Genomic DNA, 71393 nt, shown 5'->3' on the forward strand with positions numbered 1-71393 from the left:
TTCAATCCCGATTGTTCCAGTCTATGGTATTGTTTTCATTTTATTATTATAAAATATGTCTTTTACAATCTTGTAACTTGTCCAAAGCAGTGAACTTTAAAATCATGTGTTAGTTTAAAATTGACAAATGTATCTCCTATAGAAAAAGAAACCGTACGTTAGTGGCGGTATTGTGGTGGTAACTGGAAAAAAAAGGGAAAGAAACAAGTCTCCAGTGCCCCCCCGGCCAAAACCTGTTTGGAGACCCATGAAAAGACACATTTGAGCCACAAAGAGCATAGAAAAAACTAAACAATGTTTTTCTCTCCCAAATGCAAATGCGGCCTGGAAGCAGAAGTGTTTTCCGTCTTAGACGCCGTTGCCTGTGATTAGTGCCACTAGACGTCCACGTTCTCGTTGGGTTAAGATGATTTGTCCGCTAGCAGGCTTTTCTGTCTCATTTACTTGCATTGGAAGTCGTCCATCTATGGCTAATTAGACGGCCTCTCAGTTTGGCCGCTCTTGGAATTCCCATCGGAGGGAAAATCCCCACATAAAAGGGGGGGGGGGAGATTAGTGGGAGGAGGAGAGGCTGTGTCCACAATGTGTGTGAACGGTGGTTTAGTGGAAGACATCTGTAGCATGAGCGAGGACCCGAAGCTTCACTCATTGTCACATACTTTGTTATCTAAATGCAATAGTACAACAGTACAATACCCAAGTGTGTGTGTGTGTGTGTGTGGAGGGGGGGGGTGTAGCAGGTGGAGGATACGGTTGGTGCAACACTTAAGTTGAAAAGTGCGTAATTGGACAAGGTTCCTGCAGAGAAGCAGCAACAACCTCCAAGAAGACATTTATTTAGCTGTTGACCTTGGGGGTACGGCGACGGCTTGGAGAGGCGGAAACAACATGATAAGAGCTTTTTATTCAGATAAGCCTCCCTCTTGCTCCCTGTCCCTTTTTCCCACTCTGCATAATGTTGTAAAGTGCTACTAGGTGATTTTTCAGCACTCCAAATGGAATAATAACGCTGCCTTCAGTTTTTTGGTGAAAAACACCCCTAATTACCGCCAACCTTGCAGCGCGATAAAAAGGGCACACTACTTACGCTGACTGCTTACGTATTGAACAGCTCTTGACTTACAACAATCTCATGCATGAATCTGCATCCTTATTTGTTTGGGAAGAATTTGTCAGTTTATTGTTTTTAAAGGACGCGCATTTGCTCGCTCTTTTCTAATCTCTAATATTCCACAGAACCGCATTTTCAAAGTCAAAACATAAAAGTTTGACACGACCATTAAGTTGAGTTGTGAAGTTTCCTTTTTCCTTGAATAATTGATGTCATAGTAATCATTTAATAAACAAGATCACCCGTTTTTTTTGTCATTTTAGATTTATTACACAAAGATTACAACACTGAGGTCTAGTTTGATTTGGTGACACTGACCCCTCAATGAACTAATGCACTGAATGTCATGTGATCGCTGGCGTCGTGTGCACACGGGCAACTTTGCAACCTGGTGTCCAAATGGAACTTTTATCAAACCTCATTTAGCATCAACGGTGATCCATGTCCTTCACTTCAAGGACTGTCCTTGCAGTCAGTGTCCTCCAGTCTCTCTTCTTTGTCCTCATCTTCTTAACGCTCCTTGGGACAGTAACGATTCTCAGCCCCACCGAGCGTTTGTTTCCCTTTGTCTGAACCGCAGAGAAGTTTACGCTGTGCTTCACGTTGACCAACACATTCAATTGGTTCCTGGTTCGGGACTAAAACTATTAAGTTAAAACTTTTTTTTTTTTCATTCTGTAACTTTTAGTGGGAACGGAAGCGGCGTTTATGCAATGATTCCACGTTAAATTGCATTTTGCTCGTTGGTTGAAAGGGAGTCGAACTAACTGCTTGAGATAATTTGCTTCAAGCTTGCCACCCACTGGCTTGCTTCCACTTCCTCCTCTCTCTCCCTGCACGTCTCAACATCTATCTTTTCTTTGCGCCCGCTGTCTCTCTGTATAATAATAACCTACCACACTGGGCTCATTACGGCATCAAAGCGGGGCTCCGTGAAAACACTGATCACTGCGTTGGGGAGCCGAGCACTCAGCTTTGATCCTCTCCAACACTTGCATGAAAAGAAACAGCTGAGGAAAAACAAGAAAGAAAGCTGTTCTTTAGCAAGAAAATTTGTGCTGTCTTTGAACGGGACAAAGAAGTCCTACCAATTTGCCAATCTGAATGGGAGCCGCTGCTTTCCAGGCTTGTTTATGATCTTTCCCCTCTGTTCCTCAGAAACCTTGACCTTTGAGGTCACATTTGTTCAGACAAATAAGCATCGTTTAAGTGTATAATAGCTTTTCTTTTTTTGGCACAGACACACACACTACACTACTTTTAAAACTATAAAATTGTGATTATTTCCAAACCTACAGGTGTGACTTATACGCCACTACTTGAGCTCAGAATCATAATAAAGAAACGAGTGTCAGAGAACCAGGGGCCGGGTTGGGGTCGAAAATCCTTCTGCCATATTCTGATACCATGCAACCACCACCATCAGAGAGGACGGACAGAACATCTGGGGAGGGTCTCTCTCTCTGTCCTCCTCTCCCGCCCTCCCTTGGAGTCCTATGGAGGACCTTGATTTTAAAGAGCAGCCATATTGAAATTCAGGGGAGACCAGTGGAAATCAGTCTGAGGGTTGCAATTATCACACTGAAATGGCTCAGAGGAAAAGAGTGCCAGTGTTTTGTACACAAGCACACACACACACACACACACACACACACACAGGAAACTAATTGGCATTAGAACAAGACACAGGGACGGACATAATAACAGACTCACATCTGCTAACATCTAGCAGAAGCGGAGAGACAAAGTATTAACTCATTTTAACCCACGCATAAAGACGAAAGATGGACAGAAAGAAGATGGGAATCAAGCTGAGGGACCTCTTCCTCCAGTTATATAAAGCATAGAGTTCAGAGCGTTTTTAACAAGCAGTGATGGCTTCTCGATGATCAGAGACCATCAGAGAGGCAAAGCTGGGAGCTTATGGTTTGTTCCTTCTTCTGTGCAGTTTGTTCCTGTGGGGCCAGACATTTGTCAAATACAGAGAAGGGCTGTCAACCGTTGTTGAATGCATAAAAAGTAGATTCTACTTTTTATGCATTCAACATCACCGGTTGGTTTGGTTTACGTACACACATACACACACCTGAGCGATCACCCCTCACAAACACCCACAGCTGAATGTGGAGAAAGTATAAGCACAAAGGAGCTAATGATCAACTTTGGCGGTGCATTGTTAAAAAAGGGCGTTTTATTCTACTTTCACCCGGCGTCGTTACTGTGAGCATCACGGCATCAGTTCAGCAGCTGAAACGTCAAATTTAAATGTCTGCAGCAAAAAAACGATTGCCCGGGCGACTTGCTATCTCCGCGTCTGCGTTATTATTACACCGCGGCGGCGTTCTATTATGCATGAGAGTGATTATGCGTTTGCAGATTACAAGCTGACCCCAATGCCTTTGCTTTACCTGAAGTGTAATTTAGAGCCGGGAGAGACGTATCTAATGTTTGCACCATCAATCTCTTTGATGTCGAGGGACTGAATGCAGTAGAACAGAATAGAATGGGTCGGCTCTTAATGACGTCCTGATATCACTTTAAAACAGAATGGGACAACAGTATGATGAAAATGCTTATTTCCCTTGCTGACAACAAAACCAGTACAAATGGCGTCTCACACACACACACAATGTTCCCGTGGAAATGGAGTTGGTATGTGTGCGCACGCTGCAGTATGATGCATGTCGAAGCCAATGTTAAGGGAATGGATTCAGACTGACTGAGAGTGCCAATTGGATAAAGCTGGGTGAAAATGACCCAGCTCTCTCTGAGCAGTCTAATATTTCTGGTCCTCATTGCCTCTGAAACACAAAAATAGACTTCTCTCGCTGTAAAAGCAATGCGGCATAAGGTTGCTGGTTTGAATCTCTTTTTTTGTTGGTGGGAAAAGTCTACTTCTACTTGCCTTTTAGCCAGGCATGTCAATAGAGCAACTGGAATTCTGTCATATTTTGGCTGAGGATATGTACCAACGTGACTCTGCTACATTTAGATTATCCAGTATGGTTAGCCAGTGAGCTACAATACAAAATATTATGTGCCAAAATGCAGCAGACCTAAATGGTACTGATGGACGGTCTGCATACTAAATGGTATGCAGCCAGGATTACGACATACACCATTGCTTTTCCAGCAATTACTACTCAACGTGTCCACGATGCCAAGGATCTATCAAGCGGCGCATTAAATGTATGATGTTCATTCATTTTCCAGTCGTCAGGTCAATTGACATTTCACCACAATTTCCAAATTGTCTCCCCTGGATTCTACCACAACGTGACACAGTTGTTTTATTTCCATTTCCAAGTATGGTCCACAATGTGTTTTCCCCCTCATTTGCACTTAAAAACTCAAAGCAGCAGTTTCAATGATCGTGTCAACGGTATCTTACGCACACACAGAGAGAGAGAGACACGTACACAAACACTCCTCTCTTCATCCAAGGTTTGGATCAAAAGGCCTGTTTTTACTTGTCCCTTTCCTCTCTCAAGCATCCCACTCTTTAATATAAAAACACACTCCCTCACTTTTACACACACACACACACACACACAGATCAAAGGTCTGATGTCCAGCCTGCTCCCTTTGTCTGATCCAGCTTCAAACAGTCACATGTTGACAGAACACGGCTGGGTTAGAATGTTTATCAGATACTAACAGACTGCAACGGTACAAAACAACTTCTCCAGCGATTCAATGCTAACATGTGCTTCTAGTTCTAAGAAGTCCCTTTGCAGATCTCACACAACAGGAAGTGCTACAGTGTAGTCGACGTTGTGTAGTCACGTACATGCCTTGAACCACGGCCCTTGGCGCCTCGCTGGTAGAGGCAGCCATGACAGTAAGCCCCGCCCTACACTTGAACACTTTCACATACACTCACAATACACTCGGTTTGCCTATAGACTATTTATATTTCATTTGATATCTATAATACTTTATATTCTTGTATATTTAACTGTAAATTGAATGTCATATTTCCTTATTTGTCCAATGTCTTATTGTCAAATTCTTTGTGTAGCAACATAAATAAATGTTCACAATTCCAGAAGAATATCCTGCTTTGTGCTCTGTTTGATTCTCAATGGACAATCATTTACTAAATGAACATCTTGCTGTATTAAGACTTGAAACTAGAGATTGAGTCCATAAACTAAAATATATTTTCATGATGGGTGTGTTGTTGAGGGGGGTGGACAGGGCGCGGCTGGCACTATTTTCCATCACCAATGAACTGAAGTTAATGTGTAAAACTAAGGTGAAGGCCCCTTGTACCAAAATGTCCAGTGATTCTACTGAAGTTGGTGGAAAGGTTGGAAGTAATAATACTAAATTTTATTTATAACGCACTGTTCAACAGAAAAAGTCTGCAGGAGTTTTTTCCAGAATGTTTAAGAAGTACTTCTTGTGGATAAAATATTGCCATGCTTTTATACTCATCGCCAGGAATCTATGTAGGAGAGTGAAGAGATTCTATAATCTGATCAGTAAGTGTGAAGCTGAAGATTAATACCTGTCCAGGTAATACTGCTATCTATGTGGCCGCTATAATGGGATTTGGTGTAAAAAGTACTTGTAAAAAAGCTACAGTGTACTATTAAGAAGCCAACATTTCGCTAGAATTCTCAAGGGGAGACATGTGGACGTTTGTGGAACAGCCCGCCTGTCCAGGTCCTCTGTGGCAGTGTCTGGCCGGCCGCCAGTTGTCAGGATGGCCTTGTCCAACGCAGCCCGCTGTCCCGTCTCCCAGCTAATCGTCAGGGACAGCCTGGTAATTCGGCAGGTAATAGGGGAGCAGCCCGCTCCTAATGTATTCCTACCCAGGAAATGAGACTTTGCCACCACAATGACAAATGACTGACAGCTAGATTAGAGCACAGAGGGAGGGAGGAGGACACAGGCAGAAGGAGAGAGACACACACAGACCGACCGACAGACAGAGACTAGGAGAGACATACAGATACAGAGAGACAGAAAGACACAAAGAAGAAAGAGACAGAGATTGACAAAGCGACAGACAGACCCAGGGGTATGAAAACAGAATTGAGAGGAAAAGAGTAGCAGAATAGCAAAAGAGTCCAAGATGGAATGAGACAAAAAGACAAAAACGATGGATAACAGCAGAGAGCCCTCGTAGTAGTTTTGATTTAAACATGTGCTTCCCATGTAAAGAATCTTTCTGAAAAGTTACCTTACAATTACAATTGTTTTAAGTGAGGATTAAATTCCTGAACATTTGTTCTGGAGATTAAACAAAAAGTAAATAATAAATTGTTATGGGATACAGTCACAACGATAGATTAATTTGATGGGAGAGGTGGAGCCCAGGATCATACGAAGAAGAAACAGGATTTAAAGGGATGAAAGTTCCTAGTAAATAATGACATTTCTAAATAAGAATTTATTTCTGTAATAAATATATCACTTAATGTGTTTACTCACCACTGAAAAATATATGGAATAAAAGCTTTACTTATTAACAGGCATGCCACTTCAATTATTCTAATAAATAATACCTCCTTCATCTTTAGACAGTCGTAATGCTTGATGCTGTAAATCAGCGTCGCTTCTGACGCAGGCTAATCCGACCTCTAAAAAGACGTCTCGCTGTAGCTCACATTCTCTCTGCTGCTAATGAGGCACTTGTTTGGAACTGGTAGTAATGCCACCTTCATAAGAGGCTTTGAGCAAACGTGTTTATTCCTTCTTAATCTCTGCACTGACGGTCCCAGAGAAGCTAAATGGCGTTCAGAGAGTTTTACTCCAGCCGACCAAGGTGAAGGCCATTAATGCTCCGACATTATCCGTCAGTATCAGACTCTCTGCATGGATGAGTCACCAGAGAGGAACAACACACTGCTTGTGTATCCTTAGTACGATCTCACTATGCACTTCAACTTCACATTGGGGCCGACGTTGTTATACAGCAGATTCAAATTGCTGAGAGTATAATCTAAGTAAAAGTATCTCAAATCGTAGTTGCATTTTCGTGTTACTTCATACCAACCAAACTATTCAGAACGGATTATTATGCAGTGACAGAAAGTAAAAATATAAAAGAAGAAGAAGTGATATCCCCAATCATTAGTAGATTTATTTTGGTGCTTTTAGATACTTTGAGCAAGATTTTGAATGTAGTATTTTAACATTGCAACAGACAACTGCACTGGTGCTTTGGTTTGCGCTGTTAGCATCGTTAGCTGCATGCCATCTCCATGTCGAGAGCGCTGTTGAACCACCATTTTCTTTGAATTATGTAATTGGGTCCTCTAACTGAACGATTTCTAAACTTCTTCCAGCACTGCACGCAACCTCCCAAAGCAGTGAAAGCGACGTGGCCTAAGATACGAAATAGTTCAGTCACACCCGATGTGGGTTTTCCTCATAACGTCACCCAAGTCTCACCACCAAACCAGACGAGCCAAAACCAAGTCCACCTTTCTCTCCTCTTCTTCACCCTTTTAACCCTTTTCATCCAGCCAACTAGTGGTCATATCTGCTATCAGATCATCAACTTTACACAACCATAGTTACTAAATTTACTAAATATTTGAAGAGATGCTAGACAGACGTCCAAAATCATACATTTTTCTGGTCTGCAAACGTCTGTTAACAATATGTAGCCATACTAAATCCTGGGATTAAAAAGGGGCGTTTGTACGATTGTTTAAACACTGTTGGGTTGCCGTGTTCAGATTTAGGGGCAGGGAATGAGACAGTCTACAGCCTTTTCTCTACACTCATCATGACGGAAGCCGTTTTCCCACCTGTCCTGCGTTGTGGAAGAAGACCAGCACGGCTCTGCACTAAAAGCCAAGCACACAGCGCAAGACATCACAGAGAATGAATAGAAACATGTTGAACATTTTTTATTTCAGTCTATAATCCCACCAACACCCCAATAATGAGTATAATACAGTAATATTTCAATGATGTCAACAGGCCTTGGAAGGGGATTGAATTACATGTCGGTTCTAATGATAAAGCAGGGGTTGCCGCTTTACAACTGGGAGGTATTTTCCACACAATTCATGAAAGAAATGGGGGGATTTTGTGGGGATTGCTTCACTGATCCTCAAGAGGGCAAACAATATTACTGCTGGGACATCATCATTACAGCAGCACTACAAGGGTCGACTTGGGGAAGTCTGTTGTAGCTGTGATTGGAGCCTGATTGCTTTCTTCACTGCTGCAAAAGAAAATGACAGCAAGACGCAGCTGTACATCTAACAGAGAAATGGATGCCTTCAGATGAAATCCTCCTTCAACAAAAGGTTGGTTATGGGGCCCTTTAACCACGAACATGATCATGCTCAGATTGAACTTCATCTTCTAGGAAAAGCTGGATTTTCTTTCTGAATTTATCAGCCAGGGCGGCACGGTGGCGTGGTGGTTAGCACTGTCGCCTCACAGCAAGAAGGTCCTGGGTTCGATTCTGCCCAGTGGCCTTTCTGTGTGGAGTCTGCATGTTCTCCCCGTGTCTGCGTGGGTTCTCTCCAGGTTCTCCGGCTTCCTCCCACAGTCCAAAGACATGCTCTGGGGATCAGGTTGATTGGGGACTTTAAATTGCCCGTAGTTGTGTGAATGTGAGTGTGAATGGTTGTGTGTCTCTGTGTTGCCCTGCGATTGGCTGGCGACCAATCCAGGGTGTACCCTGTCTATCGCCCGAAGTTGGCTGGGATGGACTCCAGACCCCCCCGCGACCCTGTGTGCAGGATAAGCGGTTTGACAATGGATGGATGGATTTATCAGCCATTACAGACCCAGGAGAAATCCTTTTTTTGGTATCAGGCATCAGTAATCAGGAATAAGGAATAAGGAAACATTCATTTGCCAAAATATGCTAAACATACAAGGAATTTGTCTGGCGGTTAGTGCGCGACAGTAGACAGACAAGACAACAGTGCACAAGTAATAAAATAAAGTAAAATGAAATGCTAATGCAATGGGTTAGTAGAATAAGGCTATGGGTTAGTATAAAACCCTTTGGAGCCGTCCTCTACAAGCTCATAATGATCCCCCCCTTTTCTCCACCCTTTCCTTTTCCTCCGGCTTCGTCAGCCATCTCATCGTCGCACCTTTACCAGAATACAGGAGTGAATCAAAGATGACACAACGGCTTTGACAGAAAACCAGAGGCTGATGAAAACAGACACAGTAAAACAACACTCCTCCTTTCTCCTCTTTTTCCACTTCTGAAGCTCAGAGGAAAATGGAGTTCTCTTCACTGTTTCAGTCAAACTCTTGTTGTTTTATCCCTCACTCTGCCCTGTCAGTACTCATCCATCTCCCTTATTTCTCTTCCCTCCTTGGTGCATTCGCCCCCTTGTTCACCGGAGATGACAGGATCTGAGGTTTGCTTCCTTGCTCGTCAGATGGTTGTCTTCCTCCTTGTTTTTCTTCATGTGGTTTCCAGTCAGTTTATTGTTTTGTTTTATTTTAACCCTCCCATTCGCTCTCCCTCGCTCTTTCAGTTTTTCTTTGCCGAGATCAAGAGATCCCTCTCGTCTGCTGTCTGTTGTCTTCGCTCGGAGTTTTTCCCGCCGGTTTGCCACACGCTGCTAGTCTGACGGCTGGGGTCAAACGAGCTGACCCGCCGCGCATCGCTAATGTGCTCTGGGGGAATCAGTCAAATTATGCTCACTGCGGGGGTGAAGACATACATAACACTGGCATCAAACTCCTCAAGGTTGAGCAGCACTTAGCCCCACAGCTTCCAGCGGTTTACAGGAGACGTGGCATGTTTGCCTAGTCGACATGCCCATTTTGTTCCGTCTGCCTGCGTTGGCCCTGACAGTGACGGGGGGCCACCAATGCAGTCAGCTGAACGTCGCCATTGGTCTTAGGAAACATACCAGGTGACCAAGGACATCTAAAGGAGGGGTATTTTGCCCAGATCTAAGCCACATTCAAACACACAGCACATGGCTTCCATGGATGTCTGTGGTTCACGTCTGACACAGCTTAGGGTTTCTGTAGTTTTACAGAGGTCTTCGTATTTACTATTCTTATATTTCATTATGCACCGCCGAAGACCGAGTAAAGCAAACAGGTTTTTATACACTACACATACACATATATACGCACACGTAAGGACTATAATCGTTTTGTAGTGCGATCTGAGGGTTATCAGATCAGAAAGTTATCTTATGAGGGGGCATTGATGAAGTTACGTTGGTGTTCCTTGTGCGTAAATGCGCAGAGCGTCTCTCGGCTGTTTGCAGAGCAGCAGCTCCGTTCACATTTTGTCGGATGTCATCAATATGTTCCTTATTAGCAGGATATTATTTCACGCACTGGCAACTCCATCTGTTATCAATAATCAGTTTGATGACCCAAACCGATCCCCGGATAGGATTACAATTAGCAGCAGACAAGTTAATTCAACTTACTTTAAGAGTGAGATTCATTTCTGCCCTTCCCACTGCACAAAAACTAATCCATCCAAATTAACACTTCAGAACAAGTAGGATTTAAAAGACAAACAAATCTGGCATCATACAGATGTGTCCTGGCACACAGCCCTGCCACCCACCAGGGACATAAACTTACCCTGAATGTAGGTAAATTAAAACACATCAAGCGTTAATACGAGTAAATATAGCATAAAGAATCCAGGCCAATTAAAATACCCTAGGACTCTTCATTTGGGGACTCGTCCTTTGTAATCATCTCTCACCTGAGGGCTTGTTTAAGGGAATCTGGTGCTTTCAGACGCTTTCTTTTGAACGGAAAAGCTGACTATTTGCTACTTCAGTGAAGTGGGTGGGGGTGGATGCCCTAAAACACCACCAACATATTGAATCGCTCCTCCCGTCCGTCTGTCTGTCTTTCTCCTACTTTCAAACTGTCCTTCATTCAGTGCTTCATGCTGTCGAGTCAGTGCAGTTATTAAACACATGTGCATAGCCAAGTTAATTTAGTCAACTGTCAAATGGAATACAACAATCACTGATCAAGTTAATGATGGATCCGACCTCGACCCATTGGCTGTGGATGGAAATAAACATATGCACCAAAGTGAGACAGGGATTTTCTTTTGGGAGAATCTTTGCTGTTCTACATCTTTTAATTTCTCTTCTCTCAGACACTTATTTCTTTTGATACTGTACGTGTGGATCATGAAGACCACCTGACCTATTCCACTCAGTCCCAATCAACTTGGACTGCAGAATGCAATTGCCACGTTAAAATCTCTACTGGTAAAATAATAAAAACTGATTAATAAACTGTGATATGAAGTCATGTATGTGCTTAACAGTATAATACGAATAAACAATATTGTTAATGGCCAAATCGTCTGCTGCCACACTTCAGTATCCTCCGTGTGAAAGCACCTCGATTTAGAACAACAAACCTAAAAAAGCTCTCTGCCAGATCTTTGAGTGAATATATGATACAACAGAAACAGAATTCAGGACGGTAATCCTACGGCAACAAGCCAGTCTCCACGTATACTGCACAGGTAACATATCCCCTCATCTCTCTCTCCCGCTCAAATGCGCCGTCTAGTTTTCTATCCTTGATGACAGGCAAAGATTATACATTCGGGTCAGAGTGGGAGGCCGTTCGGGGGGGGGGGGGCTGTTTTAGCTTTGATGTACCCAGTAAACCAACTTGTCAAATAGAGAGGCCACTGGATATTTGTCACGTGTCGTTCTTTGTGATTCCTGGTGTGTGCAGATAGGATTAAGAGCCCTGAGTGATCAATCAATGACAATATCACACAATAACATTGTGAGAACCTGAGTCAGAGCAACCAGGAGAGGTCCTTCAGCGTGCAGAATATTCTGCTCTTTATTACAGCGGCAGTATGGAAGAAATCTCTCCTGGAGAACTTAATGTATTTGATGTTTACTGGAAGAACTCAAAGCTAGGAATGTGTGGTTTTGTATGTGCCTTCAGTTCAGGCGTTTGTAAGTAATAATGACAAACAATAAATCAAAACGTTTTCAAGGCAGCCATACATTGGATCGGAATAACAACATTTATAAGCACAATCTGTTGGCGGGGATGGACTCCAGCCCCCCCCGCGACCCGTGTGCAGGATAAGCGGTTTGACGATGGATGGAGGATAGAAGCACAATCTGGATGTTGAAGCTTTAAATGCCATCACCTAACGGAAAAGTTAAAAAAAAAAAATTTTAAAAATCAACTAACCATTCTCTCTGGGAACCGTCACCTTATCGTGGTGGAGAGGTTTGTGTGTCCCTATGAACCTGAGGGCTGTGTTGTCGGGAGCCTTGTGCTCCTGGTAGGGTTACCCTTGGCAAAGTGGTCTCAGGCGAGGGGCCAGACTAAGAATGGTTCAAGATCCCCATGAAAAAACGGAAGAGGGAAGGAGTTACCCGGCCCGGAGGAAGCCCGGGGCCCCCATTTGGAGCCAGGCCCAGATGGAGGGCCCGACAGCGAGCGTCTGGTGGCCGGGTTTACCGCGGAGCCCGGCCGGGCACAGCCCGAAGGAGTGACGCGGCAGCCCAACACTCTACTCCCCATGGGCTCACCACCTGTGGGGGAAACCGATGGGGTCGGGTGCGCTGCTACAAGGGTGGCAGTGACAGTGGGGGGTCTAGACGGAACAGACCTGGGCGGCAGATGCTGGCTCTGGGGACGTGGAACGTAACCTCTCTGGGGGGGAAGGAGCCGGAGCTTGTGCGGGAGGTGGAGCGTTATCAGTTGGATCTGGTGGGGCTTACCTCTACGCACAGCCTCGGCTCTGGAACCAAACTCCTGGATAGGGGGTGGACTCTATTCTACTCCGGAGTGGCCCATGGTGTGAGGCGCCAGGCGGGTGTGGGGATACTCATAAGTCCCCGGCTGAGTGCTGCTACATTGGAGTTTACCCCAGTGGACAAAAGGGTCGCCTCCCTACGCCTTCGGGTGGTGGGGGAGAAAACTCTGACTGTTGTCTGTGCATATGCACCAAACAGCAGCTCAGAGTATTCGGCCTTTTTGGAGACCCTGAATGGAGTCCTGCATGGGGCTCCTGTAGGGGACTCCATAGTCCTACTGGGAGACTTCAATGCGCACGTGGGCGACGATGGAGATAACTGGAGAGGCGTGATTGGGAGGAATGGCCTCCCTGATCTGAACCCGAGCGGGTGTTTGTTACTGGACTTCTGTGCTAGCCACGGATTGTCCATAACAAACACCATGTTCGAACATAAGGATGTTCATAAGTGTACGTGGTACCAGAGCACCCTAGGCCAAAGATCAATGATCGATTTTGTAATCGTATCGTCTGATCTGAGGCCGCATGTTCTGGACACTCGGGTAAAGAGAGGGGCAGAGCTGTCAACTGATCACCATCTGGTTGTGAGCTGGGTCAGAGGATGGGGGAAGACTCGGGACAGACCCGGTAAACCCAAGCGTGTAGTGAGGGTGAACTGGGAACGTCTGGAGGAGGCCCCGGTCCAAAAGATTTTCAACTCACACCTCCGGCGGAGCTTCTCTCACATTCCTGTGGAGGTAGGGGACATTGAACCAGAGTGGTCTATGTTCAAAACCTCCATTGCTGAAGCCGCGGCGGTGAGTTGTGGCCTCAAGGTCTTAGGTGCATCAAGGGGCGGTAACCCTCGAACTCCGTGGTGGACACCGGTGGTCAGGGAAGCCGTCCGACTGAAGAAGGAGGCCTTCCGGGTTATGATATCCGGTGGGACTCCAGAGGCAGTTGCAGTGTACCGACAGGCTCGAAGGGCAGCAGCCTCTGCCGTGATGGAGGCAAAGCAGCGAGTATGGGAGGAGTTCGGGGTAACTATGGAGAAGGACTTTCGGTCGGCACCAAAGTGTTTTTGGAAGACCATCCGGCACCTCAGGAGGGGGAAACGGGGAACCATCCAAGCTGTGTACAGTAAGGATGGCACCCTGTTGACCGCGACTGAGGAGGTTATCGGGCGGTGGAAGGAACACTTTGAGGAACTCCTGAATCCAACTACTACGCCCTCTGTGGTGGAGGCGGAGCTGGAGGCGGAGGAGGGATCATCGTCAATTAGCCTGGTGGAGGTCACTGAGGTAGTCAAACAACTCCGCAGTGGCAAAGCCCCGGGGATTGATGAGATCCGTCCAGAGATGCTAAAGGCAATGGGTGTTGGGGGGTTGTCTTGGATGACACGCCTCTTCAACATTGCGTGGAAGTCTGGGACAGTGCCAAAAGAGTGGCAGATCGGGGTGGTGGTACCCCTCTTTAAAAAGGGGGACCAGAGAGTGTGTGCCAATTACAGGGGTATCACACTACTCAGCCTCCCGGGTAAAGTCTACTCTAAGGTGCTGGAAAGGAGGGTTCGGCCGATAGTCGAACCAAGGATTGAAGAGGAACAATGCGGTTTTCGTCCTGGTCGTGGAACAACGGACCAGCTCTTCACTCTTTCCAGGATCATAGAGGGGGCTTGGGAGTATGCTCAACCAGTCTACATGTGTTTTGTGGACTTGGAGAAGGCGTATGACCGGGTCCCCCGAGAGATACTGTGGGAGGTGCTGCGGGAGTACGGGGTGAGGGGGTCCTTGCTTGGGGCCATCCAATCCTTGTACGCCCAAAGCGAGAGCTGTGTTCGGGTGCTCGGCAGTAAGTCGAAGGCGTTTCCGGTTGGGGTTGGCCTTCGCCAGGGCTGCGCCTTGTCACCAATCTTGTTTGTTGTCTTTATGGACAGGATATCGAGGCGTAGTCGGGGGGAGGAGGGTCTACAGTTCGGGGGGCTGCGGATCTCATCGCTGCTTTTTGCAGATGATGTGGTCCTGATGGCATCTTCCGTCTGTGACCTCCAACTCTCACTGGAGCGTTTCGCAGTCGAGTGTGAAGCGGTCGGGATGAGGATTAGCACCTCTAAATCTGAGGCCATGGTTCTCAGCAGGAAACCGATGGATTGCCTACTCCAGGTAGGGAATGTGTCCTTACCCCAAGTGAAGGAGTTCAAGTACCTTGGGGTCTTGTTCACGAGTGAGGGGAAGATGGAGTGTGAGTTTGGCCGGAGAATCGGAGCAGCGGGGGCGGTATTGCACTCGCTTTACCGCACCGTTGTGACGAAAAGAGAGCTGAGCCGGAAGGCAAAGCTCTCGATCTACCGGTCAATCTTCGTTCCTACCCTCACCTATGGTCATGAAGGATGGGTCATGACCGAAAGAACTAGGTCACGGGTACAAGCGGCCGAAATGGGTTTCCTCAGGAGAGTGGCTGGCGTCTCCCTTAGGGATAGGGTGAGAAGCTCAGCCATTCGCGAGGAGCTCGGAGTAGAGCCGCTGCTCCTTTGCGTCGAAAGGAGCCAGTTGAGGTGGTTTGGGCATCTGGTGAGGATGCCCCCTGGGCGCCTCCCTAGGGAGGTGTTTCAGGCACGGCCAGCTGGGAAGAGGCCCCGGGGAAGACCCAGGACTAGGTGGAGAGATTATATCTCTGCACTGGCCTGGGAACGCCTTGGGATCCCCCAGTCAGAGCTGGTAGATGTGGCCCGGGAAAGGGAAGTTTGGGGTCCCCTGCTGGAGCTGTTGCCCCCGCGACCCGACCCCGGATAAGCGGTTGAAGATGGATGGATGGAACTAACCATTCTGCGTCAGAACTTGATTTCCTTCTACAACACTTTTGGCTAGAAGCTTCAACGTATGTCCAAGTCATTCTCTCCTAATTTTAGTGTGTCCACCGGCAAGACACTAGGCCTCATGCATTTTTGTATTCTCCATAAAGAAAAGGTTGAATTAGGACAGTGCACGGTATGGCCAAAACTCCATAACACGGTATTTAGAAAAATTGGATATATGGATTTTTGGCCATACCGTGGAGCCCTGAGCTGTACCCAGCATGCAGTTCGGCAGGGTCATTTTTATAAATGTACAATTATTAGTGTAACAAAGTGTTTATGTGTCACAAGCTGTTGTGTTGTGGTGTTTCACCCTGTTAAAGAGTGTTTGTTGTGGTTTATTCATTGTAATTAAAGTTATAAGCATGACCTCAGTAGCTCCGACCGCTTGCCACTCAGTGATTACGTGTAAAAATAAATTCTGCCGGCCGCCGTCGGTTCTTGTGGCACAACACCGGTATGAACGTTACGTGAGAAATTCATACTGTACGGAAATCTTATACTTATTCCGTGCAGCCATAGGTTGAATAGAAAAAAACTTAAAATAAATAAAAATAAGATCACAGAAAGGGCGACAGATTACGTGAGATAAGAGGTGATGATGTACATCTTGTACTTAAGCGTAAGTGCGAGAAAGTTCTCCTTAATGGGGCGAGGTAGCCAATTATGAACCAATCCGTTCTTATGTGTGGTTCTGGCATGCGGCCCGTGTTGGCTTCATGAATGCTGCTCTGTGGCCCATTTCATCAGAAATTATAGAAATTCCTTCTTTTGTGCTCAAGTAGCGATCCTTAGAGTAGCACTGGATGTTACAGAAATAAGATACTACACAAAGCACCATTAAAAATCGCTTTAACGGGGGTATAAATCGACTTGAGAATCGTCTGACATGGTTTGTAGTGGAAGATTTCTGGAGCAGCAAAAATCAAACAATAAGGCGGCTTGTTTTTCTACAGAAAATTACAGTTTATCTTTAGAACATAGGTCTTTGGAATCACACAAACACAAATATGTAGTCCACCTCAAAATACTACATTTATTCTGCTTTCGAATGTTTAGCTTTCGCTCCGACCCCAACAAACTGCACAACTGCCTCTCACGTCAAAGGTTTATCCACGCAAAGTTACTTAAATTAAATACAAAATGTGAAATCTGTACATTGCAAACAACAGCACCGGTTCTGTGCCCCAGTGTTTGATTCAATACATTTCAATGTGCTTGTAAGGACATCTTACATTGTTCTGCTCATTTACATTTAGAGGTTTAGGATATAACACAGAAAACCTGTCTCTCCAGAAAATACAACAATGCACATTTTTGTTACTAGTTTGTTGTTAGCTTCCTGCAGAATACTTTCTTTAACTGAATAACATTTTCATCAAGAAGGAAAGTAGGTTTTATTCTAAAAATCTGATATCTTCCATTTCAAAGAGGTGATACTTCCTGTGAAAGAAATTGACTAATCTGGTTAAATGTAGATTTTCAAAAAGGGTATTTGGGAATGCAAGAGTGTGATTGACAACACCGCAATGCACTACATTTTTTTCATTAAATTACAGATATAGAGATGAACTTAGTAGATGTTCATCTTGGTAGATGAATTGAGTAATTTCGGCCAGAATGGGATGGAAAGTGATGCACTTTCTGAATGTCATTAAAATAAGGACTGAGATATGAGGTGTCTGTTAGACATTGACAGGCAGCTTACATTATTCATCCCAAAGTGCTCTTCATACACCCCCCCCCCCCCCCCCCCCCCCCCATTGTGTATGAGCAAGAAAGGAGGAGAAACAGGTGAGAGTGCATCAGAAACACAACGGAAACAGAGGCGGGAAGGAAACCAGCAGATGAGAACAGTCAGTGACTGTGACTGCAGACTTGGAAAGAGAAACCAATTGGGGGCAAACTACCACAAGGAGACACACTGATACAGTCAATTGGATTTCACATGTGGAAAACAGTGTTAGCGGTAGTGTTGTTGAGCCATGTGTCCTTGTTTCTCAGTCTTGCACTGCCATCTGGTGGCGACAGGAGTTTGTGTTCACTGTATTCAAATAATTGTTTTAAACGAGTGACTTACTACCAACTAAAGACGTTGTAGGACATCAGTGCTCTGGGTCATAAGACACCATTGTTCTTTATTAGGGGAACTACAAGAAAAAGAGACATTAACATAAGTCGAACAAGGAAAAGATAAGGTGGTCATTGCCTCATGCTGGTTGGTGTTATCAGGAGAAGATTCCTTAGTGAGAACTAGAGCATTCTCAGTTCAATGTGTATTATTTGCAATTATCTTTGAGAAATGGTAACCAATATTTGGCCTTTGGTTGGCAGTGGCAACCTTTTTAATTCAGCGAATACATAAAAAGGTTGTCAACATTACAAATCACATCGTCCTCCAGACATCTTAAAGCCGGCTCGCCAGATGAAGGAGCTCAAGAGCCTAAAGGCTTATGAATATTTGGGCTTGTTTGGGTCCAAAAGCAGCATTGTTTGACTGCCATATTGTTTTTTCCCAGGTAGGTAGCATTGCTAAAAACAAATCTCCCGGCAGATAGCTAACTGGCGTTAACCTGCATGAAAAAGTGTGTGACATCAGCAGAAAAACAACCAGCAGCTGAAACAACCTCAATTACAGATTTTACAAAAAAAACGAGTTCTTACAAAACGATAAACGGTGTATTTATGGTATGCTGGTCAGTTCAGTCTAACACGCACAAACGCTTGAGTTCCCCCTCATGGCATGCATGCAGGCGCTGTGGGGGGTTTCATGTGTGACATGGGTCTCATTCCATCAGTGAGGGCTTTCAGCTGTCCTCCTGTCTGTCTGCCTCCCTGTCCCCATCCCGTCTCCCTACACCGTCCGTCTTTCCTCACCTCCCCTGCGCCACGTCTGTCATTGAGCCTCCCGCTGCCCTCTGCTTCTCGATCACGCCGGTATAAGATGCTATCCTGAGGCATTACCGAAGGAAAAACTGAATGATGACACAGACACAAACCCAGCTGTCACCTGGGCCTTGAAGTGGGCTGAGAGGGTGCTGCTGTTGGGTGGGGGAGGTGGAGAAACCAGAGCTCAGTGTTCTCTTACTGGGCGACCACGTACCCACCACTACTCATTTTAAATCCAAAGTGCCTGCCTCTGTGTAGCATCAGTTAGCTCGAGGGGAGCCTGCGACCTGGTTAGCAGCACGTTTACGAACGGATGCTTTAGACATAAATGTGGTGGGGATATGAATCGCTCTACGGTCCAGATCTTGCTGCTATGGATTCTCAGTGTACTTGCCGGTAAGTCTTCTCTGTGTGTGCGTTTGTCGGGGGAAGTGAAAATCTGGTATTGGCGATATTTGAGTCTTCTTGGTTTTGTGTTTCTTGGCTTCCTGTAGCAGCGCAGGTAATGAAAACATCCAATGTTGTTCCCTCTGAATAAAACTACAAACTGAATTAAATCTCACCAACTTTGGGTATTTCGAAAACAACCACCCAGCAGTCTTTTGGGTTATGTTTTTATTGGAAACTGTATACAAAACAGGTTTTGATGCGTACATGTTGCTAGATACAAGTCGTCTTGAGATAAAGCCTGGATCTCTCCACAAACACACCTAGAAACCCCCAAAACAACGATGTACCAAATCACAAAGTCCTCTATTCAACAGGGGCTACGCACCGTTTAAATGATATCTCCCCCACTCAAACACACTGCTGAATCTTTAAACGTGCCAATGCAAGGCAACGAAGGAGTCGTCCTTCAGCTGCCTTAAAAAAGGCAGCTCAGCATTGTTGGAATTCCTTGCTGCATTTATAATTAAGGAATCTAGCTGTTGTCCTCTTGATAGGACTGTGCTCATTGTATTTGTTCAAGGACACTTGGACTGGACAGTAGAGACATAATTACACACACGTCGTCTCCTGGGGGGGGGGGGGTTTAAGCCTGTGACCATTCAAATACTGGAGCATCCAGTCCAACAAACAGAGGCAGATCCTGTTTACCCAAATTGTGGATCACTGGGAAGATTTGTATTCCTTCTGTACCTTTATCTTCTTTCATTTTTGTTTTATCACTTAAGGCTCTTTATGGGGAAAATGTGTGTCTACTTTTCTGTTGTATGGATTTCACAAACCGCTTTGAAAGAGTCACTGTGACAGAACGTGAGTGATTATCGGGTAAGAAGCATAAGTTCACTTAGTGAAACATCAACACAGAGCGATCGGCTCGTACCTCAAAGACAACATATGATCCAAGACATACTGCCAATGGAATTAGGCAAAGGGAACAAAAAGGGAATTTCCAACATGTCCTCTGTGTTGATCACATGGCTTTGAGAGCTAAATTCAAACCGAAGAATATTACCACCAAACACACAAGATTAAACAGCAAAAACATGTAATAACCAAGTTTTGATCAGGACTTAATAGAAAGGGTTTTACATTTCTTCACTCTTAATTGAAAATTAATCTTCAGGCTGACTTAGCCTCAGTGTTTATTTTAGTTCTTTATGAAATAGAGCCTCAAGTTTCCACACCAGATTACCAGTCTATTAATTTTACTACTTTTTAAATCATACCTTCTAATTGAGGGATTTTGAGCACAAGCACATTTGCTGAAACCCACTGGTGAGAAATGTGATAGCCTGATGGAGTGTTAAAGATGAATGTTTTCAGCCTTTAAACCACCAGTTGGACGTTATCTGCACCACTGGAGACGTGAGACACAACTGTGGCCGAAAAAGCACTTGACTTCTTGACTTTCAAATCCACTTTGTGTGTCTTCATATTATTGCAAACATGAATGTTTTGTCTCAGGCTTGATGAATTAAGATGTTTAGATGGCTTAAAAGATACACATCACACAGTCCTTACTATTCATTTAGACATTTAGGGCACCTCGTCTTAAATGTCTGGTATCTTATTTTGGAATGATGAATAGTTTAAAACAGAAACATTATTGCCCTGATGAGCCAGTCAGACACAGAACAGACCCGTCTCATTAAACAGTACAGCTACAGGGAAGACAGAAACGGTTGTTATTCGCAAAGACAAGGATTCATTTCTTTGCTTTCTACATGCACAGACTTTTAACGGAAGGAAGAATTGACTTATTCACCAATGACCTTGCAGCTGGAGATTTGTGGCTGTCAGAGACCCACAGCATCAAGTAACTAGTTATCTCAATCAACCAGGTTTAACTGATATGAACAATTTTCTTGGAGATTACAAAACCCCACGAGGAAGCAGAACAGATGATGTGATTTCTGTTTTCTTTCAAAGCTGTGCTCAAATGCCACTTCTTCAGACTCTACCTCCACTAAAAGACTAACAAATTATAGCACTTAATTTGTACTTATAATGACTCTAATCTTTAGCAAGTTGTAGATCGGCTTATTTGATGAAATTGCACTTTCTTGTTTCTTGTTCTTCTGTGTCTGTATTCTTATGGTTGAATGCTTATTGTAAGTCGCTTTGGATAAAAGCATCAGCTAAATGACATGTAATGTAATAAAAAGCACAGCAGGACCGATTAACTTTTCCTCACCAGCATGTTCCCAAACTGTCGCAAGACATTTGGCCAAAAGCTTATTTCCAGCCGATAGTATTTACATGGACTCAAATACAACTAGAAAGAATCTCCACACATGTCATTTTCCAGAAAAACACAAAGGGTCTTGTCCCCTTTGTGTTCTACAGTTACGGTTCAGCATCCTGCAGGGAATCTAAGTTGAGAGTGGGCTGTGATTGACAGCTCCAAGTGGCTCCTCTGTCCCGCCTCCCCACCTATCTATTTCTGTATGTGGCCAGATCAAAGCAGGACAACAGACAGCGAAATAAACATCAGCACCGTACAAAGACACACCAAACTGACCGCGTCATTGAGAAAAGTTGCCAAAAGAAGAAGGAGTCCTGATCCGTGTGTGTGTGTCGTCTGCTCCTCCTGGATAAATGAAACAAGATCCTGTAGATGTGACCGAGTGTGGATTCCCAGCCGATTCCTCAACAACAACAAGCGACAAATAAATGAAAGATAATCTGGATTCAAAACCCCTCCAGGCTCCAAAACGTGCGCATCACTCTAATGGTTATAGTGATGTCATTTTAAAAAGTTAAGATAATTAGATTTTTGCAGGGACAAAACTGTCAAGTCTTTTGTGCCTCTGAAATAACTTAAGTGTGGTACTGTATTAAAGAGCCACACCAAAACACAAACAAACAAGAACGAGAGTTAAAAAGTAAAACCTTTTTCCAAACGACAACAAAAAATATTGTGCCTTCTAAAAGGAAACCAGGGAAAATCCTGATCACAGACAACGTTTCATAAAAGCCCGTCACAGCTGAACAGAACTTGTCAAAGCAACATCCGCAAAAACGCACATCATACGTTTAAATCATTCTCCAGTGCAGAACCAGCAAGTGTTCATAGGCTCACAAAGACAGGGTTAAAAAAGTAAAAGAGCTGTACGTCTGTTAGATGGAAACACCTTTTTGTATGAAGAGGTGTTAGATGCAGGTTAAATGTTCTGAACTCTCACTGATCCAGACTTACTGCCAAGAGGGGCGACCATGGGCGGTCTTTCCCAAACACCCTCTTAACACTCAGATCGGGTTCTGCTCCGAGGATTTTTAGAGAAACATACTTGATCTCAGTGCTTAGACAGCTGGTGAGACACTCAGCGCCGAGGCTTTTCACCAATCGGGCCGGTTGATCTGTCTGCATGCGCCTGTCGCCGCCTCTCATCTGTTGTTTCCTGTATCGGCCGTCTGCATTCCCTTACACTTCCCTCAGTGAAGGGTTTCGGGTTGCTGGTTGTAAGGCTGGGAAAATGTTTGCTGAGTGAATCACAGTTAAACGCGATCCGCTGGCTTCAGCTGTGATCTTGGTGCCAGTGTGAAAACATTTGAGGGGACATGTACGTCAGCTGGAGATGTCACTGTTCAACTCAGACATCAAAGTGAGCTCAAACTGAAGCGGACGACTGTGCAAACCAGTTTGTCCGCCCAGTGAAGTTCACACTGGCGGTTAAGCGTGAAGGTGAACACACTATGGTCCGGCTGAAATATTTGCATGTGTGTCTTATAGGTCCAGTGTCCTGCTCAGAGGCCGAGACGCGACTGGTGAAAAAGCTCTTCACTGGTTACAGCAAGGTGGTTCGTCCCGTTGACCACTTCAGTGACGCCGTGGTGGTCTCTGTGGGACTACAGCTGATACAGCTCATCAGCGTGGTAAGGGACACGCTAGGTGGTAACACAAGGCTAAATATATAAAACACACTGTAAATACGCAATTTAAGTGGCCTTATGTTCACAATATTTTCACTTGTGCCTTTCAGGTTTACTAGCAATACTATTAAGATTGAAGACCAAGTTGGATTTCTGCATTGTATTTTTAAGGAGTAATCATCTAATTTAACTGCTCTTTTATTTGTGCCATTTTACCTTCCAATAATACAATGTTTACTTCGGCCACTATTGGAACCACAATGGTACCATTAAACGCTGACCTGTACTCTGTACCAGTCCTGATTTATGACGTATCGGCAATTTCACTTCACAACCGATGTTAACTGATGTTATGTTACTTGAAGACAAATATAGGATATATATCATCATTTATAGCGAGTAACATCATCTGAGAAAAAGTCAGCAATTTGTGGTGTAAAAAAAATAGATCCAGCTACGCCCCTATCAATGGTAATTAAATGAAAAGAGCAGATGTGAAAACCTCTTCAGTCAATACGGAACAGATTCAAGTCCATGCCATAGTGAAATAAAAATTGATTATTCAGCAATAACAATATCTTCTCTTTTCCATTACCATACCAACACACTATAGAAACAAGGTTTCTCTCACATACGCACAACAAGTCCAAAGCATTTGCGACATGTCTTGGCACAGCAGCCAGAATAATGCGAACAACCAGGAATTTGTGGCAAGAAATCCACAGACAAAGAGGCAACAAGGTGACTGAGAGCAAATGACAAAAGGCGCAGCAGCCATGTTTGCCATTGAACTGCAGCACCAACCCAACAAACAGAAGAACATCGGCACAGCGGCCACGGAACACAAGCATCAAAAAAGCAGCTCTTACTGTTCGTAGCTCTCCTTCTGCGTTCAGCGGCAAAGAGCACGTCCATGGCACGTGACAATGTGTGAAGCGGATGTGAAGTGTTTAATGTTTCACTCCTGCTACAGAAGCAAGATCACAACAGAAATATTGTCTCTCTGATGGCACGGCAGCCAAACAACAAAACAAAAAGCACAACCACGATGAAAATAGTATATAAGCACATGTTAATGTTGCTCTCCTTCTGGGTCTTTAGCTGGCTTAACCAGTCAAGATTACCCAAACATGGCCCTTCACACAATGCAAGTGAATAGGAATCAACTAAAAAAGCTACGTTCAAACAATCCTCGTATGGAAATATAACTCATCTTCATCAGCACAATAGTTGACCAATTTCACTTTAGTAAAATGTTCACCACCATAGGGAACATCTGAGCTTCTTCAGCGAATATAAACACTTCTCATGGGTAAAACATCCAGTCTAGAACACCACAGTCAATGTAATGCATCAGTACTGTTCTATTGCAGTGCGGAAGGTAGCTCGGCACGGCAGCCATGTTTGCCTTTGCACTGCAGCATATCGGCACAGCGGCCATTAAACACAAGCAGCACAATGAGAATTAAACAAAGCAGCTCTTACTGTTCGTAGCTCTCCTTCTGCGTTCAGGCTGCAAAGAGGACGTCTATGGTGACAATGTATGAAGAGGATTCATCCTCGCTCCAGAAGCAGGGTCCCAAAGGAAAGATCGTCTCTCTGCCGGACAAAGAATAACAATCAGCAACACACAACCCTGAATACATCTTACTGTAGCTGTGCTTCATGTTCTTTAGGGCCTCAAACAAAAATAACTATTCAGAGAAGGATTGGCGCGAAATAATAACCCAACCAGACCGTATCTTGTTCAACCAGTCTGTGAACCCGTCAAACGATGCAGGTGAAGTATTTTTATTTTAAGGAAATAAAACATAACCCATCTTCATCAGCACAATTGTGGAAAACGTTATTTAAAGTATTTCACCCCAACGAATGGGAACATCTGAGCACCTTCAGCTGAAACATCTCAGGGGCTGACACCAGTGAGGCGGTTTCTGTGACTTTTATCCATAAAACTACATCCATACATGGCGTCACACACACACACACACACACACACACACACACACACACATCTTCCACATAATACTAAAGTTACAATCCCAACAAGCAAACCTACCCAGAGATGACAAGCGGCCATGAAACCAGCACAAAAGCAGCAGAACATAAGGTCAGTGCAAATAAACAATAAGTAGCTCCATCGGGTTCCTCGGCGAGAAGACCCGGACTGAAGACCAGACGGAGCCCGCGGCTGAAATCACACCGCTGGACGGCAGTACTGAGCGCACTAACGTTAGCTAGCATTAGCGCTGCGACACCCACAAGAAAATCATTTGCCGATATAAATAGCACAATTTTTTTTACCGTGTCCTCTTTCTGCGTTCATGTCATGTTATGTCTGCTCGCGATCCAGAAAGTCTTCTCTTCTTCTCACACGGCAGCATCTCCAGATAGCCCGGGAGTCCTCTGTGAAACGCTGGCATTAGCCGTTAACCGTTAGCCGTTAGCCGTTAGCAGCGATCTCTCGCCATTTGTTTTCCCGCAGTAAACCGCTTCGGTTCTGGATAAATCTCCCCGGCGGTGAACACCTGGGTTTTATCCCTCCGAGCTCCCTCGTCCTCCCTCGCCCTGTATAAGGTAGCCACAGTTATCCAATTCTGACGGAGAGTTCCCGGAGTTCGGTCAATGTCATTCCAGTTCCGCTCCCAGAACGCCCGAACTCCTGCCGACCGCGAGCCCGTGACGTCACTCGCTTGGCGTAAGATCGCGGTTCTGAGCATGCGCACTGAGGGTTTCCCGCACTACGTGTACTTGATTTTGAGCAAAACATTTCTATCGGCACCTGTTTTAAAATATTTTTGAAAAAAAAGAAGTTGAAATTTTGTTTTTTCAAGCCTGAAGATCAATATAAACACTTAATAAAAAAATCCTGTTTTCTTAACTCATGTATGAAAGGGTTAAATTTAAAAAACAATGATAAAGGTAAATCCAGGATGTTTTACGTTATGCATTAACCAGTTTGTCATTTGTCACTTTCTGTTCGCTGGTGCACTTTATTTATTTTTTTTTAAATATTTTTAACTTTAACTTTTATTCCTTTATTTTAAACTAATCCATACCCTTATAGTACCTTATAACCCATAGCATTATTTTTTTATTTTTTTGCTCGTGCACTGTTGTCTTGTCGTCCTTTGTCGTACTGTCTGCTATATGCACCAGCCACCAAGTCAAATTCCTTGTATGTCTGACATATTATGGCAATAAATGTTTCCTGTTTCCTGATTCCTGAGTAACCCACACATCTATCCTGACCTTTGCTTCCAACTTACTTCTAACAGTAATATTTAGAAAAAAAGTTTAAAAACGGCCAAATTCATTGGCCAACTCTGAGTGCATCAGTAATGATGATTTCTTTCTATTAAATTTCTGCCAATTTCCAAAAGTAATTCTATTGAAAAAAGGAATTTTTGTTCCTTTTTATTTTTTAAACGAGAAACTCCTACTATAATGAAAGTGAAGGAGAAACAGAAGAGCACCTGGCTGGCTCGGCCGACTAAAACCATAAAGAGGATTTACGGCCGCTCACCTGAGGTCGTATCAGCTCAGCTCGGCGATGTCTGGACGCATGCAGAACGTAGGACCTCCACCTGGCTGCATTCATATTTGATTGAGGAGTTCAAGAGCTGCTAAATCAACAGCTTTGCCTTCAAGACTAATACGACAGGATAGTTTATGTCCCTGAATGTTATAGTGCTACAGTCTGCCCATAGAAAGTTTGCATGTTTATTGTGGTCCTCAAAATCTCTCCTGAAAAAGTTTCTTACCTTTGATTGTTTTTCTGTATTTTTCTGCCTCTTAGGATGAAGTTAATCAGATTGTGACCAGCAATGTTCGTCTCAAACAGGTAAATGTGGCTGTTGAATTCAATGACAATCATATCACACTATCACACTAATGATACTAGACATGTGATCATTTATATTTGTATTTATTCTGTTGGGTACCACTTGGTACAACCATCAAAAATTGGCTTATTCAGTGCGTAGGCAGGCTAAATATTTTTAAAACTCTAAAAGTTCTCCTGATTTGCGCCGCAGCGCTGGCGGGATGTGAACCTGAATTGGGATCCGGACGATTACGGCGGCATCCGGAAGATCAGAGTCCCTTCAACCGACATCTGGAAACCAGACCTGGTGCTGTACAACAAGTAAACGCACCACTCAAACTCCCCTCGATCGGCACAATGCCTCGCATGCTCCTCTCACTGCCCCCCCTCGCCCCCCGCCCCTCTCCTCCACCAGTGCCGACGGCGACTTCGCCATCATCCACCAAACCAAAGTCCTGCTGGAGCACACTGGGATGATAACGTGGAACCCTCCGGCCATCTTCAAGAGCTACTGCGAGATCATCGTCCTGCATTTCCCATTCGACCTGCAGAACTGCAGCATGAAGCTGGGGACGTGGACGTACGACGGACTGCTGGTGGTCATCAACCCAGTGAGTGTATCACGCACACATTTATAAGTCATGTGTGTCTGTGTCACAAGCAATGTTGACAAATTAGTGTAAGAGCCTTTGTCCAGGGTTTCATTCGCAAGACAACCGTCCAATTAGTCCTGTAGTTTACAGCATGTTGGCCTCAAATATCCCTTTTTATCAGCCTTTTACATCACAGGGCTTCATCTTTCGTACTCGCCTGTGTTTCAGGACAGCGCCCGGCCGGACCTCAGTAACTTCATGGAGTCCGGCGAGTGGGTGCTGAAGGACTACCGGAGCTGGAAACACACGGTTAACTACAGCTGCTGCCCCAACAAGCCGTACCTCGACATCACCTACCACTTCCTGATGCTGCGTCTGCCTCTCTACTTCATCGTCAACGTCATCATTCCCTGCATGCTGTTCTCCTTTCTCACCGGACTGGTCTTCTACCTGCCCACCGACTCCGGTGCGTAGTGCAAAGTACAAGTTGGTTCTTCGCGTTGTCCGTAAATCCCTGAATCGCCAGCATTCCTACGATGAGAACTGTCTTTGCCTCCGTCCCCCCCCAGGAGAAAAGATGACCCTCTCCATCTCCGTCCTGCTGTCTCTCACTGTCTTCCTGCTGGTCATCGTGGAGCTGATCCCCTCCACCTCCAGTGCCGTTCCCCTCATCGGGAAATACATGCTGTTCACGATGGTGTTCGTCATCGCCTCCATCATCATGACGGTCATCGTCATCAACACGCACCACCGCTCGCCCAGCACGCACACCATGCCCGCCTGGATACGCAAGGTTCAGCTCCTTTAGCTCTTCTTTAGCATCCAAACCTGTGGCGATTAAAGTAAATGTTGTGCCTGACTGAATAAGAAGGAGCCCATCCGTTCGTGTCCCAGGTCTTCATCGAAACCATTCCCAACATGATGTTCTTCTCAACCATGAAGCGTCCCAGTCTGGAGATCCGACAGATGAGGATGTTCCCGACCGACATGGACATCTCTGACATCTCAGGCAAGGTCCCACGGACATTTTGACGTGTGGACGAGTGGCACTTGTTCTGCGGCAGCGGGTCACAGTGTGATTGGGTTGGTAGGGAGAGTTTTACATGTAATGTAAGTTTTATATGTAGTTTTACATGTAATGTAGACGATACCAACTGATCCCAGAGTTGAAGAAACACTTCAACTCGTTAAACACAAAACAGCTGTAATCTGCTCCATTAAATTTACTTAAAGGTTACGAGGATGCTGTTTCACTCTGTGCTGTTAAATATTATGTATTCCAACAACCAGTATGGCCTGTCTCTCCTGTGCAGGTAACCCCGCCCCCACCAGTGACACCTACGTGTCTCCCATCACCAAAAACCCAGATGTTCGCAGGGCCATTGAAGGGGTGAAGTACATCGCTGAGACCATGAAATCAGATGAGGAATCTAACAATGTAAGACACACAATCGTTTTACACATTAGCCGGTGTAATATCCTAATATAGTAACCGCAAAGAATTAAATGCCTTTTCTTTTAATTCCAGAAGCCAAAATTAATTGCCTGGCAACAAAAACTTCAGGTTTACAAACTTTTGTTTTTGTTTTGGATTAAACAAACAAGATGCAGTGTATTTATGAGAGAGCCTTTGGACAGAGCCAGCTTTCAGCCTTTGTGCTAAGCTAGGCTAAGCTGCTGCTATCTCCAGCCTGCCATTAACTGCACAGACACAAGTCGTTTCTATCAAATAGATATTCCATGAAATTAAATTTTTTATCAGGTGGGCAAAAAAAAACACAACAATGACCACAAAAAACACAAAGACGTTTTTCACTGGCAATTCAACGTTAACAAGTCTATAACATGTAAAGCAAAACTTTAAAAACTCATCATTTAACTTGTGCAAAAGGACCCTTGACTCTCTTGCCCCGCCTGTTTGTCCGTCTCTGTCTCTCTCCGTCCCGTCTCCTTGCAGGCAGCAGAGGAGTGGAAGTTCGTTGCCATGGTTCTGGACCACATCCTGCTCTGCGTCTTCATGGTCGTGTGCATCATCGGCACGCTCGCCGTGTTCGCCGGGAGACTCATTGAGCTCAACACGCTGTAGGACCCGACGTTACATTTAGAAGGGTTGTCACACACACACACACACACACACACAAGAGTTTGAAGCTATTCTTGACTGTTACTTCAGGTGTTTTTCTACAGTGTTTTATCACTCCAGAGTTTTAGTATTATAAGGCGCAAATGTAGTAAAGAGTCAATTGTTTTGTTCTTTTTTTTCCAGCAGCTTAATTTAAAGTTTGGCTCAAAGGATTTTCTTTAATGTTAAAACTGACCTTTTAAGAGTAGTTTCATATCTGAGGAGGAATGCTAATAATAAATATGCCGTGTATCAACATTTTACATTGGATGTAGAAGACATGTTTAAATGTATTTGAATCTAATTTTGCTGCCAGTTGAATGTTTAGTCTTTGAGTGCAGGTGAGATTTATTCCGTCCTGGAAGTTTTATTGGCTTGTTCTGTCTGACACTCCTTTGACTTCTACACGTTTATATTGTGTAAATATTGAGGGGCAAGGTGTGCTTTGTGTGAATTCCCCCTGATTCTGCTGTAGTTTGAATATTACTTTTGGAAAGATGGTTTTCAAACACGCTGAACGGCCGAGGTTTAAAATCAGTTTAAACTGATCTGCTGTTACGTTGTAACTCAATTTTATTGCATTTTATCAACTTAACATGGAAATGAACATCTGAATGAATTAGTTCAAGAACTTGTTTTACTTTTGGGAACACGCAGTTAATGCTGAAAATATTTGTGTTTTTTGTGCGGCTTAAATTTTGCCGCAGTGGATAAAATGAATTGGAAGCAAAACATTTATTTATTTATTGAGCAGCTCTGAAAAAATAATTCGGTTGGTTTATTAATACAGTAAAGTTCTTCCATACGGAGTTGATCATTCGTCATTGTACGTGTACATACATACTCGGCTGTATGCATATACACATATTGTATATGTATTTGTGGTTGTGAAGATGCAAAAAAAGTGACAAATTAATTTAATTATTGGTTTATTTTCTACCATGTTTCTTCATTGTTGTATTATTAATACATAAGCAATACATTAATTATTAAAAATGATTAATTAATATATTGCAAATAAAGTTGGATATTACTTCTCGTGATGAAAGTGAAATGGTAGGTGATATTTATCTGACTAATTAATCTAGATTTATTTTGGACAAATCAATCTGTGAAGCGGACATGCGAGCGTTTAAGAACCACAACTTGATGAATCGGTCATTGTTGAGAAACTTTTATTAGGCGTGCCATGCGTCCACGTAAGGACAGCCAGCGCTGGCAGAAAGGTAAAGAATAAATATAGTGGAGCAAAACAAAGCTACAAATGCAAAGCAAAGTCAGAATCAGAGACCTTTTAAATATTAAATATAAGTGACAGCCTCGTACATGGAACTTTTACCACGTTCTTACCACCAGCAGTTCTTATGAGGGATAAAAAGCTTGTAAACATTTCAACCATCAAATATCAAACTGTGGTCACCGAGTTTTTGAATTGATCACACGGTTTCTCAACATCCAACACACTTTTTGTCCAAAAGCACTTTAGCTGCGATGTGCTGATTCAAACAGCAACTTTTATCTAATTGTTCGGGATAGTTGTGAGTTTTTGGGGAACTCAACAACTAACTAGAAACACACAAACACATTAGTGTGAACATCCTAAATTACACACATTAAAAATACATATTTCAAAGTGTTGTTGTTGTACACTGTGTGTGTGTGTGTGTGTGCGCGTTTCTAGGTCCAGACCTGCACAACGCAGGTGACACACATATTTACATTTGCATAGACACTCATCTCATTTCTTCTCGCTCTATTTGATGACAAAAAGAAACACGGGATGCCAACAAACCTCCTTGTGTTGCTACAGCAGCTCGACACGGTGAAGATTACACCGCTACGGCATGACGATAACAACACGCGGTTACAAACCGAATGAAAAGTGGAGAAAACATCAACATGTCAAATGCTACCGAGCCCCGGACCAGGACTACACTCCTCAATAGTGATTAATACCTCAAAAGCATTAAAACACAATACGGCCAAATAACTTAAAGAGAAAATCAGTGCAAATGACATCAGGAAATGACAGGTTAAACAGTGGGTTTGGCAAATGATCATTTAAAATAACTGATTGGATCACGATTGGCAAAAACCAGATGGAGATAAATTAATAATTGGTAAAATGTTTCCGTGCTGTCAATAAATCTTACGCACACATTTAAAATAGTCTACAAACAAACGTGCGCCACACGTCTGGTGTCTGATCAGCTTCAGTTTCATTAAACTTTCTCACCAGCAGAGGAAGCAAAGGATTGAATGTAGAGACGTGCAGCAGCAGCAGCTTTCTTTGATTCGGCAGCAGATCGGAGGGCAGCTAACAAGGAGAATGACGCTTGTGGCAGCGTTAAAACGTGGTTAAAACTTTAATATGACAAACGTACCGGAGCAGTTTTAAAAGTGGGGCACCAGCTCGTGTGGGATGTGAAGAAAGCTGAAGCAGAACCGTGAAACCTTCACGGCCTGATTCTCACAACCCGACAAAACAGTAATGTTCCAGACCTGAATTTGTGTCACAATAACCTGTGATCGTATTCAAGATATGTGGAGTCAGCTAAATTAAGAACCAGGAATTAGGATTTAAGAACGTTTTTGCTGAAACTATGAACCAGCAGTTCTGCCTAAAATCACGCCATTAACAAATCATACAGCAGCCAAACAACCAGCCAACCTAAAATAACCTTATAGTGTAAATCATACAAGACTGAACCCGCGAGGTTACGAGTCTCCACATATAGAGCGTTACAAGCAGCACACTGCTCTATGGACAAACAGCTCTAAGAAGAACTTCCTTCCAAACGTGGACGACTTCATATTCTGGCAACATCATTGGACAATTCTAATGGACCATGTGAAGAGCGCGGCGCATTACTTTATTGAAGACACACCATTTACTGAGCACATCATCTCCATCATCTCCTCTGCGTGTTTGGGAGAGTGTGAGCGGTGTACTTTTTGGTTGAAAGGAGGAACAATATAATCAAACTACTGTTGGTGACCATCCTCGTCCACCTATATTGCGTTTAAAAGGCCGCCTGTCTGTCGTGGCCAATAGCGACACCTTCTGCTGGACCGGACCGTCCTCTTCTGGACTCTCTGCGACTATGGAGGCAGAGACTCGGCCTCTCGGGGGGCGCTGTGACTCTGCTCGGATTCCGCCGCTTCCTCCTGCTGCGCCACCGCTTCCTCTTCCTTCACCGCTTCCTCTTCCTTCACCGCTTCCTCTTCCTTCACCGCTTCCTCCTGCTGCGCCACCGCTTCATCCTCCTCCTCCTGCTGCGCCTCTGATTGGCTCTCACTCTGTGCTTCATTAGAGGGTCCTTCGTCCACCCCCAACTCCCTCTCATCTGAGGAGAAGATATGCGAGTATGTGCTATGTAGATGCACAGACGGAACAGTAGAGAAAGCTGAGATGTCGTCAGAATAGTTTGCAATGCAGCACATGATTGGTTTCGGAGGGGCGGGGGGGGGACGGGGGGGGTTGTCTAATCAATTAAAAGAAAATTGAAAGCATTCCTTTGTTAGGTTTGGGGCAAGTAGAGATATGGAATTAAAACCACTCAGATGAGTTTTTATATTAAAATCTACCGTAAAACAAATGCATCTGAATGATGGTTAAAAAGATCACATGAAACCTTATTTTCATCCACGAAGTGACCAGGCACAAACTGATCCCTTTTTAACTTCTAACATGTACATTAGAAAGCTAATCGATCAATCAGGAAGTACATCGGAGGATGTGCACTCAGCGACGAACAGATCGGAGTCAAACAACAAGAACACTTTTCATTTTTACGGTTATTTCCATAATTTGCTAAACAAATGTTTTTGGACTCAGGAAGATTAGATATTCTTCCCTGAGTAAGATCAAATGTATCTGGGAACAGGTCTGGTGGAATCATCCAATAACGGCGGTTTAGTGTGATTAGGCGGAGCGGATTGTGGAGCGCGTTGGGCGGCGTTCTACCAGGTTACGGATTCTACAGCGTGATTCTGGGGTAATCAATGAGCGCAGATTAAGCCGGATCAGGGCGTGAAGGGAGAGGAGGGGAACCTGGACTCTGCAGAGGTCGGTTCTGAGGGGTCTTTGGACTCTGCTGGATCCGGAAACTGTGGACCAAATTCCACGCAGCCGGAGCCTTGGCTAGAGGCAAGATCACACCGTTAAACCCGCCGTGCGCCTGCCAGACCGCTCACGGGCCTCACAAGAGGAAAAGTGCGGAGGAACATCTACTTTGATCACTGCGGTAGAAGCTAAGCAACATCATCACACTCTTTAACTGAGGTGCCACTCGTCACGAGACGATTTAATTAGCAGGAAACAATTGAATTCGACTGATTCCGTCAGGTAAAAAAAAAAATATGAATATAAGATATTGAAAGATTATCTCATGCCAGTGAATTTTAACATTACAGTTCCTCTAATAGATTGTGAAGCGTGGTGATGGCTGCTCACGAGCTACATAAAGGGTAGAAGCTGACATCATTAGCGCTGGCAGAAGAATCAAACACAAACTCATGAGAGCGCTGCTCTACGAAGCCTTAAACACCAGCGGTTAGGACGTGGAGTCAGTGACATTCAGGGGACGGGGAGAGGACCTGGCCCTGCCGGCTGCTCGTCTGTGCCTCTGTTTGTTTTTCAGTACCTCCAGAGGGGGGCGCGCTCTCCTCCGTGTCCGTCCCGGAACGCGGCGCCGGCCCGGGGGAGCGGGACTCTGCGCGCAGCCTCCTCTCGTAGCTGAACTCCGGGAGCCTGGGAGCCTGAGGGCGCGTCTTCCTGGCCGGATTCAGCAGGTAGCAGTACGCACAACGGAACGCTGAGGAGATAATAATCTATATAGTGATCCCTCTTAATTGAGTCCTCCTCAATAACTGTATTGGAGAGGTTGTGTTCTTACCGAGATATTCAAACTCTTCCTTAAGGGCCATGCCGTTGTGAGAAAAACACTGCTGGCAGACCAGAGCGTATCTGTAGGACGGGAGGAGAGACAGGAAATACTTTAGCATTGTGCAGCATTCAAGGAGTTTTGGGCCCGAGATGAAGGACACAAGGAGAAATTGTGATAGCATCACATCCCGGCAACGAGTGTTACAGCAGCAGCTTTATGCGGTTTGTGTTGCTGCTTCTATCCACATGCGTCATTCTGCCACCATTACTTCCCCATCGTTTGGGCAAGGCGGCTTTGTGCAGGTAGAGGAGGTGTGACAATGAACGAACTCCCATGTGTGAATCTGCAGACGGACAAAGGATATTAAGAGTTTGGGTTTTACATCAAACAGAAGGCTCTTTACCTGTTCTGTGGTCCGTCCCCCACCAGGTATTCAATGACCCGGTCCACGGCCCCCCTGTCTTTGGGCAGGATGGGTCTTGCTAATGGAGGACCTGGTGGGTGCATGCCTTTATAAATACAGATGGAAATTAATACACACACACACACACACACACAGAAGAAATCCAAAAACATCATAGAACTTTTTAACATGGATTCAAAGTTTTACATTTCAACAGTGTGAAGATGTTGCTTATCTCAAGCACACATTCATGACAAGATGCAGCGACGGGCTTTACAACCTACCTACTCCTGGGATGGGGGAGCAGGGGGTCCTGGGCATCGCCCCCTGCAGGACGGAGGCCGACAGCGCAGATCTCTCCGGCGGTCCTCCTGGAGCTGAGAGAGGGACATGTGCTGTAGGGAGAGCAACACGGGACAGACGCAACGGCATTGTCCAAAACAACTACGTCATAAGGCCTCTGGGCTTTCCGCTGCCTTCGGTGGTCTTTGACGATCTGCACCGAGGCCCGGGGGGCTCCTCGGGGGGGGGAAGCACCACTGACCAGCTCTCACTCGTCACCTCACCAGCATCCAAGGTGACACACATGCAAACTGCGATGCGCCATCACACATGAGGTGCAGTACCTCGGTGTGCCCCCTTACCCACAGGTGTGCCCCCTGGTCCCAGCGGGGGCAGGGCTTCGGGGGCGGGGCTCATTGTCATTGGCCCCGGCGTGCCCATCGGCACGGGTCTCATCGGCATTCCTCTCTGTCGGATCTCTGCGCGGAGGAGAGGAATCGGCTCCATCAAAACCTCACGCAAACTGTAAAAGCGATGCGCTTTCTGGTGCGTTGATGGGGGTCGTACCTTGTCCCGGCCGGGGAGTCATCGGAGGACGCACCGGAGTCGACTCCAGCTCCTGCATTTTGACAGCAAACACCTAAAGTACACCTAAACAACCCCAACAAACACTGGAGGAGAAAACTAGACACAAAAAGGCACTCACAGCTTTCCTCTTTGCGTCGGGATCGAAGCGTTCCAGGATGAGTTTGGCGTTTTTGTACGTCTCCGTTTCCATCACTTCCTCCAGCTGGAAGCACACAAAAGGGAAACTGGTATTTTAGCACTGAAGTAGGGGTTTGTCAGCTAAAACACAAACCAGCCCGAGGAAATACACTTGGGGAGTAGTCCTCATTTTTTAGATAACAAAACCCAAATGATGTGAAGGGAATTATTAACGAAATAATGAAACATAAGGAGGCAACGCAGAAACATGTATTGTTAGCTCCAAATGAATACTACTTTGCAAAAATGAACCCCTCACCACCTCACATTCAAACTATCTTTAAAAAAACAGTAAAAGCCACATATTCCAAATGCTGAGTGGGAGAAATTTGGGACTTACAATCTTTTTTTTGGAAACCTTTAAATCTTCCAATTTATCATCTAAAAAAAAAAAAAGAGCAGAAAATGTAATCACTTTAATCCAGTGAAAACAGCAGAATGGTTTACAATTGTTAAGAATGCATGAGAGTTAAACAAAACAATAATAGTGTTGTGAGTTTAAGCACGCAACAAGAACAATTTAAGAAAATTCAGGATAAATGCTCAGTGTCATAAAATGAATAGAACCCTGAAGCAGATCATGTGTCACGTGTTACCTGGATGGAGCGATGGACCACTTACTGTTTCTCTCAGTGCGTTTGGAAAAGAGATAGAAAAAGAACTTCCTGACAAACCAAACCCTGGAGACGAGGGAGAAGAAGAGGAGCCTAACATGAAGTCACTTTGCACCCTGTACGGGTTCTGAACAAAAGGAACAAGGTATTTAAGTAATACTGGTTTGAAGAATGTTCTGAAACAACGTGAGCACTTACAGCACGGGGAATGTGAAGAACGGCAGAGCCATGGCTAGTCTCTGCATCCATTGTTCAGGTAGGTAGAGACAGTACACCACCAGTGAGGTCAGCAGGTACAAGACTGACGAGTAGAGGAGCAACCGGCCGACCCACAGCTGCACGCACACACACACACACACACGCACGCACGCACACACACACGGTGAGAGAGAAGAAGCTGCAGCTCAAGCATACCTCTGCACATCTGGGATGTTGCGCTCACTCCACCTTTTGCAGACGTTGGTTTTTGGCCCTGAACTCCTCCAGCTCTTTGATCTCCTGCAAGGAAACCGTGAAGGTTAAGGTTATGTCACATTTGTTCTACGGCTTCACTTGCGATGCTCAAAAGTGAGTTTCAGGTTGATAGAAAACAAACCGCCAGCTTAAGTAAAAATAGTGACCTTTCCCATGAAGCAGGATGGAGGACATTGCTGCCTCACGCTCAGTTAAACCATCCCCTACATCAATAATCCTGCTTCTGAGGAAGCCCCTTGACTGGTTGTCTGACTGTACGTCTTCATTATGGGAGACTAAAATGAAAACTGGGCCTGCATGCAGCACTTCACTGATATCTATAGAAAAAGACGCACTACCTTGTCAATGTTCTCCAGCTGCTCCACCGTGGTTGGCTTTGTCTGGATTAAGGACGACGATCAGAAAATCACAATTGGGAGGAAACAACAGACAAAGTATTAGCGTTGCTCACAGACAACGGATTCAGCACTGATTGATGTGGCGAGTAATGAACCACACATGTACTTGTAATTAATCAAGGGGGCTGATCTTGGCTGAATGGAATTAAAATAACCTGTAGTTTCACAACTCTCCTCATCTGTGAATTCCTCTGATCATACTTATTACTCTCTTTCTGAAACTGAACGCATTCAAGAACCGAGGGCAGCACGTTCTTTTCCTCCCCGCTCACACCGTCTCCCTTCCTTTCCCTTTGACATCTGCAGCACGTCTAAAAATAGCACACGAGTATGAACTCACTCGGTTGAAGCGTTTACTGTGTTGAAGGTTAACGCAACCAAATGACCTCAAACTCTGTCATCCCAAGAGTGGAACACCAGAAACCTTCAGCTATGATTCAGTGTTGGAAACGTATGTTTTGGTCTCACTCTTCAAGGCTTGTAAAGTCTACTAACTATATTGTTCAAACACTGAGAAGAACAAGAGCAAAGAGTCCGTCTTAACGCCTTCACCTATTTTACAACTGTTGCCTGTGTATTCATGAACACTGGCTGAACTACTGCGTAACTTGGACCCATAATAAATATCATCCTAACTAAAATTACGTAATGAAAAGCAGGCCAAGAAATGTCCACCCTGAAAAGCTCCAGCCAAAATTTATTTTGCTCTTCTTTTAAAAAAAAAGGACTTCATTAAGATGGGATGAAACTGTATTAGTCTCATAATTGTATAACAATTGTGTGTTTTATTGGGCTTTTTATTTATATCATGCCATGTTAACTACTTCATTTTGCTTTCTTGATTTGTACTTTAGGCTGAAACGTTTGGGAAACATTTCCCTCATCCACTCACCTTCCATCGGGATATCAGGGCCCCCATGTCTGAACCACAGATTCCTTTGGAACAGAAAGTCTCTGTTAAAACGTCGTCCGGGCAACAGTTAGACAATGTATGCTGTGCATGATAAACACCACATGTAAGCCACATTCTGTGGGTGAGTGGGGAGCACGGTCGTCCTCCAATCAGAGGGTTGTCGGTTCGATCCCAGGCCCGCCTAACCCGCATGTTGATGTGTCCTTGGGCAAGACACTTAACCCAACATTGCTCCTGTAGCTGCGACTACAGTGTGTGAATGTTAGTTACTGATGGCAGGTGTCACTGTGTGTGGTTCTCCTGTCATCGGCGTATGAATGGGTGTGAATGGGTGAATGATGTCATGTAGTGTTAAAGCGCTTTGAGCGGTCAGAAGACTAGAAAAGCGCTATACAAGTACAGGCCATTTACCATTTACCATTCTCTGGCATTAATCACTTACACGCTCACAGGATTTAGCAAGCTGCTTACAGAAAAACTGTTCACGCTAATGGCTTGTTAAAATATGTGGCTCCTCGTGTGATTTACCAGACGTGGATTACAGCAAATAACCTATTCTGTCATATATATTCAACACTGACAGGCTACTTTACCCACCAAGCGCTCAGGTGTCATTCCAGCAGGAGAACAGACAAAGGGAAACAGCGTGCAGTGTATTTCATAACGTCCACAGAGAATAAACTGCATAACTAACGTTACGTCACGTCACCCTGAGAACTGCCAGTCAAGCTGTTGTGGTTTACACTCGTCTACAAAAGGATTACTTTACGGTTTAATAAAAGTGCAGACCTCTAACTGTAAGGTCTCTCTTGGCTTTTAGATGGTAACAGACTTCAGCTACCTGCAGCTCCACAGTGGTCACCAGACATAACGTAACATTACATTGTTCCTGCAACGATAACGGTCTTCTCTTTACTATATCGCGTCACTTCTGTTTACAAGCAAATGCGTTATTCAGCATTGTCGTTTTCACATGAGACAATTATCAATTAGGCTAAACTGTGACGTCAAGTTATTATAATTACGTTGATGGAGCTGCAGCACCAGAACACCGCTGCTAGCGAGAGTAGCGACTCGCTACTGTTAGCTAACATTAGCATATGCCAACATAGCTTTTAGCTGGTGTAACAATAGCATAATAGCATCGTCCAGAGCAACTACATGTCTTTAAAGTGATTTATGTTGAATGTGTCTCGAAGTTGAATGAATACTTACGTTGGTTGGTGTTTATGCTAGCCGGCTAAGCGGTCAATATTGAGGAGGCAAGCGTGAGTTGGCGGTGCGTGAGGACTTGATGACGTCAGGACGTAACGCACGACGTCGACAGGGATCAGTGACTGATTGATTATTACGTTGGAACGTAAGTTCTGTCTCGTCCTCAGATCAAAAGGTTCACCCTTCGATGACTTTAAAAACTGCTACATGACAGATTTGTCAGTGAAATCTATTAATTCATTGGAAACACATATTTAGAAAATCAGAATACTTTATACGTTACGGTTGCAGTTTTTAAATAAATCGTTTTTTTTTAAATTAAGGACTACGTAACATTTAAAGAAACTATTTCTTAAAAATGTAACATAAACTAAATTAATTAATAAGAAACAAATGAACCTGCAATGTTTCTTAATTTCTTCATGTGTAGTTTTTGGAGAATAATTAATTTCAGTGTCCAGGCTTTAACAGCAATTACTTGCAGTGTGAACGTCTCAGCAAGTAATGAAGACTGCCTCAAAAATTACCTTTATCGCAAGTCACTTTTCTGACCACTAGGTGTCGCACAGATTGTATTATTTCACTTGGGCTTTCTTAATTCAATGCATCATTCTATGCGAGCTGATTGATGGGGCGGAGAATACATATTTTTGAGATAGTTAGTTTGTCACTTCGCTGTGACCATATATCATCGTATACTAAAGAGGCAATGGTTAGTATTGCCATTGTAATGCATGTCACCGTGTATGTTTTATCAAAAGAAATCATATGCAAAATAATCTTCAATGTAATAACTCAACATCATATTTCCCTTTCCAGTTAACCAGCCACTGTTACAAACCACGTGGTTCAGGTAAAACCGCAGGTTTATGGTTAATCATCTTGTAGTTCTTTCTTTAAGTTACTTATTCAAACCCGCTCAAACCCTCAAACACGCATTTCTTCGTGTTTGCAGTGAAACGGATTCGAAGACGCAGAATCTCTCGAACATTCAGCGTCATTTTCTCAGTTGAGCTGTTTCAGATTAGGCAGCAGTGCAGATTTGGCCTTCAGTTTGATGCTCAATGCTTCATCTGGAAACCGAAGAGTTATGAGCCTAATAAAACTCCCCCCGCCGTCCCCCTCCTCCCCTCCCCATATCCATCTTTCTCGCCCACACAAACACATCATGTGTAGTATAACTGATGATCAATCTTCTTGCGGATATTATTATTTGCGTTTCATTAACCTGTTTCGAAGATTTAAAAAAATGAGCATGGGGGATTTTTTTCAAATAATTTTACAACTCTTTCACTATACAGGCCTGTGTGTGTGTGTGTGTGTGTGTGTGTGTGTGTGTGTGTGTGTGTGTGTGTAGTGGCCTTCGACAAATGGATTTTGCCAAAGTGACAGTCAAGCCTTCATATACAAGCAAAGGAGGCCTATCTAATCTAATTGTCTTGACGGTCATGTGTATTATTTGTAAAAGCCCGGTGATTCTGAGAAGGCCCAGAAGGCCCCGCCTGCACGGTGCGTATCGAACTGTACCGGCAGGTTTCGTTCCGCAGCTGAAGTTAAATGGTCCAAATACACTTCGGTTTGGCGCTGAACTGCAGTCCTTTATTGGACTGACCGTCAGTGTGTTGTCTGGCACCGAAAAAGAGACACCTGCTGGGAACAAATGTCCTCTCATCCACGATGAGCCTCCGTCAGGGCGGATGCTTTCTGCGCGCTCCGTATCACCGCGTTCGATCGCCGCTGGAAACGTGTGTTTCTGCGTCCTTTGCTTCGTCCACAACACGCACCGCCCTGCACCCTCATTCGGTGTAACAGCGCTGGATTTCAATGCACAGCATGTTTATGTTAAATGGATCAAAAGTCAGAAACGGGTATGACTACACTCTAAAAAATGTGACCAATGGTAACGTAAAAAAATTGTGGCAACAAAGTGACAATTAATATAATTGATTAGAAATTACTTACTCAACGTTTAAGCAAATATTATTGAAATAATTAAATCTAAAATATTTTTACAAGGAAAAATGATTCATGTCTACTAAGAAAATCATCATAATAAATTTATATTTACTTAATTTTTGGGGGAAATTTATTTATAATTACTAAATATTTGGGTGAATATGATTTACATTTACTGAATATTTAATTGAAATTGATTTACAGTTACTTTATATTTGGGTGTAACTGATTAGCAGTTACTGAATATTTGGATGGAATTGATTTCGTTACTGAATATTTGGGTGGAATTGATTTATATTTACTTCATATTCAGGTGTAATTGATTAGCAATTACTGAATATTTGTGTGGAATTGATTTATATTTACTTAATATTCTGATGTAATTGATTTACAGAAACTGAATATTTGGGTGGAATTGATTTATATTTACTTAATATTCTGATGTAATTGATTTACAGAAACTGAATATTTGGGTGGAAAGTGAAATTGAGTGTTATATACTACTAATCTTGGTAAAATAAAATTTGATTTACTGAATAAAATAAGTTATATCAACTCACATTTTAGCACATTGTTAGTTAATTCAACACATTCAACACCTTCTGGACTTAAATGAATTGTTTAAATCTATTCAATACAATTACGTGTCACTTTGTTGCCACAATTTTTCTATGTCTAATTCACTCAATACATTTTTGTGTAACAGTAAACTTAACAAACACATCATCATACATAAGTACAGCAGGTTAAACTTTATTTGTGAAAATTTCTATAAATACATACAGTAAAAGCTGCATTAAATGAGCATGGTTTATATACATTTGAACAACACAAATAAAGCAGCAATGACACTAGATAGCAGCACTAAAACTGAACTCCAGGAAAGAGCCAAACCTAAACTTCTCAATGTGAATCTTAAAAATATAATTAAAATGCATTGAACAAACAGTAACCACATTGGAGAGTTCTAACAGTAACAACAATCCCCTTTTTTTTCCAAGGGTCAAAGGTTTGAACAGTCCAGCTCCAAGAAAACTTGGAACACCTTAAATGTGTTTAAGTTTCTTTGAATGTGCAAGATTGACTGCACACGCAAACCCAACCAGCAGACAGAAAGCCCTTGGAAAGTCCCTCGGTGCAGTCAGAACTTTTACTCCTTTTTATATGTGGAAATAAGGTGACGATGGATCCACTTCACACTTTAACGCTGCCGTGAGACTCGAGGGGGTCCTTTTGACTTTATTTAACATATTCATTTATTTTATCCCTTTTCGATATTTCAAATGATTTAAATATGAATGAGACCGTAGGTGCCACATACGTGGTCAACATCATATTTATTAATCAATACTCGAATAGCATCAGTTCGTGATGGCGACACACGTGACTTAAACTAATGATCTTCGTTTGGTTCGTTTGGGATAATAATATTTCACAAAAAGAGTTCAACTGGTTAGTTTTTTTCTTCCTATTGACTTTCTCTTTAAATGTCGAGCAGTAAATAGTAAAAATGCTAAATGCAATCTGCATTCACCTTTAAGTTTTTATATTACTTTAGACCAAAGGGGTTCCAATTCATGCTTATTGTTGAAGATTTAAAAATGCACATATTCACAGAAAAGTTCACCACAGCCGTGTAAACATCACCCAAACGTGTGAGGAGCAGAATCCAAAACCTCTCCGCTGTCATAGAAAGCACATAGTCGTGCTTGAACGTGCATTGCTCAGACCTCTTGGTGAGAGAAGCATCAGATATCGCCTCTGGGGGGGGAGAAAAGGCCCAAACGTGCATCCTGGGACGTCTCACGCAGCCCACCTGCAGAGACACCTGCTGAGACACCCGAGCCTCTGTTGGGAAATTGTCGAGGAACGATGTCCAGCAAACACAGCCGATGAAATTCATCTTTAACATAATGTGTAAAAAAGACATCCCAATCTTTCTTTCTGTGCGTTATTAATCACATTAACGCCATTAATCGTCTTTGTAAAACGCGGCAGTGTGAAAGTTCAAGATTCAACAAACTACGGCAAGAAACTCCAGAAAGTGATGACGTCAGCCACCACGTACCTGCTGACCATTTGCATTAGATTTCATGACATTGGTGTGAACAAACTCATAAGGCCCCTCCAGGATGTTATTTACGTCTATACGCAGAGTCTGCACCTTTTCTTCGTTTGTCGCTATAAAAGCGTTTGTTCCTGTTGTCCTTAATCAGGATATTTTACGGCGGTTGTTTTCTGAAGCCAGCAGTGCGCCGACACACAGCCTTTTATTTCCATTTATTTAACCTTGAATCAGAGTCACTATTGAGTAACTGGTGCACCTTTTAATGGGCCTGCATGTGTTTTCATGTGTGCTTTCAGGAGGTGACATGTTTTAAAGGAGCCTTTCAAATTGCAGGTCTGGAGCACGCCAACAAAAGAGGTTCTTTTCTGCCTCTCGCGTGAAAAAAACAGACGATAAATTGTTTTCTATTTTCCAAACCTTCAGAGAGCCGACAGAAGCGTTACCTCGCCCTCCGTCTGTGGTCGCCTTCTGTCTCCAGAGTCTCGCGCAGTACAGAACCTAGAAGTAACATCTCTTTAACATCGTCTTTACCAGCATGTTGGTACTATTGGTAGTATTTCTGGAACAGAGTTATCGATTGAGGCGGATGGGCCACCAAAAACTACATAGTGTAACTAATCTATAGCATCAATGAACTGCTACAAGTTGCTATCATTGCTTGTTTTGCAAACCAAACTGATGATACTTCCTTATATATATTTTCAAATATCGGATTCATGTGGGACTAACGTTGGAAGTTGTAGCTTCAGCCTTCATTGAAGTGTTGCATATATTAGAAAATAAGACAAAAAATGAGTTTTTTGATAATCATCACACAAAAAAAGTAAAACATTAAGTTGAAGGGGAGTGCGAATGCTGACATGACATATTAGTTTTATAGTTATGCAACATTTCTCACGAGGATGAAAATCATTTTTAATGTTTTGGGCAGCAAACGCTCAAGTTGAAAAGAGGTTGAAGACTCGTGTGACACAGCTGGCAGCAAGGCAGCTTTATGAAAAGGTTGTCAGTAAAATAAACATTTCCCCTTCAAAGATGTAATTAAATGCTAAAGTACCTTGAAGTCATTGCCGTTGACAACTCTGTAGAATACCTGACTACTCTTTAAATGAAATGCTCTTTTGTTGCTTGTTGTTGGCACTTTCCTGTAAATGTCCCAATGAACTAACAAAGGCTCATCGGATCTTATCTTCACCAATCAGCATCACCTCTATTTGATTGTGTGTTTTGGTCTCAGGAAACAGGACGGGGTCGTCACACAGTACAAAATAAAAACTTTTAAAGGGCTCTAAAGTTCGCCTCTTAAATGTCCAAACTGGGTCTTTTGAGTACCGCTTCGTGACTCGTCTGTGGTCCTGTGAACGTTTGCTCTGAACACCGGGGTGGAGTTTTACAAGTAGAGAAATACCCAAGAGGTCTCCTGACAATGAGGCCACAAAGAAGCAGACCCGCTTCAAGGTCAAAGACCAGCTTCCCTCAGCACCCTAAATGATATGGTTTCAATGGAATGAAGATATGTGGAAATATACTTTTTTATTGATAGAATAATCCAGAGTGTATTTAACCTCCGGGCCTTGGGTCACGATGCACAGATGTTAAGATTATTGTTCCCCCACGTGGAATAAGGGGTAGACGTTTTTCAGCGTTTGTGTAGGACAAACAGCACCCTGTTAAGAGGGTTTCAACTCATCTAAATCCTCCATGTATTTACCAAGCTGCACCTATCCGCCAAATTCCGACCTGGGCCCCATCGCCCCGCCGTTTTTAACGGAGAACGGCGCCGCTCTGCCGGACCCCAGCGCCGCTTCGGCGGGACGGTTCTCGGACTACCGGGGCTGCTGTCACCCGGAGCCGCGGCAGCGGTATCCTCCTCCGTGGGAATGGAGTCTCCACCCGGCGGGCCGCCCCATCACCTCGCCGCCGCCGGCGCGCGTCAGTTTTCCGGGCGACGCCGTTCACCACGAGCACCGCGAGTCACGGTCCTCTGCCGACACGACGCCCGACACCGGCCAGGACTACGTGTACGGCGGGGTGGTCTACGGCCCCTCCGGTCCGGGTTATCACGCACCGGCGTTTGCCGGAGGCCCGCGGATTTCCCCCGGCGGTTACCCGGCGTTCAACCGCGGCCCAGAGCTCCGTTTCCCGGCGGGACTCAACGGGGTCCTGCCGCCGGTTTTCGACCGTTTTTTCGAGCGCGCCGATGAGAGAGTGAAGGCGAGAGCGAGCACCGCCGGGAGCCAACGGCAGACAGAGGCGAATCGGGCCCAGCGGGCGAGCTGTCAGCCCGGGGAGAGCAGCAAGGTGAGGGCGGGGCCGCAGTCGCCCCGGGCCGGGAAAGAGGACGAGGAGGACGCGCCGTCATCCAGCGGCAGCGGAGGAGACTCTTCCCCGGGTGAGTGGAAGTAACACATAGGTGTTTAAATCGCAACACGAGGATGCATATATAGGGATTAAAATGTTTATTTTTACCTACTCCTTCCTTGCTCTTGAATACAGCTATTTATGGCTAAACTGAATAAAAATGTTGAAAAACCAGAAAAGGCCCGAACGGCGGCGGCCAAGAATACAGCCATTAGATTATGGACATTTTGTCAAACAGTTCACTCTTATTTAGTTAATTATTCATTGGCTATTATGCTGATATCATGTTTTAATTAAATGTAATATTCGATCAGGTTGATCTTATCAAAATAATTGGATTAATTATATTAACAATAACACAAAAAGTGGACCCAATAATTTTATATTGTACTTGTTTTTTACTTTACGTTCCAACACCTGAATGTATTTAATGGACCCAATATAAGAATATAACCCCTCTCAAATCAAATTGTGCACACTGTGTTCAATGTTTATATGTTTAAAAAGGTTACTTTCTCTCATTTTAAATACGCTGATAAATGTGATTATTTATGTGCATAATATAAATGGATACACACACACACACACACGCACACACATATACGTATATATATATATATATATATTATATATATATATATATATATATATATATATATATATATATATATATATATATATAAATAACCAATAATCTCTCATGTGTTGGCAATCCTTGCCCCTGAGATGATGGTGGTACAGTCACATTGGCTAAACCTAAATTTGACTTGACTGAATTGTGCAAATGCAGACAACATAATTTGCCATGGACGTAAAAGGTATAAGTAATTTTAACGTCTTGAACTCACTGTTTTGACTGAGACCTTGACATTCACCTTTAATTAATAATGAAAAGTAATTTCAGATAAATTAATCTCCAACAGTTTTACACAAAACTCCAAAGTTCCATCATTCACAAAGGTTTGGCATTACGTTAATATTGTAAAATCACACACTTGGGCCTCAGCAGAATTGGCCTTTTATGTTTTTGCTGACTTTGTTCCTAACTGCTCCCTCACTTCAGTCATATTTGTTCATTATAGCCCTGTTTACTTTGGCCTTTATGCCTTCTCCCTCTTACGCATTCTCTCTCTTTCCTCCCTCTTGCCTCTATGCATTCTCTCTCTTTCCTCCCTCTTGCCTCTATGCATTCTCTCTCTTGCATATATGCCTTCTCTCTCTTGCCTATATGCATTCTCTCTCTTGCCTCTATGCATTCTCTCTCTTTCCTCCCTCTTGCCTCTATGCATTCTCTCTCTTGCATATATGCCTTCTCTCTCTTGCCTATATGCATTCTCTCTCTTGCCTCTATGCATTCTCTCTCTTTCCTCCCTCTTGCCTCTATGCATTCTCTCTCTTTCCTCCCTCTTGCCTCTATGCATTCTCTCTCTTGCATATATGCCTTCTCTCTCTTGCCTATATGCATTCTCTCTCTTTCCTCCCTCATGGCTCTATGCCTTCTCTCTCTTGCCCATATGCATTCTCCAGCAGAACGCCGTGCGAGGAGGAAGAAGCGATGTCCTTACTCCAAGCAGCAGATCAGAGAGCTGGAGCGAGAGTTTCTATTCAACATCTACATCAACAAAGGCAGACGCTTGCAGCTGTCCAGCCGTGTGTGCCTGACTGAGCGGTGAGTGCACGTTGCACTATTTATTTAATTGGGAATCTGTCTTTTCTGATTCACAATTCACAGATTTACATGTGAAGGATCTGCTTAAACCCCATGAAGAAGGACACATTCTTTTGGACTGTTAAGAATGTTCCGCCTCATATGTTGCTTTAATTCTAACATCTCCTCCAGCACAAATAAATCAAACTTGTTTCTTTTCTTTTCCTTTGCGGATCCAGACAGGTGAAAATATGGTTCCAGAACAGAAGAATTAAAGAGAAGAAGCTGAAAAGTGAGAGTTTGCTGTATCACACAAGATATCGCATGTTCTGATGAGGGAGAAAGAACGGCGCACAAACTCCGCACCATTCCTGTGATGTAGAAGAAAAGGAATTAAGTCTACAATTACAAACAGTAATGTTGAAAATGTTGAATATGCCTTTGTTTTCCTGACCGTGTGCTTATAATCTATTTCCACGCTCCACAACAGAAATCTGATCATTGGATTAATCTGGATCAAAAACAGTTTTTTATTTTGTTGATATTTCACAGTCAAACGTTCTTTTTGAAAGATTTTCTCTTTGAATCAGAAATATCCTCAGCAGCAATGCGACAAAAATCCATTTTTGAGAAGAAACTCATTTTGAGCAGAAGTAGTCCGACATGTTGAAGACACTTCAGGTGAAGAAAGTCCAATAATTAGAGATATGAAACTTCAGCTCATTACATTAGGGTGATTATTTATTGTACTACATGTTTTCTGACAAATACACACATATATATATATATATATATCTATCTATCTACGGTGGCAAAGTAAATGTTTATTTTGGATGTATGGAAATAGTCCCAGACCTCAAAATGAACTGGTGTATTATAAAAAGTAGTGCAGCGCCTCAATTGAGCCCTGTAGAAAAGTTACAAATACGTAGATTATTCAAGTTCAGTTTTCAAGACCACCAATGAATCTTCTTTTGTGAATTAAGAAGAAAACCCTGAGCACCCCCCCCTCCCCCCCACCCGGCCTCCTTTCATCCGGCCTTCTCCCTGAAGTCACACTTCTAAGGAATGAAGCGTCTCTCTGCCTCGGAGCCTAAAGGCACCGCAGACCAACACTCGTCATGTAGAAGAAGCAAAGCGCACACGGAGCTCGTCTGTGCGTCCCGTCATTTCACATTTCAGTGCTTCGTGTTTTAATGTCGACCTGCACTGCTGACAATCTGACGACGCGTCTCTTCTTCTGTCTGGATCGATTTTTCAATAACAAATACTCTTTGTGTTCATGTAAGATTTGTGATTAAAAAGGTCATTAATGACCACACGTATACCACGTTTAAATTGAGTTTAACGTTTTATTTTAGTCAAGCAAAGACAATACGTCATTATTCTGTTACCTGCTTCTCATGTTTATGTGGGTATTTATAGTCTAAATACCAATGAAACAGACTTAATGAATAAAGCAATATAAGTTGAGTTATTTTACTTTTACTTTGATGACTTAAATGTGACAGTGACAATAAACAAGCCGTCATTTTATTCCTTTCTTTTGTTCCAAGTGTGTTTCCTTGCGTTTATTGCCACATTTAAGGGTCATATGTTTTATACTTGAACACATCTTGATCAGCGGAACCGTTTGTTTGTGTTGTGTTGGAGGAACTAGTGAGTAATCCAGAATTAGGTTTTGTGATGCGATTTTATAGTTTTAAATTCTGCTTTTTAGAGGTTAGTTTGAGACTTTCCAAATTGCTTTGCTTTGTGAAATCAGAGAAGAGCTGCACAATGGACACGACTATGACCGTGATGCTTCAGGATGGAATCCAAATGTATTTTACAGCACAATTAAACAAGTGACCATGTGTCATCACTTCTGCACGAACGTAAAAGGATTCAGGAGCTCAAGCGACCAGGCTCACATTCTAGATGCGCGATGCCCCAACTGGTAACACGAGGCACTAAAAGAGCAGATCCTTCAGTAGTTAATTGCTGCCCCGGTAACACCGATGCGACGTGTGAGTGAAAGACGGCGGAAACACACAGTGAGTCCAAGGCTGCAACTGAACCTTGAACCGCAACACAACACAACACAACACAACACAACCACGCCGTCGCCACCACCGCTTCCTCCACTTAAAGGCTTTTATTGGGGCAATACGGCCCGTCTGCTGTCCCTCTCCTTCCCTCTCTTTGTCTCAAGCATTCACTCAGTCTGAGTGAGAGTGCGTCTGTGTGTGTGTGTGTGTGTGTGTGTGTGTGTGTGTGTGTGTCTAAGAGAGTGGTAAAAAGAAAGACAAGGAGATGAAAGGAGAGATTGTGTTTGGGTTTATTGTAGGTCATTGGTTGAATGCCTTTAGTTCCAAACACTTTTCTATTTGTACCCGACCATCACAGGTCGGTTCCAAACGTGTCGTTGCCCAGCAGGGGGCTGCAACAATCTTACTGTATACAATGTTAAATAGTGGATGATGTAGTGAAGTTCAGTAATCCCTCGTTTATCGCGGGGGTTACGTTCCGAAAATGACCCGCGATAAGTGAAATCCGCGAAATAGAAAACTTTTTATTTTTTACAATTAGCAACTATTACATGTATACAAATACAGTGACTCGCGTGTAGGCCGTTTCACTGCTCTTCAGACTGGGCCGCTGCATCCTGACTGCGCTCTGCAGTGTTCTCTTCTTCTGAAGCCCGCGGTGCAGGTGTGTTTGTTCGGGAGAAGAACATAGTGATAGGCAGCTGTTGTCGCTCTTTTTTCTTCTTTGCAAAAAGATCCTTGTACACCGACATGCCACCATCGATTACGTTGGAGAACTGTAATGAACGGCTCGGGAGTGAGTTTTTAGCGAATCAGAATGCAGAGCACAATGCACCAAAAAAAAAAAAAAATGCATTATGAAAATCCGCGAAATAGCGAATCCGCGATAAATGAACCGCGAAGTGGCGAGGGATCACTGTAAACACATTCAAGAAAAGAAGGCCTTGAAACAGAAATTGGTAGTGCAAAATGTAGACGATGTATTCAACATGAGCATTGTTGGAAGGAGGAAACGGTGGAAAGAGATAGATCTATAGGTACATAGATGTACATAGATGTATAGATAAATAGATGTATAGATAGATGGATAGATAGATTTACAGATAGATAGATCTAGAGATAGATGTATAGATACATAGATCTATAGATGTATGGATAGATAAATAGATAGATCTAGACATAGATCTATAGATAGATGGATAGATAAATAGATAGATCTAGACATAGATCTATAGATGTATGGATAGATAAATAGATCGTTCTAGACATAGATCTATAGATACATAGATGGATAGATAGATGGATAGATAAATATATTGATGTATAGATACATAGATGTATAGATAGATGGATAGATAAATAGATAGATCTAGACATAGATCTATAGATAGATGGATATATAAATAGATAGATGTAGAGATAGATGTACAGATAAATAGATATATCGATGTATAGATAGATGGATAGATAAATAGATAGATCTAGACATAGATCTATAGATAGATGGGTAGATAAATAGATAGATCTAGACATAGATCTATAGATGTATGGATAGATAAATAGATAGATCTAGACATAGATCTATAGATACATAGATGGATAGATAGATGGATAGATAAATAGATAGATCTAGACATAGATCTATAGATACATAGATGTATAGAAGGATGGATAGATAAATATATAGATCTAGACATAGATCTATAGATGTATGGATAGATAAATAGATAGTTCTAGACATAGATCTATAGATACATAGATGGATAGATAGATGGATAGATAAATATATTGATGTATAGATACATAGATGTATAGATAGATGGATAGATAAATAGATAGATCTAGACATAGATCTATAGATAGATGGATATATAAATAGATAGATCTAGAGATAGATGTACAGATAAATAGATATATCGATGTATAGATAGATGGATAGATAAATAGATAGATCTAGACATAGATCTATAGATAGATGGGTAGATAAATAGATAGATCTAGACATAGATCTATAGATGTATGGATAGATAAATAGATAGATCTAGACATAGATCTATAGATACATAGATGGATAGATAGATGGATAGATAAATAGATAGATCTAGACATAGATCTATAGATACATAGATGTATAGATGGATGGATAGATAAATATATAGATGTATAGATACATAGATGTATAGATAGATGGATAGATAAAGAGATAGATCTAGACATAGATCTATAGATACATAGATGATAGATAGATGGATAGATAAATAGATAGATCTAGACATAGATCTATAGATACATAGATGTATAGATGGATGGATAGATAAATATATAGATGTATAGATACATAGATGTATAGATAGATGGATAGATAAAGAGATAGATCTAGACATAGATCTATAGATACATAGATGGATAGATAGATGGATAGATAAATAGATAGATCTAGACATAGATCTATATATACATAGATGTATAGATGGATGGATAGATAAATATATAGATGTATAGATACATAGATGTATAGATAGATGGATAGATAAAGAGATAGATCTAGACATAGATGTATAGATACATCTATGTATAGATGTATACATATAGAATAGAATACATATAGAATCTATACTAATAGATAGTTCTTCACTCAGTCCCTCGTGCCCTCAGTCCTCAGAGGTCCATCTAAATCAAATGATTCCCGCGGGTTCACGTTGTTCCTTCGTTTCGTTACTGGAACCAGTAGACATGTTGAATAATAACTTATTTTAAAAAGATGTAAAGAATCGTCGGACTCCGTCCTGCGCGCACACCGTTTGAACTCACGCGGCCAGCAGATGGCGCTACAGGTAAACGAGAGGCAGCGATCAAGGTCTCCGTTGGGACATTTGCAGCAGCTCGTGTTGTGACGCCGCCACACCGCCAATGAGAAACTGGCTTCTGTTCACAGAAGTTCATTGGACGAAGGTCTATAAAAGCCATGACGCAGGTAACAGTAAGGAATACAGTAAATGGTTGCAAATAGCAGCTTTAAAGAATCAGATAGCAGGTTGCTGAAACTCCAATTAAAGAAAAGAAGTCATAGAAAAGCTCACTTTGCGCCTGTAATAAAATTAACATTATTTCCACATTAGCAGAGTTAAGAAAACGCCCAAATCAAAACCAGCTGTCCGTTAACTTTGAGGCGATAAAGAGGCGAGTTAGTCTCTAATTACGAGCTTTTGTTTTGCATTGTGGTTTGTGCAGAAAAGCCAAACTAAAGCCCAGAACCTCACGCGCGCATTTACACGCACCTCGAGTCCCCGCTGCTCTTTATTCTGCCTGCAAAACGCGTTTTAAGAGCTTGGCCTATGCGTGCCACATCCAGGCCCATGTGCGGCCCGGCTGCTGGGGCCCACGGTTCCGTTTCTGACTAGAAGAGAATAAAGAGATTGATTTCCAGCGCCAGCTAAACCACGTGATTCGCGTGGTAACCAATGGGCAGCCGAGAAGAAGCTACGGGCAAGGAACAAACCCACTACCATTTTAGGGGAGGATGTGAGCCACTATACCGGCCCCATCCAACGTTTTACAGTCGCACTTAAGTGTCTTTTTATTGAAATCATAAAATAAACATGTCGCTGACGAATTATTATTCCATGATGGGGCTGCAGGCCGAGGAGCCGTACGGGGCACATTTCATCCCGGGAGGCTTGCAGGGCTCGGCGGCCGGCTGCGCCAAGTCGGCCCGCAGAGCGGAGGAGGCGGAGGAGCAGGACGGGACCCCCGGCGCGCGCATTCCGGATTTCTCCCATTTTCCCAACAAACAGTCGGGCCTGAGCGGCTTCTCTCCCTGGGCGAACACCCCCGCGTCCTCCCCGCCGTCCTCCCCGAGGCTGCAGTCTGCCCCCGGCGGCCTTTTCCCCCCGCACCACTTCCTGAGCCACCACCACCAACACCACCACCACCACCACCAGCACCACCCGTACTACGGCCCGCAGGCAGAGCACCTCGCCTCCGACGGCAGGTTCGTCCGCTGCTGGGAGGGGGCGGCTCCCCCCTCGGACGCTTCCCTGTCACACGCCTCGGTGGGCTTTACCGGGCGCGTCCCCGCCACCGGTGACCTCTCCGATCCGAGCCCGAGGTACGAAGCGGTAAAACCGGAGGGGTCGCCGCCACCGCCGCCGCCGCCCCGGGACAGCCCCGGGGGTTCCAGCTTCGACAGCCCGACCGAGGCGGTCCTAGAGCGGCTCGGCGCCGCGGAGGAGCCGGAGAGGAAGCCGGAGCCCCAAAAGGGGGAAGAGGAGCGCAAAAACAAGATCGACCCGGGTAAAGAGACACACACCGGGATGTTTATTAGCCTTTAAGAGGCGGCGGTACGCAAGTGTTTGTGCGCGTGTGTGTGTGTGTGTGTGTGTGTGTGTGTGTGTGTGTGTGTGTGTGTGTGTGTGTGTGTGTGCGTGCGTGTGTGAGAATGTGGCCTAAGTAAGTAAGTAAGTAAGTGTGTGTGACTTTTATTGCGCTATAAATGTCTTGTAAACGGTCAAATATAAAACTTTACAGTCCATTAAAATAATGAAGGTGCTATTGCTGTTATTTAACAATTTGGCACGAAAGAGAAAAGTGGTTCTGCTGCACTTTTATCTCATCGGAGTTGTGCAGAAAGTAGACTTCTATTCTATTCTATTCTATTGTAATTGATGCTTGTGCTTTGCTATGAACATACAGATTCCCATATATCTGTGTGTGTGTGTGTGTGTGTATATATATATATATATATATATATATATATATATATATATATATATATATATATATAATCTATCGTCTATAACGATCGCAATCATTTATCGGGCCTTTAATGTTCGTGGCTTGTAATAATGATTGTAATGTATATAATGTATTTTACTTGGGATGCACACGATCATATTTAAGATAAATCTGGAATTAATATGAACAAAAAACTCCAAAGAACACACAAAACCCCTTCAAAAACGGAATAGCTGGGATTTAAATCAAGATAAAGTAAAATAAAAACAAATAGTACAAGTATGTTAAAACAGGTGTGTAATGAGAATTGAACATTTTGTTGGATTTGTATTATCTTTCTTGCAAAATGTCACTTTTGGTACCAAATTGATAAACATTTGAAATGTGTGAAATGTGAAATGAGTTCTTCGTGTCGGTAATGAAATGTTTTTTGGATATCTGTGCCGAGCTCCTCTGTGAGGTGATGGCCTTCCAACCCAAACCAAAGTCTACCTGTTGCTCTCTTAAGTCATACACTATATAAACGCAAAGTCTTTACGTTTCTTTGACCTTAACTGCTGTTCAATCATTATTAAAAGGGCTTTGACTGTCTCTCTTTAAACCAAACCTACCCAGAGATTTACGCATTATTGAATAATCGTGTTTTTGCTGCTCGCTGCGTTTTCATCTTTGACACAATTTCCAGAAACAACAAACAGACACATTGTGTTAAATTATTTAAATGGGGAAAGGGGCTTAAACAACAACTGTTTCAGCTTAAAGCAGCGCAGCGATATAAAAATAAAGACATCAAGATCGTTTCTTTTACTAGTGAGCCAAAAGTTGCATGCTCATAAAATGTGTTCCTGCAATATTTGTCACACAATAAATAAATTGTCTTCTCCTGCAGACAACCCAGCGGCCAATTGGATCTACGCCAAGTCCACCCGGAAGAAAAGGTGTCCGTACACCAAACACCAGACCCTGGAGCTGGAGAAGGAGTTCCTCTACAACATGTACCTGACCAGGGACCGGCGCCTGGAGGTGGCGGGACTCTTAAATTTGACAGAGAGGCAGGTCAAGATCTGGTTCCAGAACAGACGGATGAAGATGAAGAAGCTGATGATCCGAGAGAGGAGGAGTGTGAACGAATGATGGATTCCCTTTTTTTTTGTCCTCTCTCTCTCTCTCTCTCTGCAGGATATAGCTGAGATTATAGCCGATTAAAGAAAACGCAGTGCACCACTATGCACACGGCATCTTTTTACACCAGCTGGCGCGGTCAGCTGTTACTAGGCAACGGAATGTGAAGCTAATGGCTGCCCTTGGGGTAAAACCGCGGCGGGAGAATTCCGCGAAGGAGGGCAGACCCGGATGTGTTGTTACACACGTGTGATTGACAGAAAGAGCCACCAATCGAATATAAACAAATCGAGTTTGCTCTTTTTACACACACGTGTGTTTCTGTTGAGGCGGTACGTCTCGCAACAAAGAAACAAAAATGAGCCGTGCCCACTGCCAAAATAACCTTTTATGATTTAATGCAGAAACTTCTGCCCCCGGTGTGCCAGACGGGACTGAACATCTGGCCTTCACATGGAATTCCAGCCTGATCTCCAAAAACCTGTTCGTAAAAATGTATGCGAAAATCCTGAAGATACAAATTATAACGTTGGCAATTCACATGAATCATCATCCTGGATATGGATTCATCGCTTAGAAGAGACCAAACGCAGAGATTCTGTGGCAAAAGGTGTAAACAATATGAGCAATTGAAGCATTTGATTGAAACACATTCACGTCTTAGTGGATAAATGAAGCATTTCAAACAAATCACTTATGATTTAAGATTGATATTTTCTTCCTGCTCGGCAACTGAAAAACATGTTGAGATTTTATGAGCCTCACTGTCATATTGGCTACACATCTAATACTGCATTTAAATTACTTCTTGTCAGCGGGGGAATGTCACCCAGTACATTTATTTAAGTACTGTGTACTAGTACAATTGGTAGGTATCGTCCTTGACTTGCATATTTTCATTTTCTGCTACATTTCAGAGGGTAACATTTTTCTTCCTGCATTTTTACATTTTAGTTACTTTGATTGGGTTTATTGAAACAAATATGAGTGAATGTAATTATATAGTATCACAAGTTAATCTACCGGGCTGTAAATAAAGTGATTAAAACGAGCTCTTAGCTGCGACAAGTAAGATTTTGAAGACTTTTACTTTAATCTCAGTATTTTTACTGCTACTGTCACTTGAGTAAAACATCTGAATTCTTCTTCTACCAGTTTTCTGTCCCCATAGTGACCACGAACCTCAAAAAAACAGCACACAAAATGTCCAAGTAATGTCCTAATGAGTCCAGACAACAACACCTCTGATCCATTACGACGCCCACAATGGTCGAATGGGTCAAAGACCCGTGTTTGTCCGACCGTCCATCCAGCCACAAGAGGTATTTCTGATTAAAAAGCACTCCATTCAATTTATAATAACATTAATATTCTAATATACTCTCCGTTGGAATGTTTTTTTTTGGGCTGGGCGACACAAAAACACACTGAGAAATCCCGTCCTTAATGAAAAAAATATATATATATCTTTTGTCAAATATAGAAATATGAGTAGTTGGGGGACATTACTTTTTTTGCTAAAATATGGGTTTCATCCAAAACCTTCTGCATCTTGTAGTTGTAAGACTAGAAAAATTATTTCATCACATACAATTAACAAAAAACAACCCGACTTACATCCCCCCCAAAAGAGGCCTGTACACGGATAACCACGGACTGCATTCGGCCTCCGGATTGGAGGAACCCGTTAGTGTTACGACGACCCCCGTCTCCCCTAAAGCAGGGTCCTCCACGCGGGACGATTCCCTCTGCGCACCGATCAGCCTCCTGGTTCCTTTTTCTTTTTATAAAGTGTGCATGCGTTGCCTCACGAGGCCTATCTGTTGTTGTGCTGTTGATATGTGTATCTCTGTTGTTAATGTCTATGTTCCGCTACACACACACACACACACACACACACACACACACACACACACACATTTCATGTGAGACGTTTTACGGAAACAACACACACACTTAATTTCTGAAAGTCCGACATCCTGCAGTCGCGTAATTGTCGGATATCAATACTTGAAATGTTTTTTTTTTCCACGGAGATGAGACGGACTCGATGATCACAACAACAACAACAACAACAACAACAACACTCGGACACACACAACAGGCTACGTTAGCCTAGTCTGCTCGTGGGGATTTGCTTCATTGGAATAAAAATCGGATGACGTCATCGTTGTTAATCTCTCTGTTGTTGGAATTGTGTTGGTGTGACTCATCCACATCAGTTTTAGGGTTTTATTACGTTTTGCATTAACAATGTTGTAGTGAAGCGTATGTTTTGTTAAATTAGCTCGTTTATTAGCTGTAATAAAATGACAGTTGTATTGTTAGTCGTTTGCTTGTATCATATAATTCGTGTGGACAAACCGGAAATACGGTCAGCGAGCAAGTAATAATAATAGTAGTCACTCTACATTATAACATATTTGAAATGTATTATAATTAGCACGCACTAAGGGAGTTGTGACGCTATTTATATATTTTTAACTCAATTGTTTATTCTCTGTATGAAATACACAAAATACTACAACTTCTGCAACATATTTTGCAGCCAATCGTTTCATTAAGGAATTATACAATCAAATAGAATTACTTTTTGGGATGTTGCAATATTGTTTAATAAAATGCTGATGTTTTTTATCAGGATCAGGAATCAGGAAACATTTATTGTCAAAATATGTCAGACATACAAGGAATTTGACTTGGCGGTTGGTGCGTGACAGCAGACAGTAAGACAATATACGAGCAGTGCACGAGGAATACAATAAAATAAAACGCTAATGCTATGGGTTAGTAGAATAAGGCTATGGCTTAGTATAAAATAAAAGAAGAAAGTTAAAGCTAAAAATATTTTAAAATTTAAAAATAAAGTGCACTAGCGAACAGGAAGTGACACGAGTATGACGTAAATCTCACAATATTGCACTCAAGCTAATTGTAGTAAACTTAGTCCTATTCTCTATTATACGGTCTGATCGAGGGAGCCACCGCCTGCACGACGTGTCTTCCGATTATAGATCAAGAACATTATGGTTTCATTAAACCAACGTCAAGGTGTTGCTCTCAAATATGATGACTTCCGGTCCGCTGAGACACATTTCGGCCTCGTAGTTCCCTCAAAGTCAGTGCAGCGTCTCGGAGCTCCCGTCTTTTATGGCGGCCATATAAATCCTGCTGCAGGGTCATAAACCAACTGCATGCATTTGGAGAATAAACGTGACTTTCCTCCCCCCTCCCGGGATGCATGCAAGAGAGAGAGAGAGACCATAAAGTGATTTAACCCAGACAGCCATGTGGTTTTATTGGGACACCCTTTCCTGCCTCAAGTGTCCTAAATGTTAAAGTCGTTGTCTGCTGATGAGACTCAGACCGCAGTCACATTCCAGCGAACTCAACCCGGATTAGCGGATAATAACATCAATGTGTTTTGTTAAAGGCCAAACATTACAAGACAGTCCTCCATTACGTTAGTATTTAATGAACGGACCTCTAATTATTCTTCTTCTCATTTCACGAAGCAGTAGAAAATATCTTTCGGAATTACAAAACGCCAGTTCATTAATATTCATCATAGCTTCATACGGTGGTATGAAGTGTGGATTAAAATAAAAAGTACAACAACATCCTATTATTTCACAAATGTAAGCCCCCAATGTTTATTCATGTCAATGGATTATTTATTCATTTCTGCAGATTAAACCTTTTCATTCCGTACAAAATACGTAATGTTTTAAACGGCAAAACACACAAACATGCGGCAGGATATTTTCAACTGAAAGGCAAAAATAGGTTAATAATGATCGAAACACGCACGTTCCCAGTTGTTGTGACGCAAGTAATGTCGAAAGCGATTCTTGATGCATGTGTGTGTGTGTAGAGGCCTGTGGAGTTTTAATTTAACCTCCATCCGACCAACATATTTACCCACTAAATGAAAATAAGAAAAAACAGAATCGTAAAATATATTTTTTTTTTATCTACAGAATAGGAGAATAAATACTCATATAAACGATTTTTTAGTGCATTTGCAGATTGTACACAACTAAAATAGTGACCGCCTCTTTCAGTGTTGGAATCAGCGCTCTTGGCAAATATGTCATCCATCTATTTTTTCTGATCAATTTAAACTGACATTGGGTGTTTTTGACCAGCGTTTATATTTATTTTAAATAAACAAACCCACTAATTCCAACTGAAAACAAAGGACGGACAGATAGAACCAATCCTCATGTGAGATGACCGTGAGAACCATTTAGGCTGTAATGACTGGCTCTGTCCGCTGGGCGGCGTGTTTTCCCTCCTGTGGAGCTGCAGCGAGTTGCCGCAGAGCTTCTGTGGTGGAAACGTCAAAAGGAACTTGAAATCTCGCAAGAACCTGAACTTTTGAGCATCTAATAATAGTCTGAAGGATGACATTAATCCGCCCTGTTCAATTCAATTAGGTTAAATTACATATGTTTTAAATGGATAATAAACCTAAAAGAATGTCTATATTATACAAAATTGTCAGTAAATAGCCCACAATATATTTCAGTTTCCTTTAATTCTTTATTAAAATATTAACAAAAGGAAATGCCCTACTTTGTAAGTATTGGATAACGCATGAAGGAAAAAAAGCCCATTTATTAATATTTTTACTGACATCTCTTGCGTCATTTTTTTGGAAGCTCGTTTTCCTTCATCCCGATTTCATTTAAATTAAATGAGAAACACATTGGTCTCTAAAGAGGGGAGCATGTTATGGATATCTGGGAGAACTGCTGCAGTCACGAGGGACTTGATTCGACTTTCATTGCGCTTTTCAAAATAAAACTAATTAAAAAATTAAAATTGCCTCAAAATCCCAACCGTTAAAACCAGCAGACGAAAGCTAAACTAGTATTCTTTAGAGCTGCTGACAAAAATGACATACCTGAGTTACAGAACAAGCATCAAAGTATCAAATCATAAAAATGAGAAAAGCATGAAAATAACCCTCTAACAATTTTTGTAAAATTGTAGCAGAAAAAGGCTCGGCCCAGCCTCTCTAATAAATCTCTGGGTTTTCAAATACGTGGAGGCATTAAAATGTTGTCGACACTATGTTGTGCTCGTGTTCTCTGTGAGCTGCATGGCTATAAAGAGGTAGATCATAAATCATACGAGGAAACAAAAACAAAGAAGAAGTCCCATCGCAGATTAATGTCTTCTTCATGAAATAATCCTTGAAAATATCGAAGGATTCACAATGAGCTTTCTGCAGAATTATTATATTGGAGGACAATAGTAAAATATTGTACTAATACATATCACCCAAGGACATTGATAGGGACACCCCCCCCCCCCTCCATAAAAACAAAACTGAGTTGATATTGTGTTGAAAAGACAAACTTTATTAACATATATTTGTGTAACTTGGCACTGATTTAAACATAACAGTGTTTAAAAAAAAGCTCAGTTTAAATACAAAACAGTATTCTGCATCAAATAAATAATAATGAATAAATACATTGATAAACGTTCTGTTAAATTGCCAATATATACTAACATATATTTATAACCAAAATATAGTAAAAAAAACTTTTCCCAGTTGTGCAGCCAAAAAAGACAAAAGAAATGAAAACCAATTCTTTTCTGCAGCACTTAAATAAAGTGCTTTCCTCCTGTATGAGCGATTTGTCTTTTAATTTCTTTTTTAAATGCACCAAAAATAAACCTCTGTTGATGAGTCACTGAGATGAACCGTTGGCCTGTAAGCTCAACCTTGTCCAAAGCATCTTGATGCACATGACATACGGAGACTTTGTTCAGCCGCTGCTGGGACATGGAGGACCTCGACCTTTTTAACGCACCGAAACAGGGACAAACATTGAGCTCAGCTTCTCCACTTGGCCAAAGAGACCACTTACCTCTCTTGGCATTGCCCTAAGAACTCCTACAGCTCCCTAGTAGCTGGTGGCGCTGACTGGACACTTTGATTGGAACAGAATCAGAATCTCCCTGTCAATTTCAAAGTACGGTTCAATGTTCAATGGCATCAACTGAGTTTCTACGAATCCGGTTGGTTAAACTTTCCTCCAGACTGCAAATCAAGCAGTCTAACAACTTCCCCAAACGTCCTTCAATGTATTTGATAATGCTGGTGTTTTTAACAAAATGTCATGAGTGAGACCTCACCTGAAGCCCTGATGGTCCAGATGCCTTAATTAACCAAATAACCCAATGAGAAGTACATGCAATGCATCTGTTTATTCTGAAATTAAAGTTTAATATGTAGGTAATGGGTTCAGGTTTCATGGAACTAGGCCTAAGCCATCTGTGCTGGATTTCTGAGCAATGCAATAATGTATTAAATCATTTATTATATAATGCATAAACTTGGGCATGCCAATTTATAGCACCTTTTTACTACGTACAAGTATAAAAATGAGAAAATAGCAGTTTGAATGATAACACTCATGGGTAACATTTTCTAGAGACCCCTTAAAAAAAAACAATCCAATGCAAACTTCACCAAAATGGACAATTCAAGCGTTAATATCACTCTTTGAGTCGCTAGCCTGCTGGTAGGCTAAACTAGCATGGTCCCATTATAAGGTATGTTAGCTTTATCCTGCTGGCTTCAACTAGGCAGCTGCTGCTAACGCACCGGACCAAAGGCCGCAGACGCTACAGATTTAATACAAGCAGTGACCTGCTCTACAGTATAGAGAATGGATTCCTGACGCTCGGACAGAGAATTTAGTTCCATAAGATACGAAAACACTGACAACTTCTATTGTAGCGGCGGCATCGTAAGGCTATCAGGTCTGCACTGTGTGAGTAGTTAGCCTGCTGCTAACGTTAACAACGACCTGTGCTACGATGGCTAACGTTACTGTCTGGGTGGTGAAAAAACTTCGGATATTGGATATAATTTCGTTTTTGGTGGTATTTTCCCACCAACAAAGCACAACGGGGTCAACAATATCAATGAGACCAAATGAAACACTAATTTGAGGGTTATTCAAATTGTTATTTCCTGGTGTATTTAATGTCAGACCAGTTCTCTGTCCACGAGGGACTCCGCGCTTCAGCCAATCAGATGACAGCATCCTGTCGAGGACGCGTGTATTACCTATACACCGTATGTATATATATATATATATATATATATATATATATATATATATATATATATATATAGAGAGAGAGAGAGAGAGAGAGAGAGAGAGAGAGTTTGTTTTGTTCTAACAACACAATTCAAATATAAATAAATAAATAAAAAATATTATAATATCTGGGACCGATAGGGATCCCAGACCTACGCCCTTGATATCACCATAACATCATTGACATAAAAGGCCATATGTCAGGTTTTGTATTGTTAAATATCATTTTCATACATTTGCAGAACAGAAATTCGAAAAATAGATAAACCAGGTTAATTTGTTAAAGTCAGATGTCGATGTGAAAACTTCAGCGGTTCATCACTACATTAAGAGGAGCATTTATAGAATTAAAGAATAGATGTCGACATGAAACTTGATGAAACCAGTTTTATTAATGAATTAGTTAAAATGAAATTAGACTGATAAAGGTCGAAAATCTAACAACTTCCTAAAAAAACTGTTTTATTTTCATTGTCTGTATTTGTAACCATTGAAATTGTCTCCAGATGTCTCTCAGTGATGTGAGTGAATATATTCTTTATCAAGAGGAACGCGTGACGCAGCGGAAGAAGAAAAAACGCGTTATTGTAAATGTCAGATGTGCACGAGGTGTAGATTTCAACTGAAACCGAAAACAATGTCGTCATTGGTATCTACAAAATATTAACGAATGTTTGCGTGTGCGTGCGCGTGTTATGAAACTCAGCTTTCTCTTCACTGCAGCGCCACAAATCATCCGCTCTTTCTGCACGGTCCTTTACGCACACGCACACGCACGGGTCATAAAAACCTTTTTTTACGCCGCCATTGGCCGCGTTGGATCACGTGTGCGCGCTCGCATTGCTCCGGCCTCTTCGCGCGCGCCCTCGCGGCAGCTCATAGCAGCGCGTCCGCGCGCTTCCATGGACGGGCTCGCTCTCGGTCGTTTTAATTGTTCTCCCTCTGAAACGATAATAGTCAGAGATATTTCTAATTTATTCGTTAAATGAAACGTTTTAAAGTGAAAAGGTTCCCTTTGTTTCCGCGTATCAGATGTAAAATAACGTGTAATACCGAAGGAGAAAAACAGCGGGCGGAAGAAGCTCTGCAGGTAGATTTGTTCTGCACGATGTTGAATAACTCAAATTAATCTTCCTCCTACGTTTGGTGTTTTAATGTGCGCTCTGGGTGGTGATGACGTCATGAGGCTGCGCAGGAAAGTGGATTCCAGCGGGATTCTGCCATCAGGTACCACATAGATATCCAACATCGCTCCTCCAAATGCATGTATGTGTGTGTGTGTGTGTGTGTGTGTGTGTGTGTGTGCGTGTGTGTGCGCGCGTAACACTGACTGTTCTGCTGAGGACGGTTCTAGGCTTTGTGTCCCGGATGTTACATGCGTTTTAATGTATTTTTTCACAAATTTGGTTATTCTGTAATATTCTGAGGGCCGTACGTTTATATTCTGTAGACTCTTCCACTATCAACATGTGTTTTTTGCATATGAACATATAGGAATAAATTCCATATTTGGAGACAGGAAACGGGACTCTTGAATTGTTTCTGTGTCTTCAAAAGGCTCAATCTTTCTTCCCTACCAGCAGAATAACTTCGATGCAGATGCGTTTAAATGTGGTGAGAGCAAACATCTGATCTAAAGGGTCTAAGGGTGCTGATGTGTTCATCAGCTATGCAGACTTTATATCTTCTGATCCAAGGGGCTTCATGAACACTTTTTAGCTGAGAAACTAAAAGGAAAACTAATTTTTCCCATTTCAAACCTCTTTATTTTTTCAAAAGAACATGTAGTTTCCACGATGAATCATCGGTCGAAGCAAATATAACATCTTAGCTATCTTCTGCTTTGTCCGCTGTCTTTCCTCTGAAAATGCTCGAGGCCTCTTTGAAAGAAGATGCATTTTCTCGTTCCTCCTCCATAAAACCTAATTGGACAGAAGGAACCGTTCTCCTTCGTGTTTGGCTTTTCATTCAAGTTCTTCCTTTCTCTTTATGAAGGGCAGCCTGATTGTCAGAGACACAAAAAGAAACACTATATTTCTCCCTTTTTTTTTGAATTTTGCGTTTCCCTCTGCACTCTTTTTGAGAGCAGCAGGCGGGGTGGGACAGATAGAGGGAAACAAAGACAGTATTTCACTGGTGCTGCTCAGTCAACCTCAGCTGGCACTCAGAATTTACAACCTACTGCAATGCAGCAGGGAGACTCTGTGTGTGTGTGTGTGTGTGTGTGTGTGTGTGTGTGTGCGTTTATGTGTCTGTGTGTGTGAGGTGGAGACAAAGAGACAAAAGGAGACAGTGACGCAGAAAGTGGAGACAGATATTAACTCGATGAGGCAGACGGACACAGAACAGAAACCGCAGTGGATTAAGAAACATGCTCTTCTCTTTGCGTCCCTGCAGGAGGCTTCAGAAGGTCGCACATTAAAGAAGAAGAACTCTACACCTGCAGGTTTGTCCTCGGGGACTCATGTCACTATTTGAACTTAAACAAAGGCCAGACAACTGATGCTTTGTTATTGGTCTTCATTCCCTTCTCACATTTAAGGAAGCTTTCTTTTGCATTTCACTGACAGCATGTTTCTTGTTTCCTTCTGTTTAATCAGGAATCACAGCTCCAACAGTTTATCTAAAGTGAAGACGTTGGCGCTCATCATCCAACACAGGTAACTAAATAATAAAAGAAAACATGAGCAAATAAAAAATAATCCTATGACTGACTGACATTTACTATTTCATTAAACACCAATATTGCAATATTACCAAAGATATGCAATGGTAAGAACTGTTTTGCATGGTATAATTTTGATTGTGTGTGCTTTGAATTCAGAGGAGTGATATTTTTAAAATATATTGTATGTCAAGAGTGCCACTGCTGACATTGGCCACCAGGGGGCCGTAAGAGCAAGGAAACAGTGACGACATTCAGTCAGAAAGCCAAACCTCTTTTCCACGCTGCACACTAATTCATTTTTATTTTTTAAATGATAAGGAATTATTTTTAAAACGAAAAGAAACTAATTAATTCCAATACTCCGTATAAACAAAGAAAATAATATCTCATCACGCTAGTTATGCTCTACGATCACTGTCCATCAACTAGATCTTAACAGTGAATAAATAAAAAACATCTTTGGATGTGACTGCAGATGTGCTCATGCGTCCTTCACTGACGTCACATGGACCTGCAGTGCGTCTTTGTTAACGCTAGATGGCGCTACGTGTTCAGGTCTGACGTGTTCTCCACACAGCATCACCATCCGCCCCGGTTCGTACATAGATTTAAATACATCCATGGGTCTGCACGTCCGCAACGCCACTGTCATGGAGCTCCTGGCCGTCATGAGGGAGGTCTTCTCCCAGTTACCCTGAACGCACCTCGGACGCAGCGTCCCGGGACGATTTTGTCTGCTCGGTCTGGACGCGATTTTATGCCAAACCAAGGCGCGATAAATCACGGAAACAAGTGCATACACTTTGTTAATTGTTCCTTTTAATGTAATTAATGTATTTGTATTTAATGTAATACTGTAATTAAAAGGAACAAAGACCAAGTGGACAGCGGACTATTTAAATGTAGTCATTTGATTTAACCGGTGCGTTTTTAAAAATCGTATACAGTTGCAAAAACAATAGGGGGATTTAATATTAGTATTATATTGGAATAAGTAGAATCCAAACCAAAACCCCAATTGAAAACAAAGTTGCACATTTTCTGTAAAATGTGTTTTTATTAAGACACATTTTGTTATCAACGTATCACTGAATCCTTTTAAGTCGGTGTGTTTTCTTATAGAACTTTTGGTTTGTTTTGACACTGACACACACACACACACACACACACACACACACACACACACACACACACACACACACACAGTCACACACACCCTTGGTGTGTTTTCACAGAGCCACTTTATGGTTTTATTGCTCCTCATTTACGGAAATCACAGCAGGAAACAAACGCTCCAAACAGCATTCCACGAACATCCGGAAAAACGCGCAGTGCGTGTTGGTCTGTGCTTGTTTTGGAGGAAAGGAGCGCAGTGAAAACGCGCACGGGGGTCTCAACGAGGTGACGGCGTGCGGGGGTCTTCGTTTATAAAGCACACGATACTTACGCACAGATTTCACTCCAATCACACAATCGAACACCATTTACTTTACGCAGCACGCGTTGCCTTTAGTTATAATTGCAACCAAAGCATTAAATGTATAGGAGAGAAAAATACTCCATTAAGACACACAAGTACAAAGAAAACTCATTTCATAAGGTAGCTTAGGAAAATAAAACCCCATATTTAAAAAAAAGCTACGGATGGATTTGAACGGAGGAATAAAAGCTCTGCTGTGATTTAAAACGACCACAAATTTATTTTCTAATCTCGTAACGGCACAAAACACCCGGAGATTAAAGAGGCTTTTTTTCTTCGTTTGGCGCCATTATCGGATAAAGTGGTTCACGGTGCAGGCACTAATAATTTATGAACCCGCGTGGGAGCAGCCAAAAAAAAGGAAAGGGGGGGGGGGGGGGGGGGGGGGGGGGGCTGAGCACGTGACGGTAATAAAGTGTGTTTTATTGCCGGCGGTTTGACAAGCCCCAAAATATAACTCAGACAGGATAGCCGACAGGCGGCCAGATGGGATTCGAAGGCGATATTTGTCCGAAATCAACAGAATGCTCTTTGTGTCGCAGACGGAAACACCGGAGACGGCCGCGGTCACCGGCTTCGATCCGCCGCGGTCACCGGCTTCGATCCGCCGCGACGGGACTTTACCGCAAACGGCCTGCGCGTAGTAACGCGAGATCACCACGGAACAAGTAAGTGCGTCTTGTTTTCATATTTGGCACCGAAACGAAGGTATGAGTGTGGAGGTGGAGGTGGTGGTGCGCGGGTTGGGGTGGAGTCGGGTGGGGGGGATGGAGGGAGCCCCCCAAAGGCCCTTGAGGTCCGGTGATCCACCTGTAGTCTAACGTATAATCGAATTATCACAGGAGGTTATTTGGGGCTGAACGGCTCCCGTTCGGTCGGACTTTAAATGTTTTCACGTTCACGGCGCGTTTTATTGGTAAGATTCTGGATTCACATCAGAGATTTAAAAAATGTTCTTTTTTCATTCCTGGAGTGTTTTTTTTAATTATCAAACAATGTTCGTTTAAAAATGCTGCTACATTTAAATTAACCTCCGGGGAAAATACCAGTTCTCGTTTACATTTACATGTATTCTTCCCTTTTATATTAAACGCACTTAAAGACTTGAGGTGTCCACTTGTTTGTGTGGTTCGGACCGGTGCAGTAATCTTCATATCTGCTCTTATCTGGTGATTCGATGTGTTTATTCTATTTGTTCAGTCAATCAACACACAGGTTTGTGTTGTAACGTGTTTCGTATGAGGCTTGAAACAGTGTGTGTTTGTGTTTGTACGTGTGTGTGTCTGTGTGTGTTCTTTTGTTTTCCTAGAGTTTAGATCCTGAAGCGATAAAATAAATATTCCTTTTTTTTTGACATCACGTGATCCTATTTAGAGGCGATATTAAATACTTTTAAATTCGTTGTTGTAGCGAGTTGCCCTTTGGTGCCGCCGCCAAGAACCCGCAGACTGCGTGCGGCATCGTTCCCGTCGCGCAGTTATCTGTCTGCGCGCTGTTTAAAAGCTGGACGGCCTCGATCCTCTGGAGGCCACGAACCGGCTCCGAGAGGACAGGACCAGCGGTTTATGACGTGGGGGGACATTTGGAGCTGGGGACAAATACAACAACTGCGGCATTTCATCTTTTTAAAGGACCTCAAACCAAATAATGTGCAGGGTTGGACGACACTTTGGGTGCAGAGGTTTTCTAAGATGCCGGCAAACATTTCATTGTACAATATTCTGTGCAATGAAGGTGACCTCTGACTGGTATTCTCATTTATTTTTATTTGTACATAAAAGCAACCTAACGTATCCAGATAACATTTACTGTACACAGACATGTTTGAATCCAGATTGATTCACAATAACAAACACGCAGCTGTATATTTTCTGACGAATACTAAAAATCTATTTTCATTATTAGTGGGTGGAAACTCAAATGTACAAATGTAAAGAACACAAATGCCTTTTACTGAATTATTATAATTTCAGTCATCGTTATTAGTTTATTCAACCAGTCCATATTTGTGTATTTTTTATTTTAATTCAAAAGAATGCCAACATAATTGTTATTGTTATTATCAGACTATTTGTTATTTTGTAAATGCCATTATTGTCAGTATTGTTGGCTAGTTCCTGCTAAAGCAGTCAATTTAATTGCATTGCATTAAATTAAAAATCATTTGGCGTCTTGTCACAACAGTTCACGCGCGTCCGTTTGACCGTCATCGTGCGCGTCGTTCCCATGGCTGGAGGTCGCAGTTAATGTCCAAACCGGGTTAAAGCGGCTCTCCGCTCGGCTTTGACCCGGCAGCGGGCGGGGGGCGGAGGGGTGAGCCGGCGGTCAGCCTGTCTAAGATGAAAAAGTGAAACGACCCCGAGAAAGAAAAGCCACATCTGAATGGCTTTATGTCGCGGCCCATGTGGCAGAAGATGCGCTTTAAAAAAAAAAAAAAGCTGCTGGAGGTTAAATGGGCCGTCGGAATAAGAGCGTTAGCGGCATTATCTCATAAGTAAATACAATCGCTTCGGAAAACGGCGGATTCGGCTTAAATAAAAGCATGATTTACAGCCCGGGAGCCGATGGCAACCAACACTCCAGCGAGAATAGAAAGTGGATGATTAAAAGGCAGCTTCAGGAATAATCATGATGTGCAGCCATGAGTCGAGAACTATTTTAATACGGAAAATATGAATCCTCTAACATTTGAAACGCTGTAATTTCAAACCGCCTTTGCACAACAATAATGTACGCAGGCGTGAGAGGGAGAGACGGGGGGGGGGGGGGTGAAACAATGGTCCCGCGACTCCCGCAGGCCGCGTGAACCCTGCATGGTCCCCAGCTCGAGCCCCTGCCCTGTCCAGCGCGAGGACTAATGGAACGGTGAGCCAGCGGTCAACGAGTCGGATTGACCCTCGCGCGACCCGACGGCAGCTAGGCTACATTCTTAAGGGAAGAATGCTCTTTTCAACAAAAACAAAACAAAAAAAAAAAACCTAAAACGATGTTGTTGTTGCATCTAAAAGGGGAGTCCGCCAAAGTTCAGGGCTCTGAAAAGGTGCAAGCTAATGATTCCTGTATTCTAAAGTCCCATTCAGCAGGAGAGGCTGAGGCTGGAGTCTGTGTGAAAAATGAAAGTTTTAGGTCAAAGTCCTTTTTTTTTATTTTTTTTTTAGAGCGGGCATGGATTAATAGTCCTCAACTCAATAGATTCCTCCTCACTCTGCATCTGCAGATACGTCTTTACTTATCATTACTCAACTAAACCCATTCAAACACGCCGAGAATCAATGTTTGGCCCCAGCGTTTAAAGAACTCCTTTGTGTTCACCCTTCATCAAGCTAAATCTTGCTTTTACATAAAGTTCAGCCGGCTCCCTCCAACGCCAGACCACAGCAGCTCCAGCAACAAATGGTTCAGGGCTTTCAGCCCCTCATCCAGGACCGACATGGGAATTTACCAAACGTAAACAGCGGCGCCGAAGTCAATGCCAGAGCTCGTCGCCCGAGGGCACGAGCTGAGCAGGCAACCCCTGACGACGTGGAACCCGACCACGCACGGCCAACACGCACGAGCGTGCACGGGCGAGAGACGACAGCAGAGACCCGAGGCACGCAGGGCGAATCTCAGATGTGATATCTTCACTGGCGTTGACAAAACGAGTTGGATAAAAATCAATACGTACTATATTCTACCCTTTATTTAATATGTGCACAAGCAAAGTGTGCAGAGACACAACAGACGGACACATCAGTCATGTTGTTAAAATTGCCTTTCAGTGCAGGTTGCCAGATTATAATTTAAACCCTCGGTGGTTCCGCTGGAAGACGGCAGATGTTGAATGATAAACACCTATGGGGAGGAGGAGGAGGGTGGTCGTATGTTTCAGACTTCCCCCCTCAAGGCCGCGTTCTGACAAAGCGACGTATGATCCTCGCCGAGTCCCATCTGAAGTTGGGGGGGGGCCAAGTCCGGACGCCACCGGAGCCTCCCCGCGTCCCGGTGGCTGCCATGAAAGCAACTGCCAACATGGTCACGTCCTCAAAACCAGTGAGTCCTGGCCGACTGGTGAAGCTGTGCAAGAAATATGGATCGACCGACACGTCAGGGGTTGTTGGAGCGAAAGGAGGCCTCTTGGGTTTCTCAGTCAAACGCGTTATCCTTTAATTGGCCTTTAACATTGCCACATGGCCAACGCCTTACGTTGTGTTTCTCCACCAACTCTCAGTGTGATTCAAATGACTTCGTTGAATCAGTTTATTTAATAGTAAGATCTGTCAAGACTCCAGTTTCTCCAATCACACAAAAGCACCATGATGAACTCGTGAATATTCTACATCAAGCAAAGGTCTAAATGAACGACAATATCTCCCATTGGTTTGGACCAAAGCAACAAATTAGTCATCTACTCAACTAAGTGAAGGCGGCGCTTGTATTTCTGTAAATCTCTCTCCCACGTGACACATTTCACATTTCATGTCCCCAATCCCCATCCGCCGCTCACAGGCTGCCAGTCCTGCAGATATCTTGCTTGCCCCCCAGTAATTACACTGATATACCAGAATAAATGTGGTGTGTCCTCGATGATTTATTGATGTCAAAAAGCTACATGCTACCAGCCCCATTAATGGGCTCAATAAATTACACAATGACCCTGACGTGTTGAGCAATGGAAACATGCACGTTTTCGAAAAGGCTGCGAGTCAACGGTGATTCATGGCAAATAAAAGAAGAAAAAAAAACTGAAAAACACAAGTGTAAATCTCAGCGAAGGAGAAGAAGTCATCAGCAGCCGGCCGTGAAGTGAACCTTCGCCTGTATATACCCTGTAGAACCGAA

The 71393-nt window shown here is 43.0% G+C and overlaps 4 protein-coding genes across 15 annotated transcripts; 3 read left to right on the plus strand and 1 right to left on the minus strand.

Annotated features, from left to right (window-relative positions):
* The first annotated feature begins 18530 nt into the window (after positions 1 to 18530).
* Positions 18531 to 31162, plus strand: LOC120820689 (acetylcholine receptor subunit alpha-like). 2 transcript variants are annotated; one of them, XM_078104225.1, is made up of 10 exons: positions 18531 to 18960; positions 22745 to 22887; positions 26684 to 26728; positions 26922 to 27031; positions 27126 to 27321; positions 27532 to 27769; positions 27873 to 28096; positions 28198 to 28312; positions 28617 to 28741; positions 29261 to 31162. In XM_078104225.1, exons 1-10 carry the CDS (start codon positions 18906 to 18908, stop codon positions 29387 to 29389), a joined length of 1380 nt encoding a protein of 459 aa, XP_077960351.1. In that variant the 5' UTR covers positions 18531 to 18905; the 3' UTR covers positions 29390 to 31162. The 2 variants fall into 2 exon arrangements, with proteins under 2 accessions (XP_077960351.1, XP_077960352.1); XM_078104226.1 differs by having other exon boundaries at positions 18744 to 18960; positions 28198 to 28317.
* lnpk (lunapark, ER junction formation factor) lies at positions 30584 to 39642 on the minus strand. 8 transcript variants are annotated; one of them, XM_078104216.1, is made up of 16 exons: positions 39379 to 39558; positions 38143 to 38186; positions 37191 to 37232; positions 36826 to 36876; positions 36577 to 36713; positions 36386 to 36444; positions 36105 to 36145; positions 35706 to 35789; positions 35567 to 35618; positions 35344 to 35478; positions 35002 to 35094; positions 34718 to 34823; positions 34324 to 34394; positions 34072 to 34242; positions 33480 to 33569; positions 30584 to 32772 (listed from the first exon to the last, which is right to left on the minus strand). In XM_078104216.1, exons 2-16 carry the CDS (start codon positions 38167 to 38169, stop codon positions 32528 to 32530), a joined length of 1404 nt encoding a protein of 467 aa, XP_077960342.1. In that variant the 5' UTR covers positions 38170 to 38186; positions 39379 to 39558; the 3' UTR covers positions 30584 to 32527. The 8 variants fall into 8 exon arrangements, with proteins under 8 accessions (XP_077960342.1, XP_077960346.1, XP_077960345.1 ...); XM_078104220.1 differs by having other exon boundaries at positions 34718 to 34808; positions 35362 to 35478; positions 39379 to 39553; XM_078104219.1 differs by having other exon boundaries at positions 35362 to 35478; positions 39379 to 39553.
* Positions 39643 to 44609: 4967 nt separating this feature from the next.
* Positions 44610 to 48950, plus strand: LOC120820686 (homeobox protein Hox-D11b). Of its 2 annotated transcripts, none has more exons than XM_040178743.2 (3): positions 44610 to 45794; positions 47291 to 47432; positions 47651 to 48950. In XM_040178743.2, the coding sequence occupies exons 1-3, from the start codon at positions 45104 to 45106 to the stop codon at positions 47742 to 47744; spliced, it is 927 nt and encodes a 308-aa protein (XP_040034677.2). In that variant the 5' UTR covers positions 44610 to 45103; the 3' UTR covers positions 47745 to 48950. The 2 variants fall into 2 exon arrangements, with proteins under 2 accessions (XP_040034677.2, XP_040034678.2); XM_040178744.2 differs by having other exon boundaries at positions 44713 to 45794; positions 47294 to 47432.
* A 4005-nt stretch (positions 48951 to 52955) lies between these two features.
* LOC120820685 (homeobox protein Hox-D9b-like) lies at positions 52956 to 56346 on the plus strand. 3 transcript variants are annotated; one of them, XM_078105018.1, is made up of 3 exons: positions 52956 to 53734; positions 55065 to 55231; positions 55355 to 56346. In XM_078105018.1, exons 1-3 carry the CDS (start codon positions 53041 to 53043, stop codon positions 55379 to 55381), a joined length of 888 nt encoding a protein of 295 aa, XP_077961144.1. In that variant the 5' UTR covers positions 52956 to 53040; the 3' UTR covers positions 55382 to 56346. The 3 variants fall into 3 exon arrangements, with proteins under 3 accessions (XP_077961144.1, XP_077961145.1, XP_040034676.2); XM_078105019.1 differs by having other exon boundaries at positions 55065 to 55227; XM_040178742.2 differs by having other exon boundaries at positions 55065 to 55443.
* The last annotated feature ends 15047 nt before the right edge of the window (positions 56347 to 71393 follow it).

This window comes from Gasterosteus aculeatus, chromosome 6 (genome assembly GCF_964276395.1).
Source record: "Gasterosteus aculeatus chromosome 6, fGasAcu3.hap1.1, whole genome shotgun sequence".
In the NCBI taxonomy this organism is placed as follows: domain Eukaryota; kingdom Metazoa; phylum Chordata; class Actinopteri; order Perciformes; family Gasterosteidae; genus Gasterosteus; species Gasterosteus aculeatus.

Coding starts and splice junctions, on each gene's coding strand:
- LOC120820689 (XM_078104225.1), top strand. CDS start 18,906: ATGAATCGCTCTACGGTCCAGATCTTGCTGCTATGGATTCTCAGTGTA. Junction 26,729..26,921: donor GCAATGTTCGTCTCAAACAG/GTAAATGTGGCT, acceptor TTTGCGCCGCAG/CGCTGGCGGGATGTGAACCT. Junction 28,742..29,260: donor CAGATGAGGAATCTAACAAT/GTAAGACACACA, acceptor GTCTCCTTGCAG/GCAGCAGAGGAGTGGAAGTT.
- LOC120820686 (XM_040178743.2), top strand. CDS start 45,104: ATGTATTTACCAAGCTGCACCTATCCGCCAAATTCCGACCTGGGCCCC. Junction 45,795..47,290: donor CGGAGGAGACTCTTCCCCGG/GTGAGTGGAAGT, acceptor TGCATTCTCCAG/CAGAACGCCGTGCGAGGAGG. Junction 47,433..47,650: donor CGTGTGTGCCTGACTGAGCG/GTGAGTGCACGT, acceptor TTGCGGATCCAG/ACAGGTGAAAATATGGTTCC.
- LOC120820685 (XM_040178742.2), top strand. CDS start 53,041: ATGTCGCTGACGAATTATTATTCCATGATGGGGCTGCAGGCCGAGGAG. Junction 53,735..55,064: donor CAAAAACAAGATCGACCCGG/GTAAAGAGACAC, acceptor CTTCTCCTGCAG/ACAACCCAGCGGCCAATTGG.
- lnpk (XM_078104216.1), bottom strand. CDS start 38,169: ATGGGGGCCCTGATATCCCGATGGAAG. Junction 36,877..37,190: donor AGCTGGAGAACATTGACAAG/GTAGTGCGTCTT, acceptor GTTTCCTTGCAG/GAGATCAAAGAGCTGGAGGA. Junction 36,714..36,825: donor AAAACCAACGTCTGCAAAAG/GTGGAGTGAGCG, acceptor GTGTGCGTGCAG/CTGTGGGTCGGCCGGTTGCT.